The following is a 69862-nucleotide window of genomic DNA, read 5'->3' as shown; positions in this document are numbered from 1 at the left end:
CTGAGGTACCTATGGGTCTTCCTTTCCAGTGGCGGTCCTGAGAGCCAGTTTCATCACAGCGACTGCACTTGAAGATACTTTCAAAGTTCATGAAACTTTCCACATTGACTGACCTTCATGTTTTAAAGTATTGATGGACTGTCGTTTCTCTTTGCTTATTTAACCTTTAAGAAGGCACACACCTTGACATGCATTCCAGGTGACTACCTCATGAAGCTGGTTGAGAGAATGTCAAGACTGTGCAAAGCTGTCAAGGCAAAGGGTGGCTACTTTGAAGAATCTCAAATATAACATCTTTTTATTTGTTTAACACTTTTGGTTACTACATGATTCCATGTGTGTTATTTCAGTTTTGATGTCGTCACTATTATTCTACAATGTAGAAAATAGTAAAAATAAAGAAACACTTATTTAGGTTTATTTATCCTTGTAGGTATGGCCAAACTTTTACTGGTACTGCATGTATGCATGTGCATACATATGCATGTAAATAATAGAGAGAGGTCTGCAATTGACCTCAATAGTCCATATGTGGCACTAAGAGCTATGTTGATGTTTCCAGAGAGTGAACAGGGAGACAGCACTAAAATGGAGACCGCTCCCCTGCCTCACTGGAATGGGTTTCATATAGCACTGGATTTAAACCTAAATTAATAGAGTAAAACAGGTTCCGAACCAGTGCAAAGACGAGTCCTTTAATTTGACAAAAATAGATAATTGATCAAATAACAATATAATCTTCCAATGCATTTTACAAGCATTTGTGTGTAGCAGTCCTACCTTGGCATCCATGGCAGCCATGGTCTGTTTCTGTGTTTCCTCTATCAGGGTCAGGTTACTCAGGTTAGAGGTGTAGATGGGCAGATCCACTGATTGGCTTTTCAAGTGGATGATCTTTATCAATGGTTCTTTCTGCAAAAGAGACAACACAGCCATCTTTAGACTCAAAGAACACATTCACTCAAACATTTAGGTCAAAACTATTTCTGTGAAGAAAACATTCTCAGTGTTCTGTGTATCGTATCACTCAGATTGCGGCCACTTGTTAAAGGCCTTTCTTTGTCAGGATTGTAGGCACATGGGTTTAATCACACTGCTATACAGAGCAGGCAATAAGCTTAACGTACCACAGTACTATAGGCCCTGTAATCTCACCCCAGACAACAGAGATATCAAAAGGTGATTTTCAGACTGGGCCCACACATTTCTTTAGCATTAATAAACATTGAGTATACCTGACCATTTAACGTATAATAAAATTGTAAATATCTGTGTTGACGGAGTACAATTGATTAGGGAGATCAGGAAGACACCCTGGCAGCAAACTCACCATGCGTAGTTTTGTCACGATGGTGCTGACAGCTGAATCAATATTCTCTGCTATTTCATCTGCAGCCATCCCAGAGTGGGCCACACAAGCCATGCTAAAACACAAACAATAACATGTTGCAGGAGCCAATGTGTATATAAATGAATGTGCATTACTTGCCATTTTGTGTCAGTTGTAGAGACAGGCTCCAATAGAGAGGGAGATCTGTCTGGATATATTTTGAGTCACTATGGCACCATCATTGCCCATGTCCAACACGGACAGGAGGACAGGGTTTGCTGAGGCGCACTTACTAAGTCAGGGAGCAGGCCTCACCAGCAGCAGCCTTTCTTAGAAATGGAGATTGTTGTTCCCTGGATGGTTCTCTGGATGTCCAAGGCCAGCTTCTTGCTCTGCAGGTTCAATGAATAAGGCTCCCTAAGCAGGGTAGAGAAAACACACACTCCGTTAGATTAGAACTCTGTAAGGGCTAGCTTAAAGGCACATTTAAACTTACAGGTGAAGTCAGATGTTTACATATACTTAGGTTGGAGTGGTTGAAAAATGAGTTTTAAATCACTCCACAAATGTCTTGTTAACTTTAGGGATAGGGGGCAGTATTCGGAAGTTTGGATGAATGAGGTGCCCAAAGTAAACTGCCTGTTACTCAGGCCCAGAGGCTAGGATATGCATATAATTGGTAGTATTGGATAGAAAACACTAAAGTTTACAAAACGGTTAAAATAATGTCTGTGATTATAACAGAACTGATATAGCAGGCGAAAACCTGAGGAGAATCCACCCGGAAAATTTGGTTTTGGAGGTGACACCATTTAAAATGCCTGTCTATGGGGAAATCCTCCCAGATTGCAGTTCCTGGGGCTTCCAGCAGATGTCAGTCTTTAGAAAGAGTTTCAGGCTTGTTTTTTGAAAAATGAGCTAGAATTTGTAGTTTTTCTAAGTGGCTCCCATTTTGGCTGAAGTGTTGTGGCGCGCGTCGGTGAGGGCGCTCACTTCGTTATTTATCTCCGGTAATGAACATACTATTCTCCATCTTATATTTGATCATTTATTTACATATTAGGGTACCTGAGGATTGATTACAAACATTGATTTGTTTGGACGAAGTTTATTGGTAACTTTCGGGATTCATTTGTATGCATTTTGAATGAGGGAAACCGGTGGATTACTGAGTCAAGCGCACCAAATAAACTGACTTTTTGGGGATATAAAGAAGGACTTTATCGAACAAAAGAACCATTTGTTATGTAGCTGGGACCCTTGTGATTGCAACCAGAGGAAGATCTTCAAAGGTGTGTGATTTATTTTATCGCCATTTCTGACTTTCGTGACGCCTCTGCTTGGTTGGAAGATGTTTGTAATGCTTTTGTACGCGGGCGCTGTCCTCAGATAATCGTATGGTGTGCTTACGCCGTAAATCCTTTTTGAAATCTGACAAAGCGGCTGGATTAACAAGAAGTTAAGCTTTTAAACGATGTAAGACACTTGTATTTTCAGGAATGTTTAATATTACGAATTTTGTATTTCGCGCTCTGCAATTTCACCGGATGTTGGCCAGGTGGGACGCTAGCCCAAAGAGGTTAACAACCTATAGTTTTGGCAAGTCGGTTAGGACATCTACTGTGTGCATGACAAGTAATTTTGCCAACAATTGTTTACTGACAGATTATTTCACTTATAATTCATTGTATCACAATTCCAGTGGGTCAGAAATTCACATACACTAAGTTGACGGTGCCTTTAAACAGCTTGGAAAATTCCAGAAAATTATGTCATGGCGTTAGAAGCTTCTGATAGATTCACTCAAATGATGTCAATTAGCCTATTGGAGGTCTACCTGTGGATGTATTTCAAGGCCTACCTTCAAAATCAGTGCCTCTTTGCTTGACATCATGGGAAAATCAAAAGAAATCAGCCAAGACCTCAGAATAACAAATTGTAGACCTCCACAAGTCTGGTTCATCCTTGGGAGCAATTTCCAAACACCTGATGGTACCACGTTCATCTGTACAAACAATAGTACGCAAGTATAAACACCATGGGACCACGCAGCCGTCATACCGCTCAGGAAGGAGACGCGTTCTGTCTCCTAGAGATTAACGTATTTTGGTGCGAAAAGTGCAAATCAATCCCAGAACAGCAGCTGATGCTGGAGGAAATAGGTACAAAAGTATCTAGATCCACAGTAAAACGAGTCCTACATCGACATTACCTGAAAGGCCGCTCAGCAAGGAAGAAGCCACTGCTCCAAAACCGCCATAAAAAAGCCAGACTACGGTTTGCAACTGCACATGGGGACAAAGATTGTACTTTTTGGAGAAATGTCCTCTGGTCTGATGAAACAAAAATAGAACTGTTCACAAAATAGACGGCACCATGAGGCAGGAAATTTATGTCGATATATTGAAGCAACATCAAGACATCAGTCAGGAAGTTAAAGCTTGGTCGCAAAGGAGTCTTCCAAATGGACAATGAACCCACGCATACTTCCAAAGTTGTGGCAAAATGGCTTAAGGACAACAAAGTCAAATTATTGGAGTGGCCATCACAAAGCCCTGACCTCAATTCTATAGAAAATTTGTGGGCAGAACTGAAAAAGCACGTGCGAGCAAGGAGGCCTACAAACCTGACTCAGTTACACCAGCTCTGTCAGGAGGAATGGGCCAAGATTTATTCAACTTATTGTGGGAAGCTTCTGGAAGGCCACCTGAAACGTTTGACCCAAGTGAAACAATTTAAAGGCAATGCTACCAAATACTAATTGAGTGCATGTAAACTTCTGACACACTGGGACTGCGATGAAAGAAATAAAACGCTGAAATAAATCTCTACTATTATTCTGACAGTTCACATTCTTCAAATAAAGTGGTGATCCTAACTAACCTAAGACAGGGAATTTTTACTAGGATTAAGTGTCAGGAATTGTGAAAAACTGAGTTGAAATGCATTTGGCTAAGGTGCATGTAAACTTCCGACTTCAACTGTATAAGAGGACATGTATTTCAAAACCAGGGAACAGCACTAGGGGCTATGTTGATGTTCCCAGAGAGTGAACAGGGAGTCAGCACAAAATGGATACCGCTCCCCTGCCTCACTGGAATGGGTTTCATATAGCAATGGAGTTAAACCAAAATTCATACCGAGAGTGAACCAGGTTCCGAACCAGTGCAAAGAGACCTTTGAAATATTTTATTTGATAAAAACAGATCATTGATAAACAATATATTCTACTAACAATATTAAAATGCATTTGGTTGACACTAGCGGGGTATAGACCTCCAGTTTAGCCTTTTTCTTGGCGTTACTATGGGAACCTCTTCCTCCCCGTCAGCACCAGAGTTCTTTTCTGTAGGCTTCTGTTCTTTCTTTGCAGACTTCTGTTTGCTTGCATTTTTCCTGAAATTTCATAAACAAGACACAGGTATTGATGAGATCCAGCTCTTGCATGTTTATATAAACACACATACACAGTACCAGTCAAAAGTTGACACCTACTCATTCAAGGGTTTTTCTTTATTTTTACTAGACATCAACACTATGAAACACATGGAATCATGTAGTAAAAAGAAGAAGTGTTCAATCAAAATACATTTTAGATTCTTCTAAGTAGCCACCATTTGCCTTGATGACAGCTTTGGACACTCTGGGCTTTCTTTCAACCAGCTTCAGCTGGAATTCTTTTCCAACAGTCTTGAAGGTGTTTCCACATATGCTGAGCACTTGTTGGCTGCTTTTCCTTCACTCTGCAGTCCAACTCATCCCAAACCATCTCAAATTGGGTTGAGGCTCCATCTTGGTCAAATAGCCCTTACACAGCCTGGAGGTCTGTTGGTCATTGTCTTGTTGAAAAACAAATGATGTCCCAATAAGCCCAAACCAGATGGGATGGCATATCGCTTGCAGAATGCTGTGGTAGCCATACTGGTTAAGTGTGCCTTGAATTCTAAATAAATCAGTGTCACCAGCAAACCACCCCACACCTCCTCGTCCGTGCTTCACGGTGGGAACCACACACGCGGCGATCCGTTCACCTACTCTGCATCTCACAAAGACAACGGCGGTTGGAAATAAAAATCACCTATTTGGACTGACCAAAGGACTTCCATTGCTCGTGTTTCTTGGCCAAATAAAGTCTCTTCTTATTGGTGCCCTTTAGTAGTGGTTTCTTTGCAGCAATTTGAACAGTTGATGTTGAGATGTATCTGTTGCTTGAACTCTGAAGCATTTATTTGGGCAGCAATCCGAGGTGCAGTTAACTCTCATGAACTTATCCTCTGCAGCTGAGGTACCTATGGGTCTTCCTTTCCAGTGGCGGTCCTGAGAGCCAGTTTCATCACAGCGACTGCACTTGAAGATACTTTCAAAGTTCATGAAACTTTCCACATTGACTGACCTTCATGTTTTAAAGTATTGATGGACTGTCGTTTCTCTTTGCTTATTTAACCTTTAAGAAGGCACACACCTTGACATGCATTCCAGGTGACTACCTCATGAAGCTGGTTGAGAGAATGTCAAGACTGTGCAAAGCTGTCAAGGCAAAGGGTGGCTACTTTGAAGAATCTCAAATATAACATCTTTTTATTTGTTTAACACTTTTGGTTACTACATGATTCCATGTGTGTTATTTCAGTTTTGATGTCGTCACTATTATTCTACAATGTAGAAAATAGTAAAAATAAAGAAACACTTATTTAGGTTTATTTATCCTTGTAGGTATGGCCAAACTTTTACTGGTACTGCATGTATGCATGTGCATACATATGCATGTAAATAATAGAGAGAGGTCTGCAATTGACCTCAATAGTCCATATGTGGCACTAAGAGCTATGTTGATGTTTCCAGAGAGTGAACAGGGAGACAGCACTAAAATGGAGACCGCTCCCCTGCCTCACTGGAATGGGTTTCATATAGCACTGGATTTAAACCTAAATTAATAGAGTAAAACAGGTTCCGAACCAGTGCAAAGACGAGTCCTTTAATTTGACAAAAATAGATAATTGATCAAATAACAATATAATCTTCCAATGCATTTTACAAGCATTTGTGTGTAGCAGTCCTACCTTGGCATCCATGGCAGCCATGGTCTGTTTCTGTGTTTCCTCTATCAGGGTCAGGTTAGAGGTGTAGATGGGCAGATCCACTGATTGGCTTTTCAAGTGGATGATCTTTATCAATGGTTCTTTCTGCAAAAGAGACAACACAGCCATCTTTAGACTCAAAGAACACATTCACTCAAACATTTAGGTCAAAACTATTTCTGTGAAGAAAACATTCTCAGTGTTCTGTGTATCGTATCACTCAGATTGCGGCCACTTGTTAAAGGCCTTTCTTTGTCAGGATTGTAGGCACATGGGTTTAATCACACTGCTATACAGAGCAGGCAATAAGCTTAACGTACCACAGTACTATAGGCCCTGTAATCTCACCCCAGACAACAGAGATATCAAAAGGTGATTTTCAGACTGGGCCCACACATTTCTTTAGCATTAATAAACATTGAGTATACCTGACCATTTAACGTATAATAAAATTGTAATTATCTGTGTTGACGGAGTACAATTGATTAGGGAGATCAGGAAGACACCCTGGCAGCAAACTCACCATGCGTAGTTTTGTCACGATGGTGCTGACAGCTGAATCAATATTCTCTGCTATTTCATCTGCAGCCATCCCAGAGTGGGCCACACAAGCCATGCTAAAACACAAACAATAACATGTTGCAGGAGCCAATGTGTATATAAATGAATGTGCATTACTTGCCATTTTGTGTCAGTTGTAGAGACAGGCTCCAATAGAGAGGGAGATCTGTCTGGATATATTTTGAGTCACTATGGCACCATCATTGCCCATGTCCAACACGGACAGGAGGACAGGGTTTGCTGAGGCGCACTTACTAAGTCAGGGAGCAGGCCTCACCAGCAGCAGCCTTTCTTAGAAATGGAGATTGTTGTTCCCTGGATGGTTCTCTGGATGTCCAAGGCCAGCTTCTTGCTCTGCAGGTTCAATGAATAAGGCTCCCTAAGCAGGGTAGAGAAAACACACACTCCGTTAGATTAGAACTCTGTAAGGGCTAGCTTAAAGGCACATTTAAACTTACAGGTGAAGTCAGATGTTTACATATACTTAGGTTGGAGTGGTTGAAAAATGAGTTTTAAATCACTCCACAAATGTCTTGTTAACTTTAGGGATAGGGGGCAGTATTCGGAAGTTTGGATGAATGAGGTGCCCAAAGTAAACTGCCTGTTACTCAGGCCCAGAGGCTAGGATATGCATATAATTGGTAGTATTGGATAGAAAACACTAAAGTTTACAAAACGGTTAAAATAATGTCTGTGATTATAACAGAACTGATATAGCAGGCGAAAACCTGAGGAGAATCCACCCGGAAAATTTGGTTTTGGAGGTGACACCATTTAAAATGCCTGTCTATGGGGAAATCCTCCCAGATTGCAGTTCCTGGGGCTTCCAGCAGATGTCAGTCTTTAGAAAGAGTTTCAGGCTTGTTTTTTGAAAAATGAGCTAGAATTTGTAGTTTTTCTAAGTGGCTCCCATTTTGGCTGAAGTGTTGTGGCGCGCGTCGGTGAGGGCGCTCACTTCGTTATTTATCTCCGGTAATGAACATACTATTCTCCATCTTATATTTGATCATTTATTTACATATTAGGGTACCTGAGGATTGATTACAAACATTGATTTGTTTGGACGAAGTTTATTGGTAACTTTCGGGATTCATTTGTATGCATTTTGAATGAGGGAAACCGGTGGATTACTGAGTCAAGCGCACCAACTAAACTGACTTTTTGGGGATATAAAGAAGGACTTTATCGAACAAAAGAACCATTTGTTATGTAGCTGGGACCCTTGTGATTGCAACCAGAGGAAGATCTTCAAAGGTGTGTGATTTATTTTATCGCCATTTCTGACTTTCGTGACGCCTCTGCTTGGTTGGAAGATGTTTGTAATGCTTTTGTACGCGGGGCGCTGTCCTCAGATAATCGTATGGTGTGCTTACGCCGTAAATCCTTTTGAAATCTGACAAAGCGGCTGGATTAACAAGAAGTTAAGCTTTTAAACGATGTAAGACACTTGTATTTTCAGGAATGTTTAATATTACGAATTTTGTATTTCGCGCTCTGCAATTTCACCGGATGTTGGCCAGGTGGGACGCTAGCCCAAAGAGGTTAACAACCTATAGTTTTGGCAAGTCGGTTAGGACATCTACTGTGTGCATGACAAGTAATTTTGCCAACAATTGTTTACTGACAGATTATTTCACTTATAATTCATTGTATCACAATTCCAGTGGGTCAGAAATTCACATACACTAAGTTGACGGTGCCTTTAAACAGCTTGGAAAATTCCAGAAAATTATGTCATGGCGTTAGAAGCTTCTGATAGATTGACTCAAATGATGTCAATTAGCCTATTGGAGGTCTACCTGTGGATGTATTTCAAGGTCTACCTTCAAAATCAGTGCCTCTTTGCTTGACATCATGGGAAAATCAAAAGAAATCAGCCAAGACCTCAGAATAACAAATTGTAGACCTCCACAAGTCTGGTTCATCCTTGGGAGCAATTTCCAAACACCTGATGGTACCACGTTCATCTGTACAAACAATAGTACGCAAGTATAAACACCATGGGACCACGCAGCCGTCATACCGCTCAGGAAGGAGACGCGTTCTGTCTCCTAGAGATTAACGTATTTTGGTGCGAAAAGTGCAAATCAATCCCAGAACAGCAGCTGATGCTGGAGGAAATAGGTACAAAAGTATCTAGATCCACAGTAAAACGAGTCCTACATCGACATTACCTGAAAGGCCGCTCAGCAAGGAAGAAGCCACTGCTCCAAAACCGCCATAAAAAAGCCAGACTACGGTTTGCAACTGCACATGGGGACAAAGATCGTACTTTTTGGAGAAATGTCCTCTGGTCTGATGAAACAAAAATAGAACTGTTCACAAAATAGACGGCACCATGAGGCAGGAAATTTATGTCGATATATTGAAGCAACATCAAGACATCAGTCAGGAAGTTAAAGCTTGGTCGCAAAGGAGTCTTCCAAATGGACAATGAACCCACGCATACTTCCAAAGTTGTGGCAAAATGGCTTAAGGACAACAAAGTCAAATTATTGGAGTGGCCATCACAAAGCCCTGACCTCAATTCTATAGAAAATTTGTGGGCAGAACTGAAAAAGCACGTGCGAGCAAGGAGGCCTACAAACCTGACTCAGTTACACCAGCTCTGTCAGGAGGAATGGGCCAAGATTTATTCAACTTATTGTGGGAAGCTTCTGGAAGGCCACCTGAAACGTTTGACCCAAGTGAAACAATTTAAAGGCAATGCTACCAAATACTAATTGAGTGCATGTAAACTTCTGACACACTGGGACTGCGATGAAAGAAATAAAACGCTGAAATAAATCTCTACTATTATTCTGACAGTTCACATTCTTCAAATAAAGTGGTGATCCTAACTAACCTAAGACAGGGAATTTTTACTAGGATTAAGTGTCAGGAATTGTGAAAAACTGAGTTGAAATGCATTTGGCTAAGGTGCATGTAAACTTCCGACTTCAACTGTATAAGAGGACATGTATTTCAAAACCAGGGAACAGCACTAGGGGCTATGTTGATGTTCCCAGAGAGTGAACAGGGAGTCAGCACAAAATGGATACCGCTCCCCTGCCTCACTGGAATGGGTTTCATATAGCAATGGAGTTAAACCAAAATTCATACCGAGAGTGAACCAGGTTCCGAACCAGTGCAAAGAGACCTTTGAAATATTTTATTTGATAAAAACAGATCATTGATAAACAATATATTCTACTAACAATATTAAAATGCATTTGGTTGACACTAGCGGGGTATAGACCTCCAGTTTAGCCTTTTTCTTGGCGTTACTATGGGAACCTCTTCCTCCCCGTCAGCACCAGAGTTCTTTTCTGTAGGCTTCTGTTCTTTCTTTGCAGACTTCTGTTTGCTTGCATTTTTCCTGAAATTTCATAAACAAGACACAGGTATTGATGAGATCCAGCTCTTGCATGTTTATATAAACACACATACACAGTACCAGTCAAAAGTTGACACCTACTCATTCAAGGGTTTTTCTTTATTTTTACTAGACATCAACACTATGAAACACATGGAATCATGTAGTAAAAAGAAGAAGTGTTCAATCAAAATACATTTTAGATTCTTCTAAGTAGCCACCATTTGCCTTGATGACAGCTTTGCACACTCTGGGCTTTCTTTCAACCAGCTTCAGCTGGAATTCTTTTCCAACAGTCTTGAAGGTGTTTCCACATATGCTGAGCACTTGTTGGCTGCTTTTCCTTCACTCTGCAGTCCAACTCATCCCAAACCATCTCAAATTGGGTTGAGGCTCCATCTTGGTCAAATAGCCCTTACACAGCCTGGAGGTCTGTTGGTCATTGTCTTGTTGAAAAACAAATGATGTCCCAATAAGCCCAAACCAGATGGGATGGCATATCGCTTGCAGAATGCTGTGGTAGCCATACTGGTTAAGTGTGCCTTGAATTCTAAATAAATCAGTGTCACCAGCAAACCACCCCACACCTCCTCGTCCGTGCTTCACGGTGGGAACCACACACGCGGCGATCCGTTCACCTACTCTGCATCTCACAAAGACAACGGCGGTTGGAAATAAAAATCACCTATTTGGACTGACCAAAGGACTTCCATTGCTCGTGTTTCTTGGCCAAATAAAGTCTCTTCTTATTGGTGCCCTTTAGTAGTGGTTTCTTTGCAGCAATTTGAACAGTTGATGTTGAGATGTATCTGTTGCTTGAACTCTGAAGCATTTATTTGGGCAGCAATCCGAGGTGCAGTTAACTCTCATGAACTTATCCTCTGCAGCTGAGGTACCTATGGGTCTTCCTTTCCAGTGGCGGTCCTGAGAGCCAGTTTCATCACAGCGACTGCACTTGAAGATACTTTCAAAGTTCATGAAACTTTCCACATTGACTGACCTTCATGTTTTAAAGTATTGATGGACTGTCGTTTCTCTTTGCTTATTTAACCTTTAAGAAGGCACACACCTTGACATGCATTCCAGGTGACTACCTCATGAAGCTGGTTGAGAGAATGTCAAGACTGTGCAAAGCTGTCAAGGCAAAGGGTGGCTACTTTGAAGAATCTCAAATATAACATCTTTTTATTTGTTTAACACTTTTGGTTACTACATGATTCCATGTGTGTTATTTCAGTTTTGATGTCGTCACTATTATTCTACAATGTAGAAAATAGTAAAAATAAAGAAACACTTATTTAGGTTTATTTATCCTTGTAGGTATGGCCAAACTTTTACTGGTACTGCATGTATGCATGTGCATACATATGCATGTAAATAATAGAGAGAGGTCTGCAATTGACCTCAATAGTCCATATGTGGCACTAAGAGCTATGTTGATGTTTCCAGAGAGTGAACAGGGAGACAGCACTAAAATGGAGACCGCTCCCCTGCCTCACTGGAATGGGTTTCATATAGCACTGGATTTAAACCTAAATTAATAGAGTAAAACAGGTTCCGAACCAGTGCAAAGACGAGTCCTTTAATTTGACAAAAATAGATAATTGATCAAATAACAATATAATCTTCCAATGCATTTTACAAGCATTTGTGTGTAGCAGTCCTACCTTGGCATCCATGGCAGCCATGGTCTGTTTCTGTGTTTCCTCTATCAGGGTCAGGTTACTCAGGTTAGAGGTGTAGATGGGCAGATCCACTGATTGGCTTTTCAAGTGGATGATCTTTATCAATGGTTCTTTCTGCAAAAGAGACAACACAGCCATCTTTAGACTCAAAGAACACATTCACTCAAACATTTAGGTCAAAACTATTTCTGTGAAGAAAACATTCTCAGTGTTCTGTGTATCGTATCACTCAGATTGCGGCCACTTGTTAAAGGCCTTTCTTTGTCAGGATTGTAGGCACATGGGTTTAATCACACTGCTATACAGAGCAGGCAATAAGCTTAACGTACCACAGTACTATAGGCCCTGTAATCTCACCCCAGACAACAGAGATATCAAAAGGTGATTTTCAGACTGGGCCCACACATTTCTTTAGCATTAATAAACATTGAGTATACCTGACCATTTAACGTATAATAAAATTGTAATTATCTGTGTTGACGGAGTACAATTGATTAGGGGAGATCAGGAAGACACCCTGGCAGCAAACTCACCATGCGTAGTTTTGTCACGATGGTGCTGACAGCTGAATCAATATTCTCTGCTATTTCATCTGCAGCCATCCCAGAGTGGGCCACACAAGCCATGCTAAAACACAAACAATAACATGTTGCAGGAGCCAATGTGTATATAAATGAATGTGCATTACTTGCCATTTTGTGTCAGTTGTAGAGACAGGCTCCAATAGAGAGGGAGATCTGTCTGGATATATTTTGAGTCACTATGGCACCATCATTGCCCATGTCCAACACGGACAGGAGGACAGGGTTTGCTGAGGCGCACTTACTAAGTCAGGGAGCAGGCCTCACCAGCAGCAGCCTTTCTTAGAAATGGAGATTGTTGTTCCCTGGATGGTTCTCTGGATGTCCAAGGCCAGCTTCTTGCTCTGCAGGTTCAATGAATAAGGCTCCCTAAGCAGGGTAGAGAAAACACACACTCCGTTAGATTAGAACTCTGTAAGGGCTAGCTTAAAGGCACATTTAAACTTACAGGTGAAGTCAGATGTTTACATATACTTAGGTTGGAGTGGTTGAAAAATGAGTTTTAAATCACTCCACAAATGTCTTGTTAACTTTAGGGATAGGGGGCAGTATTCGGAAGTTTGGATGAATGAGGTGCCCAAAGTAAACTGCCTGTTACTCAGGCCCAGAGGCTAGGATATGCATATAATTGGTAGTATTGGATAGAAAACACTAAAGTTTACAAAACGGTTAAAATAATGTCTGTGATTATAACAGAACTGATATAGCAGGCGAAAACCTGAGGAGAATCCACCCGGAAAATTTGGTTTTGGAGGTGACACCATTTAAAATGCCTGTCTATGGGGAAATCCTCCCAGATTGCAGTTCCTGGGGCTTCCAGCAGATGTCAGTCTTTAGAAAGAGTTTCAGGCTTGTTTTTTGAAAAATGAGCTAGAATTTGTAGTTTTTCTAAGTGGCTCCCATTTTGGCTGAAGTGTTGTGGCGCGCGTCGGTGAGGGCGCTCACTTCGTTATTTATCTCCGGTAATGAACATACTATTCTCCATCTTATATTTGATCATTTATTTACATATTAGGGTACCTGAGGATTGATTACAAACATTGATTTGTTTGGACGAAGTTTATTGGTAACTTTCGGGATTCATTTGTATGCATTTTGAATGAGGGAAACCGGTGGATTACTGAGTCAAGCGCACCAACTAAACTGACTTTTTGGGGATATAAAGAAGGACTTTATCGAACAAAAGAACCATTTGTTATGTAGCTGGGACCCTTGTGATTGCAACCAGAGGAAGATCTTCAAAGGTGTGTGATTTATTTTATCGCCATTTCTGACTTTCGTGACGCCTCTGCTTGGTTGGAAGATGTTTGTAATGCTTTTGTACGCGGGGCGCTGTCCTCAGATAATCGTATGGTGTGCTTACGCCGTAAATCCTTTTTGAAATCTGACAAAGCGGCTGGATTAACAAGAAGTTAAGCTTTTAAACGATGTAAGACACTTGTATTTTCAGGAATGTTTAATATTACGAATTTTGTATTTCGCGCTCTGCAATTTCACCGGATGTTGGCCAGGTGGGACGCTAGCCCAAAGAGGTTAACAACCTATAGTTTTGGCAAGTCGGTTAGGACATCTACTGTGTGCATGACAAGTAATTTTGCCAACAATTGTTTACTGACAGATTATTTCACTTATAATTCATTGTATCACAATTCCAGTGGGTCAGAAATTCACATACACTAAGTTGACGGTGCCTTTAAACAGCTTGGAAAATTCCAGAAAATTATGTCATGGCGTTAGAAGCTTCTGATAGATTCACTCAAATGATGTCAATTAGCCTATTGGAGGTCTACCTGTGGATGTATTTCAAGGCCTACCTTCAAAATCAGTGCCTCTTTGCTTGACATCATGGGAAAATCAAAAGAAATCAGCCAAGACCTCAGAATAACAAATTGTAGACCTCCACAAGTCTGGTTCATCCTTGGGAGCAATTTCCAAACACCTGATGGTACCACGTTCATCTGTACAAACAATAGTACGCAAGTATAAACACCATGGGACCACGCAGCCGTCATACCGCTCAGGAAGGAGACGCGTTCTGTCTCCTAGAGATTAACGTATTTTGGTGCGAAAAGTGCAAATCAATCCCAGAACAGCAGCTGATGCTGGAGGAAATAGGTACAAAAGTATCTAGATCCACAGTAAAACGAGTCCTACATCGACATTACCTGAAAGGCCGCTCAGCAAGGAAGAAGCCACTGCTCCAAAACCGCCATAAAAAAGCCAGACTACGGTTTGCAACTGCACATGGGGACAAAGATCGTACTTTTTGGAGAAATGTCCTCTGGTCTGATGAAACAAAAATAGAACTGTTCACAAAATAGACGGCACCATGAGGCAGGAAATTTATGTCGATATATTGAAGCAACATCAAGACATCAGTCAGGAAGTTAAAGCTTGGTCGCAAAGGAGTCTTCCAAATGGACAATGAACCCACGCATACTTCCAAAGTTGTGGCAAAATGGCTTAAGGACAACAAAGTCAAATTATTGGAGTGGCCATCACAAAGCCCTGACCTCAATTCTATAGAAAATTTGTGGGCAGAACTGAAAAAGCACGTGCGAGCAAGGAGGCCTACAAACCTGACTCAGTTACACCAGCTCTGTCAGGAGGAATGGGCCAAGATTTATTCAACTTATTGTGGGAAGCTTCTGGAAGGCCACCTGAAACGTTTGACCCAAGTGAAACAATTTAAAGGCAATGCTACCAAATACTAATTGAGTGCATGTAAACTTCTGACACACTGGGACTGCGATGAAAGAAATAAAACGCTGAAATAAATCTCTACTATTATTCTGACAGTTCACATTCTTCAAATAAAGTGGTGATCCTAACTAACCTAAGACAGGGAATTTTTACTAGGATTAAGTGTCAGGAATTGTGAAAAACTGAGTTGAAATGCATTTGGCTAAGGTGCATGTAAACTTCCGACTTCAACTGTATAAGAGGACATGTATTTCAAAACCAGGGAACAGCACTAGGGGCTATGTTGATGTTCCCAGAGAGTGAACAGGGAGTCAGCACAAAATGGATACCGCTCCCCTGCCTCACTGGAATGGGTTTCATATAGCAATGGAGTTAAACCAAAATTCATACCGAGAGTGAACCAGGTTCCGAACCAGTGCAAAGAGACCTTTGAAATATTTTATTTGATAAAAACAGATCATTGATAAACAATATATTCTACTAACAATATTAAAATGCATTTGGTTGACACTAGCGGGGTATAGACCTCCAGTTTAGCCTTTTTCTTGGCGTTACTATGGGAACCTCTTCCTCCCCGTCAGCACCAGAGTTCTTTTCTGTAGGCTTCTGTTCTTTCTTTGCAGACTTCTGTTTGCTTGCATTTTTCCTGAAATTTCATAAACAAGACACAGGTATTGATGAGATCCAGCTCTTGCATGTTTATATAAACACACATACACAGTACCAGTCAAAAGTTGACACCTACTCATTCAAGGGTTTTTCTTTATTTTTACTAGACATCAACACTATGAAACACATGGAATCATGTAGTAAAAAGAAGAAGTGTTCAATCAAAATACATTTTAGATTCTTCTAAGTAGCCACCATTTGCCTTGATGACAGCTTTGCACACTCTGGGCTTTCTTTCAACCAGCTTCAGCTGGAATTCTTTTCCAACAGTCTTGAAGGTGTTTCCACATATGCTGAGCACTTGTTGGCTGCTTTTCCTTCACTCTGCAGTCCAACTCATCCCAAACCATCTCAAATTGGGTTGAGGCTCCATCTTGGTCAAATAGCCCTTACACAGCCTGGAGGTCTGTTGGTCATTGTCTTGTTGAAAAACAAATGATGTCCCAATAAGCCCAAACCAGATGGGATGGCATATCGCTTGCAGAATGCTGTGGTAGCCATACTGGTTAAGTGTGCCTTGAATTCTAAATAAATCAGTGTCACCAGCAAACCACCCCACACCTCCTCGTCCGTGCTTCACGGTGGGAACCACACACGCGGCGATCCGTTCACCTACTCTGCATCTCACAAAGACAACGGCGGTTGGAAATAAAAATCACCTATTTGGACTGACCAAAGGACTTCCATTGCTCGTGTTTCTTGGCCAAATAAAGTCTCTTCTTATTGGTGCCCTTTAGTAGTGGTTTCTTTGCAGCAATTTGAACAGTTGATGTTGAGATGTATCTGTTGCTTGAACTCTGAAGCATTTATTTGGGCAGCAATCCGAGGTGCAGTTAACTCTCATGAACTTATCCTCTGCAGCTGAGGTACCTATGGGTCTTCCTTTCCAGTGGCGGTCCTGAGAGCCAGTTTCATCACAGCGACTGCACTTGAAGATACTTTCAAAGTTCATGAAACTTTCCACATTGACTGACCTTCATGTTTTAAAGTATTGATGGACTGTCGTTTCTCTTTGCTTATTTAACCTTTAAGAAGGCACACACCTTGACATGCATTCCAGGTGACTACCTCATGAAGCTGGTTGAGAGAATGTCAAGACTGTGCAAAGCTGTCAAGGCAAAGGGTGGCTACTTTGAAGAATCTCAAATATAACATCTTTTTTATTTGTTTAACACTTTTGGTTACTACATGATTCCATGTGTGTTATTTCAGTTTTGATGTCGTCACTATTATTCTACAATGTAGAAAATAGTAAAAATAAAGAAACACTTATTTAGGTTTATTTATCCTTGTAGGTATGGCCAAACTTTTACTGGTACTGCATGTATGCATGTGCATACATATGCATGTAAATAATAGAGAGAGGTCTGCAATTGACCTCAATAGTCCATATGTGGCACTAAGAGCTATGTTGATGTTTCCAGAGAGTGAACAGGGAGACAGCACTAAAATGGAGACCGCTCCCCTGCCTCACTGGAATGGGTTTCATATAGCACTGGATTTAAACCTAAATTAATAGAGTAAAACAGGTTCCGAACCAGTGCAAAGACGAGTCCTTTAATTTGACAAAAATAGATAATTGATCAAATAACAATATAATCTTCCAATGCATTTTACAAGCATTTGTGTGTAGCAGTCCTACCTTGGCATCCATGGCAGCCATGGTCTGTTTCTGTGTTTCCTCTATCAGGGTCAGGTTACTCAGGTTAGAGGTGTAGATGGGCAGATCCACTGATTGGCTTTTCAAGTGGATGATCTTTATCAATGGTTCTTTCTGCAAAAGAGACAACACAGCCATCTTTAGACTCAAAGAACACATTCACTCAAACATTTAGGTCAAAACTATTTCTGTGAAGAAAACATTCTCAGTGTTCTGTGTATCGTATCACTCAGATTGCGGCCACTTGTTAAAGGCCTTTCTTTGTCAGGATTGTAGGCACATGGGTTTAATCACACTGCTATACAGAGCAGGCAATAAGCTTAACGTACCACAGTACTATAGGCCCTGTAATCTCACCCCAGACAACAGAGATATCAAAGGTGATTTTCAGACTGGGCCCACACATTTCTTTAGCATTAATAAACATTGAGTATACCTGACCATTTAACGTATAATAAAATTGTAAATATCTGTGTTGACGGAGTACAATTGATTAGGGAGATCAGGAAGACACCCTGGCAGCAAACTCACCATGCGTAGTTTTGTCACGATGGTGCTGACAGCTGAATCAATATTCTCTGCTATTTCATCTGCAGCCATCCCAGAGTGGGCCACACAAGCCATGCTAAAACACAAACAATAACATGTTGCAGGAGCCAATGTGTATATAAATGAATGTGCATTACTTGCCATTTTGTGTCAGTTGTAGAGACAGGCTCCAATAGAGAGGGAGATCTGTCTGGATATATTTTGAGTCACTATGGCACCATCATTGCCCATGTCCAACACGGACAGGAGGACAGGGTTTGCTGAGGCGCACTTACTAAGTCAGGGAGCAGGCCTCACCAGCAGCAGCCTTTCTTAGAAATGGAGATTGTTGTTCCCTGGATGGTTCTCTGGATGTCCAAGGCCAGCTTCTTGCTCTGCAGGTTCAATGAATAAGGCTCCCTAAGCAGGGTAGAGAAAACACACACTCCGTTAGATTAGAACTCTGTAAGGGCTAGCTTAAAGGCACATTTAAACTTACAGGTGAAGTCAGATGTTTACATATACTTAGGTTGGAGTGGTTGAAAAATGAGTTTTAAATCACTCCACAAATGTCTTGTTAACTTTAGGGATAGGGGGGCAGTATTCGGAAGTTTGGATGAATGAGGTGCCCAAAGTAAACTGCCTGTTACTCAGGCCCAGAGGCTAGGATATGCATATAATTGGTAGTATTGGATAGAAAACACTAAAGTTTACAAAACGGTTAAAATAATGTCTGTGATTATAACAGAACTGATATAGCAGGCGAAAACCTGAGGAGAATCCACCCGGAAAATTTGGTTTTGGAGGTGACACCATTTAAAATGCCTGTCTATGGGGAAATCCTCCCAGATTGCAGTTCCTGGGGCTTCCAGCAGATGTCAGTCTTTAGAAAGAGTTTCAGGCTTGTTTTTTGAAAAATGAGCTAGAATTTGTAGTTTTTCTAAGTGGCTCCCATTTTGGCTGAAGTGTTGTGGCGCGCGTCGGTGAGGGCGCTCACTTCGTTATTTATCTCCGGTAATGAACATACTATTCTCCATCTTATATTTGATCATTTATTTACATATTAGGGTACCTGAGGATTGATTACAAACATTGATTTGTTTGGACGAAGTTTATTGGTAACTTTCGGGATTCATTTGTATGCATTTTGAATGAGGGAAACCGGTGGATTACTGAGTCAAGCGCACCAACTAAACTGACTTTTTGGGGATATAAAGAAGGACTTTATCGAACAAAAGAACCATTTGTTATGTAGCTGGGACCCTTGTGATTGCAACCAGAGGAAGATCTTCAAAGGTGTGTGATTTATTTTATCGCCATTTCTGACTTTCGTGACGCCTCTGCTTGGTTGGAAGATGTTTGTAATGCTTTTGTACGCGGGGCGCTGTCCTCAGATAATCGTATGGTGTGCTTACGCCGTAAATCCTTTTGAAATCTGACAAAGCGGCTGGATTAACAAGAAGTTAAGCTTTTAAACGATGTAAGACACTTGTATTTTCAGGAATGTTTAATATTACGAATTTTGTATTTCGCGCTCTGCAATTTCACCGGATGTTGGCCAGGTGGGACGCTAGCCCAAAGAGGTTAACAACCTATAGTTTTGGCAAGTCGGTTAGGACATCTACTGTGTGCATGACAAGTAATTTTGCCAACAATTGTTTACTGACAGATTATTTCACTTATAATTCATTGTATCACAATTCCAGTGGGTCAGAAATTCACATACACTAAGTTGACGGTGCCTTTAAACAGCTTGGAAAATTCCAGAAAATTATGTCATGGCGTTAGAAGCTTCTGATAGATTCACTCAAATGATGTCAATTAGCCTATTGGAGGTCTACCTGTGGATGTATTTCAAGGCCTACCTTCAAAATCAGTGCCTCTTTGCTTGACATCATGGGAAAATCAAAAGAAATCAGCCAAGACCTCAGAATAACAAATTGTAGACCTCCACAAGTCTGGTTCATCCTTGGGAGCAATTTCCAAACACCTGATGGTACCACGTTCATCTGTACAAACAATAGTACGCAAGTATAAACACCATGGGACCACGCAGCAGTCATACCGCTCAGGAAGGAGACGCGTTCTGTCTCCTAGAGATTAACGTATTTTGGTGCGAAAAGTGCAAATCAATCCCAGAACAGCAGCTGATGCTGGAGGAAATAGGTACAAAAGTATCTAGATCCACAGTAAAACGAGTCCTACATCGACATTACCTGAAAGGCCGCTCAGCAAGGAAGAAGCCACTGCTCCAAAACCGCCATAAAAAAGCCAGACTACGGTTTGCAACTGCACATGGGGACAAAGATCGTACTTTTTGGAGAAATGTCCTCTGGTCTGATGAAACAAAAATAGAACTGTTCACAAAATAGACGGCACCATGAGGCAGGAAATTTATGTCGATATATTGAAGCAACATCAAGACATCAGTCAGGAAGTTAAAGCTTGGTCGCAAAGGAGTCTTCCAAATGGACAATGAACCCACGCATACTTCCAAAGTTGTGGCAAAATGGCTTAAGGACAACAAAGTCAAATTATTGGAGTGGCCATCACAAAGCCCTGACCTCAATTCTATAGAAAATTTGTGGGCAGAACTGAAAAAGCACGTGCGAGCAAGGAGGCCTACAAACCTGACTCAGTTACACCAGCTCTGTCAGGAGGAATGGGCCAAGATTTATTCAACTTATTGTGGGAAGCTTCTGGAAGGCCACCTGAAACGTTTGACCCAAGTGAAACAATTTAAAGGCAATGCTACCAAATACTAATTGAGTGCATGTAAACTTCTGACACACTGGGACTGCGATGAAAGAAATAAAACGCTGAAATAAATCTCTACTATTATTCTGACAGTTCACATTCTTCAAATAAAGTGGTGATCCTAACTAACCTAAGACAGGGAATTTTTACTAGGATTAAGTGTCAGGAATTGTGAAAAACTGAGTTGAAATGCATTTGGCTAAGGTGCATGTAAACTTCCGACTTCAACTGTATAAGAGGACATGTATTTCAAAACCAGGGAACAGCACTAGGGGCTATGTTGATGTTCCCAGAGAGTGAACAGGGAGTCAGCACAAAATGGATACCGCTCCCCTGCCTCACTGGAATGGGTTTCATATAGCAATGGAGTTAAACCAAAATTCATACCGAGAGTGAACCAGGTTCCGAACCAGTGCAAAGAGACCTTTGAAATATTTTATTTGATAAAAACAGATCATTGATAAACAATATATTCTACTAACAATATTAAAATGCATTTGGTTGACACTAGCGGGGTATAGACCTCCAGTTTAGCCTTTTTTCTTGGCGTTACTATGGGAACCTCTTCCTCCCCGTCAGCACCAGAGTTCTTTTCTGTAGGCTTCTGTTCTTTCTTTGCAGACTTCTGTTTGCTTGCATTTTTCCTGAAATTTCATAAACAAGACACAGGTATTGATGAGATCCAGCTCTTGCATGTTTATATAAACACACATACACAGTACCAGTCAAAAGTTGACACCTACTCATTCAAGGGTTTTTCTTTATTTTTACTAGACATCAACACTATGAAACACATGGAATCATGTAGTAAAAAGAAGAAGTGTTCAATCAAAATACATTTTAGATTCTTCTAAGTAGCCACCATTTGCCTTGATGACAGCTTTGCACACTCTGGGCTTTCTTTCAACCAGCTTCAGCTGGAATTCTTTTCCAACAGTCTTGAAGGTGTTTCCACATATGCTGAGCACTTGTTGGCTGCTTTTCCTTCACTCTGCAGTCCAACTCATCCCAAACCATCTCAAATTGGGTTGAGGCTCCATCTTGGTCAAATAGCCCTTACACAGCCTGGAGGTCTGTTGGTCATTGTCTTGTTGAAAAACAAATGATGTCCCAATAAGCCCAAACCAGATGGGATGGCATATCGCTTGCAGAATGCTGTGGTAGCCATACTGGTTAAGTGTGCCTTGAATTCTAAATAAATCAGTGTCACCAGCAAACCACCCCACACCTCCTCGTCCGTGCTTCACGGTGGGAACCACACACGCGGCGATCCGTTCACCTACTCTGCATCTCACAAAGACAACGGCGGTTGGAAATAAAAATCACCTATTTGGACTGACCAAAGGACTTCCATTGCTCGTGTTTCTTGGCCAAATAAAGTCTCTTCTTATTGGTGCCCTTTAGTAGTGGTTTCTTTGCAGCAATTTGAACAGTTGATGTTGAGATGTATCTGTTGCTTGAACTCTGAAGCATTTATTTGGGCAGCAATCCGAGGTGCAGTTAACTCTCATGAACTTATCCTCTGCAGCTGAGGTACCTATGGGTCTTCCTTTCCAGTGGCGGTCCTGAGAGCCAGTTTCATCACAGCGACTGCACTTGAAGATACTTTCAAAGTTCATGAAACTTTCCACATTGACTGACCTTCATGTTTTAAAGTATTGATGGACTGTCGTTTCTCTTTGCTTATTTAACCTTTAAGAAGGCACACACCTTGACATGCATTCCAGGTGACTACCTCATGAAGCTGGTTGAGAGAATGTCAAGACTGTGCAAAGCTGTCAAGGCAAAGGGTGGCTACTTTGAAGAATCTCAAATATAACATATTTTTTATTTGTTTAACACTTTTGGTTACTACATGATTCCATGTGTGTTATTTCAGTTTTGATGTCGTCACTATTATTCTACAATGTAGAAAATAGTAAAAATAAAGAAACACTTATTTAGGTTTATTTATCCTTGTAGGTATGGCCAAACTTTTACTGGTACTGCATGTATGCATGTGCATACATATGCATGTAAATAATAGAGAGAGGTCTGCAATTGACCTCAATAGTCCATATGTGGCACTAAGAGCTATGTTGATGTTTCCAGAGAGTGAACAGGGAGACAGCACTAAAATGGAGACCGCTCCCCTGCCTCACTGGAATGGGTTTCATATAGCACTGGATTTAAACCTAAATTAATAGAGTAAAACAGGTTCCGAACCAGTGCAAAGACGAGTCCTTTAATTTGACAAAAATAGATAATTGATCAAATAACAATATAATCTTCCAATGCATTTTACAAGCATTTGTGTGTAGCAGTCCTACCTTGGCATCCATGGCAGCCATGGTCTGTTTCTGTGTTTCCTCTATCAGGGTCAGGTTACTCAGGTTAGAGGTGTAGATGGGCAGATCCACTGATTGGCTTTTCAAGTGGATGATCTTTATCAATGGTTCTTTCTGCAAAAGAGACAACACAGCCATCTTTAGACTCAAAGAACACATTCACTCAAACATTTAGGTCAAAACTATTTCTGTGAAGAAAACATTCTCAGTGTTCTGTGTATCGTATCACTCAGATTGCGGCCACTTGTTAAAGGCCTTTCTTTGTCAGGATTGTAGGCACATGGGTTTAATCACACTGCTATACAGAGCAGGCAATAAGCTTAACGTACCACAGTACTATAGGCCCTGTAATCTCACCCCAGACAACAGAGATATCAAAGGTGATTTTCAGACTGGGCCCACACATTTCTTTAGCATTAATAAACATTGAGTATACCTGACCATTTAACGTATAATAAAATTGTAAATATCTGTGTTGACGGAGTACAATTGATTAGGGAGATCAGGAAGACACCCTGGCAGCAAACTCACCATGCGTAGTTTTGTCACGATGGTGCTGACAGCTGAATCAATATTCTCTGCTATTTCATCTGCAGCCATCCCAGAGTGGGCCACACAAGCCATGCTAAAACACAAACAATAACATGTTGCAGGAGCCAATGTGTATATAAATGAATGTGCATTACTTGCCATTTTGTGTCAGTTGTAGAGACAGGCTCCAATAGAGAGGGAGATCTGTCTGGATATATTTTGAGTCACTATGGCACCATCATTGCCCATGTCCAACACGGACAGGAGGACAGGGTTTGCTGAGGCGCACTTACTAAGTCAGGGAGCAGGCCTCACCAGCAGCAGCCTTTCTTAGAAATGGAGATTGTTGTTCCCTGGATGGTTCTCTGGATGTCCAAGGCCTGCTTCTTGCTCTGCAGGTTCAATGAATAAGGCTCCCTAAGCAGGGTAGAGAAAACACACACTCCGTTAGATTAGAACTCTGTAAGGGCTAGCTTAAAGGCACATTTAAACTTACAGGTGAAGTCAGATGTTTACATATACTTAGGTTGGAGTGGTTGAAAAATGAGTTTTAAATCACTCCACAAATGTCTTGTTAACTTTAGGGATAGGGGCAGTATTCGGAAGTTTGGATGAATGAGGTGCCCAAAGTAAACTGCCTGTTACTCAGGCCCAGAGGCTAGGATATGCATATAATTGGTAGTATTGGATAGAAAACACTAAAGTTTACAAAACGGTTAAAATAATGTCTGTGATTATAACAGAACTGATATAGCAGGCGAAAACCTGAGGAGAATCCACCGGAAAATTTGGTTTTGGAGGTGACACCATTTAAAATGCCTGTCTATGGGGAAATCCTCCCAGATTGCAGTTCCTGGGGCTTCCAGCAGATGTCAGTCTTTAGAAAGAGTTTCAGGCTTGTTTTTTGAAAAATGAGCTAGAATTTGTAGTTTTTCTAAGTGGCTCCCATTTTGGCTGAAGTGTTGTGGCGCGCGTCGGTGAGGGCGCTCACTTCGTTATTTATCTCCGGTAATGAACATACTATTCTCCATCTTATATTTGATCATTTATTTACATATTAGGGTACCTGAGGATTGATTACAAACATTGATTTGTTTGGACGAAGTTTATTGGTAACTTTCGGGATTCATTTGTATGCATTTTGAATGAGGGAAACCGGTGGATTACTGAGTCAAGCGCACCAACTAAACTGACTTTTTGGGGATATAAAGAAGGACTTTATCGAACAAAAGAACCATTTGTTATGTAGCTGGGACCCTTGTGATTGCAACCAGAGGAAGATCTTCAAAGGTGTGTGATTTATTTTATCGCCATTTCTGACTTTCGTGACTCCTCTGCTTGGTTGGAAGATGTTTGTAATGCTTTTGTACGCGGGGCGCTGTCCTCAGATAATCGTATGGTGTGCTTACGCCGTAAATCCTTTTGAAATCTGACAAAGCGGCTGGATTAACAAGAAGTTAAGCTTTTAAACGATGTAAGACACTTGTATTTTCAGGAATGTTTAATATTACGAATTTTGTATTTCGCGCTCTGCAATTTCACCGGATGTTGGCCAGGTGGGACGCTAGCCCAAAGAGGTTAACAACCTATAGTTTTGGCAAGTCGGTTAGGACATCTACTGTGTGCATGACAAGTAATTTTGCCAACAATTGTTTACTGACAGATTATTTCACTTATAATTCATTGTATCACAATTCCAGTGGGTCAGAAATTCACATACACTAAGTTGACGGTGCCTTTAAACAGCTTGGAAAATTCCAGAAAATTATGTCATGGCGTTAGAAGCTTCTGATAGATAGGCTCAATTGACATCAATTGAGTCAATTGGAGGTCTACCTGTGGATGTATTTCAAGGCCTACCTTCAAAATCAGTGCCTCTTTGCTTGACATCATGGGAAAATCAAAAGAAATCAGCCAAGACCTCAGAATAACAAATTGTAGACCTCCACAAGTCTGGTTCATCCTTGGGAGCAATTTCCAAACACCTGATGGTACCACGTTCATCTGTACAAACAATAGTACGCAAGTATAAACACCATGGGACCACGCAGCCGTCATACCGCTCAGGAAGGAGACGCGTTCTGTCTCCTAGAGATTAACGTATTTTGGTGCGAAAAGTGCAAATCAATCCCAGAACAGCAGCTGATGCTGGAGGAAATAGGTACAAAAGTATCTAGATCCACAGTAAAACGAGTCCTACATCGACATTACCTGAAAGGCCGCTCAGCAAGGAAGAAGCCACTGCTCCAAAACCGCCATAAAAAAGCCAGACTACGGTTTGCAACTGCACATGGGGACAAAGATCGTACTTTTTGGAGAAATGTCCTCTGGTCTGATGAAACAAAAATAGAACTGTTCACAAAATAGACGGCACCATGAGGCAGGAAATTTATGTCGATATATTGAAGCAACATCAAGACATCAGTCAGGAAGTTAAAGCTTGGTCGCAAAGGAGTCTTCCAAATGGACAATGAACCCACGCATACTTCCAAAGTTGTGGCAAAATGGCTTAAGGACAACAAAGTCAAATTATTGGAGTGGCCATCACAAAGCCCTGACCTCAATTCTATAGAAAATTTGTGGGCAGAACTGAAAAAGCACGTGCGAGCAAGGAGGCCTACAAACCTGACTCAGTTACACCAGCTCTGTCAGGAGGAATGGGCCAAGATTTATTCAACTTATTTTGGGAAGCTTCTGGAAGGCCACCTGAAACGTTTGACCCAAGTGAAACAATTTAAAGGCAATGCTACCAAATACTAATTGAGTGCATGTAAACTTCTGACACACTGGGACTGCGATGAAAGAAATAAAACGCTGAAATAAATCTCTACTATTATTCTGACAGTTCACATTCTTCAAATAAAGTGGTGATCCTAACTAACCTAAGACAGGGAATTTTTACTAGGATTAAGTGTCAGGAATTGTGAAAAACTGAGTTGAAATGCATTTGGCTAAGGTGCATGTAAACTTCCGACTTCAACTGTATAAGAGGACATGTATTTCAAAACCAGGGAACAGCACTAGGGGCTATGTTGATGTTCCCAGAGAGTGAACAGGGAGTCAGCACAAAATGGATACCGCTCCCCTGCCTCACTGGAATGGGTTTCATATAGCAATGGAGTTAAACCAAAATTCATACCGAGAGTGAACCAGGTTCCGAACCAGTGCAAAGAGACCTTTGAAATATTTTATTTGATAAAAACAGATCATTGATAAACAATATATTCTACTAACAATATTAAAATGCATTTGGTTGACACTAGCGGGGTATAGACCTCCAGTTTAGCCTTTTTTCTTGGCGTTACTATGGGAACCTCTTCCTCCCCGTCAGCACCAGAGTTCTTTTCTGTAGGCTTCTGTTCTTTCTTTGCAGACTTCTGTTTGCTTGCATTTTTCCTGAAATTTCATAAACAAGACACAGGTATTGATGAGATCCAGCTCTTGCATGTTTATATAAACACACATACACAGTACCAGTCAAAAGTTGACACCTACTCATTCAAGGGTTTTTCTTTATTTTTACTAGACATCAACACTATGAAACACATGGAATCATGTAGTAAAAAGAAGAAGTGTTCAATCAAAATACATTTTAGATTCTTCTAAGTAGCCACCATTTGCCTTGATGACAGCTTTGCACACTCTGGGCTTTCTTTCAACCAGCTTCAGCTGGAATTCTTTTCAACAGTCTTGAAGGTGTTTCCACATATGCTGAGCACTTGTTGGCTGCTTTTCCTTCACTCTGCAGTCCAACTCATCCCAAACCATCTCAAATTGGGTTGAGGCTCCATCTTGGTCAAATAGCCCTTACACAGCCTGGAGGTCTGTTGGTCATTGTCTTGTTGAAAAACAAATGATGTCCCAATAAGCCCAAACCAGATGGGATGGCATATCGCTTGCAGAATGCTGTGGTAGCCATACTGGTTAAGTGTGCCTTGAATTCTAAATAAATCAGTGTCACCAGCAAACCACCCCACACCTCCTCGTCCGTGCTTCACGGTGGGAACCACACACGCGGCGATCCGTTCACCTACTCTGCATCTCACAAAGACAACGGCGGTTGGAAATAAAAATCACCTATTTGGACTGACCAAAGGACTTCCATTGCTCGTGTTTCTTGGCCAAATAAAGTCTCTTCTTATTGGTGCCCTTTAGTAGTGGTTTCTTTGCAGCAATTTGAACAGTTGATGTTGAGATGTATCTGTTGCTTGAACTCTGAAGCATTTATTTGGGCAGCAATCCGAGGTGCAGTTAACTCTCATGAACTTATCCTCTGCAGCTGAGGTACCTATGGGTCTTCCTTTCCAGTGGCGGTCCTGAGAGCCAGTTTCATCACAGCGACTGCACTTGAAGATACTTTCAAAGTTCATGAAACTTTCCATATTGACTGACCTTCATGTTTTAAAGTATTGATGGACTGTCGTTTCTCTTTGCTTATTTAACCTTTAAGAAGGCACACACCTTGACATGCATTCCAGGTGACTACCTCATGAAGCTGGTTGAGAGAATGTCAAGACTGTGCAAAGCTGTCAAGGCAAAGGGTGGCTACTTTGAAGAATCTCAAATATAACATATTTTTTATTTGTTTAACACTTTTGGTTACTACATGATTCCATGTGTGTTATTTCAGTTTTGATGTCTTCACTATTATTCTACAATGTAGAAAATAGTAAAAATAAAGAAACACTTATTTAGGTTTATTTATCCTTGTAGGTATGGCCAAACTTTTACTGGTACTGCATGTATGCATGTGCATACATATGCATGTAAATAATAGAGAGAGGTCTGCAATTGACCTCAATAGTCCATATGTGGCACTAAGAGCTATGTTGATGTTTCCAGAGAGTGAACAGGGAGACAGCACTAAAATGGAGACCGCTCCCCTGCCTCACTGGAATGGGTTTCATATAGCACTGGATTTAAACCTAAATTAATAGAGTAAAACAGGTTCCGAACCAGTGCAAAGACGAGTCCTTTAATTTGACAAAAATAGATAATTGATCAAATAACAATATAATCTTCCAATGCATTTTACAAGCATTTGTGTGTAGCAGTCCTACCTTGGCATCCATGGCAGCCATGGTCTGTTTCTGTGTTTCCTCTATCAGGGTCAGGTTACTCAGGTTAGAGGTGTAGATGGGCAGATCCACTGATTGGCTTTTCAAGTGGATGATCTTTATCAATGGTTCTTTCTGCAAAAGAGACAACACAGCCATCTTTAGACTCAAAGAACACATTCACTCAAACATTTAGGTCAAAACTATTTCTGTGAAGAAAACATTCTCAGTGTTCTGTGTATCGTATCACTCAGATTGCGGCCACTTGTTAAAGGCCTTTCTTTGTCAGGATTGTAGGCACATGGGTTTAATCACACTGCTATACAGAGCAGGCAATAAGCTTAACGTACCACAGTACTATAGGCCCTGTAATCTCACCCCAGACAACAGAGATATCAAAGGTGATTTTCAGACTGGGCCCACACATTTCTTTAGCATTAATAAACATTGAGTATACCTGACCATTTAACGTATAATAAAATTGTAAATATCTGTGTTGACGGAGTACAATTGATTAGGGAGATCAGGAAGACACCCTGGCAGCAAACTCACCATGCGTAGTTTTGTCACGATGGTGCTGACAGCTGAATCAATATTCTCTGCTATTTCATCTGCAGCCATCCCAGAGTGGGCCACACAAGCCATGCTAAAACACAAACAATAACATGTTGCAGGAGCCAATGTGTATATAAATGAATGTGCATTACTTGCCATTTTGTGTCAGTTGTAGAGACAGGCTCCAATAGAGAGGGAGATCTGTCTGGATATATTTTGAGTCACTATGGCACCATCATTGCCCATGTCCAACACGGACAGGAGGACAGGGTTTGCTGAGGCGCACTTACTAAGTCAGGGAGCAGGCCTCACCAGCAGCAGCCTTTCTTAGAAATGGAGATTGTTGTTCCCTGGATGGTTCTCTGGATGTCCAAGGCCTGCTTCTTGCTCTGCAGGTTCAATGAATAAGGCTCCCTAAGCAGGGTAGAGAAAACACACACTCCGTTAGATTAGAACTCTGTAAGGGCTAGCTTAAAGGCACATTTAAACTTACAGGTGAAGTCAGATGTTTACATATACTTAGGTTGGAGTGGTTGAAAAATGAGTTTTAAATCACTCCACAAATGTCTTGTTAACTTTAGGGATAGGGGGCAGTATTCGGAAGTTTGGATGAATGAGGTGCCCAAAGTAAACTGCCTGTTACTCAGGCCCAGAGGCTAGGATATGCATATAATTGGTAGTATTGGATAGAAAACACTAAAGTTTACAAAACGGTTAAAATAATGTCTGTGATTATAACAGAACTGATATAGCAGGCGAAAACCTGAGGAGAATCCACCCGGAAAATTTGGTTTTGGAGGTGACACCATTTAAAATGCCTGTCTATGGGGAAATCCTCCCAGATTGCAGTTCCTGGGGCTTCCAGCAGATGTCAGTCTTTAGAAAGAGTTTCAGGCTTGTTTTTGAAAAATGAGCTAGAATTTGTAGTTTTTCTAAGTGGCTCCCATTTTGGCTGAAGTGTTGTGGCGCGCGTCGGTGAGGGCGCTCACTTCGTTATTTATCTCCGGTAATGAACATACTATTCTCCATCTTATATTTGATCATTTATTTACATATTAGGGTACCTGAGGATTGATTACAAACATTGATTTGTTTGGACGAAGTTTATTGGTAACTTTCGGGATTCATTTGTATGCATTTTGAATGAGGGAAACCGGTGGATTACTGAGTCAAGCGCACCAACTAAACTGACTTTTTGGGGATATAAAGAAGGACTTTATCGAACAAAAGAACCATTTGTTATGTAGCTGGGACCCTTGTGATTGCAACCAGAGGAAGATCTTCAAAGGTGTGTGATTTATTTTATCGCCATTTCTGACTTTCGTGACTCCTCTGCTTGGTTGGAAGATGTTTGTAATGCTTTTGTACGCGGGGCGCTGTCCTCAGATAATCGCATGGTGTGCTTACGCCGTAAATCCTTTTTGAAATCTGACAAAGCGGCTGGATTAACAAGAAGTTAAGCTTTTAAACGATGTAAGACACTTGTATTTTCAGGAATGTTTAATATTACGAATTTTGTATTTCGCGCTCTGCAATTTCACCGGATGTTGGCCAGGTGGGACGCTAGCCCAAAGAGGTTAACAACCTATAGTTTTGGCAAGTCGGTTAGGACATCTACTGTGTGCATGACAAGTAATTTTGCCAACAATTGTTTACTGACAGATTATTTCACTTATAATTCATTGTATCACAATTCCAGTGGGTCAGAAATTCACATACACTAAGTTGACGGTGCCTTTAAACAGCTTGGAAAATTCCAGAAAATTATGTCATGGCGTTAGAAGCTTCTGATAGATAGGCTAATTGACATCATTTGAGTCAATTGGAGGTCTACCTGTGGATGTATTTCAAGGCCTACCTTCAAAATCAGTGCCTCTTTGCTTGACATCATGGGAAAATCAAAAGAAATCAGCCAAGACCTCAGAATAACAAATTGTAGACCTCCACAAGTCTGGTTCATCCTTGGGAGCAATTTCCAAACACCTGATGGTACCACGTTCATCTGTACAAACAATAGTACGCAAGTATAAACACCATGGGACCACGCAGCCGTCATACCGCTCAGGAAGGAGACGCGTTCTGTCTCCTAGAGATTAACGTATTTTGGTGCGAAAAGTGCAAATCAATCCCAGAACAGCAGCTGATGCTGGAGGAAATAGGTACAAAAGTATCTAGATCCACAGTAAAACGAGTCCTACATCGACATTACCTGAAAGGCCGCTCAGCAAGGAAGAAGCCACTGCTCCAAAACCGCCATAAAAAAGCCAGACTACGGTTTGCAACTGCACATGGGGACAAAGATCGTACTTTTTGGAGAAATGTCCTCTGGTCTGATGAAACAAAAATAGAACTGTTCACAAAATAGACGGCACCATGAGGCAGGAAATTTATGTCGATATATTGAAGCAACATCAAGACATCAGTCAGGAAGTTAAAGCTTGGTCGCAAAGGAGTCTTCCAAATGGACAATGAACCCACGCATACTTCCAAAGTTGTGGCAAAATGGCTTAAGGACAACAAAGTCAAATTATTGGAGTGGCCATCACAAAGCCCTGACCTCAATTCTATAGAAAATTTGTGGGCAGAACTGAAAAAGCACGTGCGAGCAAGGAGGCCTACAAACCTGACTCAGTTACACCAGCTCTGTCAGGAGGAATGGGCCAAGATTTATTCAACTTATTTTGGGAAGCTTCTGGAAGGCCACCTGAAACGTTTGACCCAAGTGAAACAATTTAAAGGCAATGCTACCAAATACTAATTGAGTGCATGTAAACTTCTGACACACTGGGACTGCGATGAAAGAAATAAAACGCTGAAATAAATCTCTACTATTATTCTGACAGTTCACATTCTTCAAATAAAGTGGTGATCCTAACTAACCTAAGACAGGGAATTTTTACTAGGATTAAGTGTCAGGAATTGTGAAAAACTGAGTTGAAATGCATTTGGCTAAGGTGCATGTAAACTTCCGACTTCAACTGTATAAGAGGACATGTATTTCAAAACCAGGGAACAGCACTAGGGGCTATGTTGATGTTCCCAGAGAGTGAACAGGGAGTCAGCACAAAATGGATACCGCTCCCCTGCCTCACTGGAATGGGTTTCATATAGCAATGGAGTTAAACCAAAATTCATACCGAGAGTGAACCAGGTTCCGAACCAGTGCAAAGAGACCTTTGAAATATTTTATTTGATAAAAACAGATCATTGATAAACAATATATTCTACTAACAATATTAAAATGCATTTGGTTGACACTAGCGGGGTATAGACCTCCAGTTTAGCCTTTTTTCTTGGCGTTACTATGGGAACCTCTTCCTCCCCGTCAGCACCAGAGTTCTTTTCTGTAGGCTTCTGTTCTTTCTTTGCAGACTTCTGTTTGCTTGCATTTTTCCTGAAATTTCATAAACAAGACACAGGTATTGATGAGATCCAGCTCTTGCATGTTTATATAAACACACATACACAGTACCAGTCAAAAGTTGACACCTACTCATTCAAGGGTTTTTCTTTATTTTTACTAGACATCAACACTATGAAACACATGGAATCATGTAGTAAAAAGAAGAAGTGTTCAATCAAAATACATTTTAGATTCTTCTAAGTAGCCACCATTTGCCTTGATGACAGCTTTGCACACTCTGGGCTTTCTTTCAACCAGCTTCAGCTGGAATTCTTTTCCAACAGTCTTGAAGGTGTTTCCACATATGCTGAGCACTTGTTGGCTGCTTTTCCTTCACTCTGCAGTCCAACTCATCCCAAACCATCTCAAATTGGGTTGAGGCTCCATCTTGGTCAAATAGCCCTTACACAGCCTGGAGGTCTGTTGGTCATTGTCTTGTTGAAAAACAAATGATGTCCCAATAAGCCCAAACCAGATGGGATGGCATATCGCTTGCAGAATGCTGTGGTAGCCATACTGGTTAAGTGTGCCTTGAATTCTAAATAAATCAGTGTCACCAGCAAACCACCCCACACCTCCTCGTCCGTGCTTCACGGTGGGAACCACACACGCGGCGATCCGTTCACCTACTCTGCATCTCACAAAGACAACGGCGGTTGGAAATAAAAATCACCTATTTGGACTGACCAAAGGACTTCCATTGCTCGTGTTTCTTGGCCAAATAAAGTCTCTTCTTATTGGTGCCCTTTAGTAGTGGTTTCTTTGCAGCAATTTGAACAGTTGATGTTGAGATGTATCTGTTGCTTGAACTCTGAAGCATTTATTTGGGCAGCAATCCGAGGTGCAGTTAACTCTCATGAACTTATCCTCTGCAGCTGAGGTACCTATGGGTCTTCCTTTCCAGTGGCGGTCCTGAGAGCCAGTTTCATCACAGCGACTGCACTTGAAGATACTTTCAAAGTTCATGAAACTTTCCATATTGACTGACCTTCATGTTTTAAAGTATTGATGGACTGTCGTTTCTCTTTGCTTATTTAACCTTTAAGAAGGCACACACCTTGACATGCATTCCAGGTGACTACCTCATGAAGCTGGTTGAGAGAATGTCAAGACTGTGCAAAGCTGTCAAGGCAAAGGGTGGCTACTTTGAAGAATCTCAAATATAACATATTTTTTATTTGTTTAACACTTTTGGTTACTACATGATTCCATGTGTGTTATTTCAGTTTTGATGTCTTCACTATTATTCTACAATGTAGAAAATAGTAAAAATAAAGAAACACTTATTTAGGTTTATTTATCCTTGTAGGTATGGCCAAACTTTTACTGGTACTGCATGTATGCATGTGCATACATATGCATGTAAATAATAGAGAGAGGTCTGCAATTGACCTCAATAGTCCATATGTGGCACTAAGAGCTATGTTGATGTTTCCAGAGAGTGAACAGGGAGACAGCACTAAAATGGAGACCGCTCCCCTGCCTCACTGGAATGGGTTTCATATAGCACTGGATTTAAACCTAAATTAATAGAGTAAAACAGGTTCCGAACCAGTGCAAAGACGAGTCCTTTAATTTGACAAAAATAGATAATTGATCAAATAACAATATAATCTTCCAATGCATTTTACAAGCATTTGTGTGTAGCAGTCCTACCTTGGCATCCATGGCAGCCATGGTCTGTTTCTGTGTTTCCTCTATCAGGGTCAGGTTACTCAGGTTAGAGGTGTAGATGGGCAGATCCACTGATTGGCTTTTCAAGTGGATGATCTTTATCAATGGTTCTTTCTGCAAAAGAGACAACACAGCCATCTTTAGACTCAAAGAACACATTCACTCAAACATTTAGGTCAAAACTATTTCTGTGAAGAAAACATTCTCAGTGTTCTGTGTATCGTATCACTCAGATTGCGGCCACTTGTTAAAGGCCTTTCTTTGTCAGGATTGTAGGCACATGGGTTTAATCACACTGCTATACAGAGCAGGCAATAAGCTTAACGTACCACAGTACTATAGGCCCTGTAATCTCACCCCAGACAACAGAGATATCAAAGGTGATTTTCAGACTGGGCCCACACATTTCTTTAGCATTAATAAACATTGAGTATACCTGACCATTTAACGTATAATAAAATTGTAAATATCTGTGTTGACGGAGTACAATTGATTAGGGAGATCAGGAAGACACCCTGGCAGCAAACTCACCATGCGTAGTTTTGTCACGATGGTGCTGACAGCTGAATCAATATTCTCTGCTATTTCATCTGCAGCCATCCCAGAGTGGGCCACACAAGCCATGCTAAAACACAAACAATAACATGTTGCAGGAGCCAATGTGTATATAAATGAATGTGCATTACTTGCCATTTTGTGTCAGTTGTAGAGACAGGCTCCAATAGAGAGGGAGATCTGTCTGGATATATTTTGAGTCACTATGGCACCATCATTGCCCATGTCCAACACGGACAGGAGGACAGGGTTTGCTGAGGCGCACTTACTAAGTCAGGGAGCAGGCCTCACCAGCAGCAGCCTTTCTTAGAAATGGAGATTGTTGTTCCCTGGATGGTTCTCTGGATGTCCAAGGCCTGCTTCTTGCTCTGCAGGTTCAATGAATAAGGCTCCCTAAGCAGGGTAGAGAAAACACACACTCCGTTAGATTAGAACTCTGTAAGGGCTAGCTTAAAGGCACATTTAAACTTACAGGTGAAGTCAGATGTTTACATATACTTAGGTTGGAGTGGTTGAAAAATGAGTTTTAAATCACTCCACAAATGTCTTGTTAACTTTAGGGATAGGGGGCAGTATTCGGAAGTTTGGATGAATGAGGTGCCCAAAGTAAACTGCCTGTTACTCAGGCCCAGAGGCTAGGATATGCATATAATTGGTAGTATTGGATAGAAAACACTAAAGTTTACAAAACGGTTAAAATAATGTCTGTGATTATAACAGAACTGATATAGCAGGCGAAAACCTGAGGAGAATCCACCCGGAAAATTTGGTTTTGGAGGTGACACCATTTAAAATGCCTGTCTATGGGGAAATCCTCCCAGATTGCAGTTCCTGGGGCTTCCAGCAGATGTCAGTCTTTAGAAAGAGTTTCAGGCTTGTTTTTGAAAAATGAGCTAGAATTTGTAGTTTTTCTAAGTGGCTCCCATTTTGGCTGAAGTGTTGTGGCGCGCGTCGGTGAGGGCGCTCACTTCGTTATTTATCTCCGGTAATGAACATACTATTCTCCATCTTATATTTGATCATTTATTTACATATTAGGGTACCTGAGGATTGATTACAAACATTGATTTGTTTGGACGAAGTTTATTGGTAACTTTCGGGATTCATTTGTATGCATTTTGAATGAGGGAAACCGGTGGATTACTGAGTCAAGCGCACCAACTAAACTGACTTTTTGGGGATATAAAGAAGGACTTTATCGAACAAAAGAACCATTTGTTATGTAGCTGGGACCCTTGTGATTGCAACCAGAGGAAGATCTTCAAAGGTGTGTGATTTATTTTATCGCCATTTCTGACTTTCGTGACTCCTCTGCTTGGTTGGAAGATGTTTGTAATGCTTTTGTACGCGGGGCGCTGTCCTCAGATAATCGCATGGTGTGCTTACGCCGTAAATCCTTTTTGAAATCTGACAAAGCGGCTGGATTAACAAGAAGTTAAGCTTTTAAACGATGTAAGACACTTGTATTTTCAGGAATGTTTAATATTACGAATTTTGTATTTCGCGCTCTGCAATTTCACCGGATGTTGGCCAGGTGGGACGCTAGCCCAAAGAGGTTAACAACCTATAGTTTTGGCAAGTCGGTTAGGACATCTACTGTGTGCATGACAAGTAATTTTGCCAACAATTGTTTACTGACAGATTATTTCACTTATAATTCATTGTATCACAATTCCAGTGGGTCAGAAATTCACATACACTAAGTTGACGGTGCCTTTAAACAGCTTGGAAAATTCCAGAAAATTATGTCATGGCGTTAGAAGCTTCTGATAGATAGGCTAATTGACATCATTTGAGTCAATTGGAGGTCTACCTGTGGATGTATTTCAAGGCCTACCTTCAAAATCAGTGCCTCTTTGCTTGACATCATGGGAAAATCAAAAGAAATCAGCCAAGACCTCAGAATAACAAATTGTAGACCTCCACAAGTCTGGTTCATCCTTGGGAGCAATTTCCAAACACCTGATGGTACCACGTTCATCTGTACAAACAATAGTACGCAAGTATAAACACCATGGGACCACGCAGCCGTCATACCGCTCAGGAAGGAGACGCGTTCTGTCTCCTAGAGATTAACGTATTTTGGTGCGAAAAGTGCAAATCAATCCCAGAACAGCAGCTGATGCTGGAGGAAATAGGTACAAAAGTATCTAGATCCACAGTAAAACGAGTCCTACATCGACATTACCTGAAAGGCCGCTCAGCAAGGAAGAAGCCACTGCTCCAAAACCGCCATAAAAAAGCCAGACTACGGTTTGCAACTGCACATGGGGACAAAGATCGTACTTTTTGGAGAAATGTCCTCTGGTCTGATGAAACAAAAATAGAACTGTTCACAAAATAGACGGCACCATGAGGCAGGAAATTTATGTCGATATATTGAAGCAACATCAAGACATCAGTCAGGAAGTTAAAGCTTGGTCGCAAAGGAGTCTTCCAAATGGACAATGAACCCACGCATACTTCCAAAGTTGTGGCAAAATGGCTTAAGGACAACAAAGTCAAATTATTGGAGTGGCCATCACAAAGCCCTGACCTCAATTCTATAGAAAATTTGTGGGCAGAACTGAAAAAAGCACGTGCGAGCAAGGAGGCCTACAAACCTGACTCAGTTACACCAGCTCTGTCAGGAGGAATGGGCCAAGATTTATTCAACTTATTTTGGGAAGCTTCTGGAAGGCCACCTGAAACGTTTGACCCAAGTGAAACAATTTAAAGGCAATGCTACCAAATACTAATTGAGTGCATGTAAACTTCTGACACACTGGGACTGCGATGAAAGAAATAAAACGCTGAAATAAATCTCTACTATTATTCTGACAGTTCACATTCTTCAAATAAAGTGGTGATCCTAACTAACCTAAGACAGGGAATTTTTACTAGGATTAAGTGTCAGGAATTGTGAAAAACTGAGTTGAAATGCATTTGGCTAAGGTGCATGTAAACTTCCGACTTCAACTGTATAAGAGGACATGTATTTCAAAACCAGGGAACAGCACTAGGGGCTATGTTGATGTTCCCAGAGAGTGAACAGGGAGTCAGCACAAAATGGATACCGCTCCCCTGCCTCACTGGAATGGGTTTCATATAGCAATGGAGTTAAACCAAAATTCATACCGAGAGTGAACCAGGTTCCGAACCAGTGCAAAGAGACCTTTGAAATATTTTATTTGATAAAAACAGATCATTGATAAACAATATATTCTACTAACAATATTAAAATGCATTTGGTTGACACTAGCGGGGTATAGACCTCCAGTTTAGCCTTTTTTCTTGGCGTTACTATGGGAACCTCTTCCTCCCCGTCAGCACCAGAGTTCTTTTCTGTAGGCTTCTGTTCTTTCTTTGCAGACTTCTGTTTGCTTGCATTTTTCCTGAAATTTCATAAACAAGACACAGGTATTGATGAGATCCAGCTCTTGCATGTTTATATAAACACACATACACAGTACCAGTCAAAAGTTGACACCTACTCATTCAAGGGTTTTTCTTTATTTTTACTAGACATCAACACTATGAAACACATGGAATCATGTAGTAAAAAGAAGAAGTGTTAAATCAAAATACATTTTAGATTCTTCTAAGTAGCCACCATTTGCCTTGATGACAGCTTTGCACACTCTGGGCTTTCTTTCAACCAGCTTCAGCTGGAATTCTTTTCCAACAGTCTTGAAGGTGTTTCCACATATGCTGAGCACTTGTTGGCTGCTTTTCCTTCACTCTGCAGTCCAACTCATCCCAAACCATCTCAAATTGGGTTGAGGCTCCATCTTGGTCAAATAGCCCTTACACAGCCTGGAGGTCTGTTGGTCATTGTCTTGTTGAAAAACAAATGATGTCCCAATAAGCCCAAACCAGATGGGATGGCATATCGCTTGCAGAATGCTGTGGTAGCCATACTGGTTAAGTGTGCCTTGAATTCTAAATAAATCAGTGTCACCAGCAAACCACCCCACACCTCCTCGTCCGTGCTTCACGGTGGGAACCACACACGCGGCGATCCGTTCACCTACTCTGCATCTCACAAAGACAACGGTGGTTGGAAATAAAAATCACCTATTTGGACTGACCAAAGGACTTCCATTGCTCGTGTTTCTTGGCCAAATAAAGTCTCTTCTTATTGGTGCCCTTTAGTAGTGGTTTCTTTGCAGCAATTTGAACAGTTGATGTTGAGATGTATCTGTTGCTTGAACTCTGAAGCATTTATTTGGGCAGCAATCTGAGGTGCAGTTAACTCTCATGAACTTATCCTCTGCAGCTGAGGTACCTATGGGTCTTCCTTTCCAGTGGCGGTCCTGAGAGCCAGTTTCATCACAGCGACTGCACTTGAAGATACTTTCAAAGTTCATGAAACTTTCCATATTGACTGACCTTCATGTTTTAAAGTATTGATGGACTGTCGTTTCTCTTTGCTTATTTAACCTTTAAGAAGGCACACACCTTGACATGCATTCCAGGTGACTACCTCATGAAGCTGGTTGAGAGAATGTCAAGACTGTGCAAAGCTGTCAAGGCAAAGGGTGGCTACTTTGAAGAATCTCAAATATAACATCTTTTTATTTGTTTAACACTTTTGGTTACTACATGATTCCATGTGTGTTATTTCAGTTTTGATGTCTTCACTATTATTCTACAATGTAGAAAATAGTAAAAATAAAGAAACACTTATTTAGGTTTATTTATCCTTGTAGGTATGTCCAAACTTTTACTGGTACTGCATGTATGCATGTGCATACATATGCATGTAAATAATAGAGAGAGGTCTGCAATTGACCTCAATAGTCCATATGTGGCACTAAGAGCTATGTTGATGTTTCCAGAGAGTGAACAGGGAGACAGCACTAAAATGGAGACCGCTCCCCTGCCTCACTGGAATGGGTTTCATATAGCACTGGATTTAAACCTAAATTAATAGAGTAAAACAGGTTCCGAACCAGTGCAAAGACGAGTCCTTTAATTTGACAAAAATAGATAATTGATCAAATAACAATATAATCTTCCAATGCATTTTACAAGCATTTGTGTGTAGCAGTCCTACCTTGGCATCCATGGCAGCCATGGTCTGTTTCTGTGTTTCCTCTATCAGGGTCAGGTTACTCAGGTTAGAGGTGTAGATGGGCAGATCCACTGATTGGCTTTTCAAGTGGATGATCTTTATCAATGGTTCTTTCTGCAAAAGAGACAACACAGCCATCTTTAGACTCAAAGAACACATTCACTCAAACATTTAGGTCAAAACTATTTCTGTGAAGAAAACATTCTCAGTGTTCTGTGTATCGTATCACTCAGATTGCGGCCACTTGTTAAAGGCCTTTCTTTGTCAGGATTGTAGGCACATGGGTTTAATCACACTGCTATACAGAGCAGGCAATAAGCTTAACGTACCACAATACTATAGGCCCTGTAATCTCACCCCAGACAACAGAGATATCAAAGGTGATTTTCAGACTGGGCCCACACATTTCTTTAGCATTAATAAACATTGAGTATACCTGACCATTTAACGTATAATAAAATTGTAAATATCTGTGTTGACGGAGTACAATTGATTAGGGAGATCAGGAAGACACCCTGGCAGCAAACTCACCATGCGTAGTTTTGTCACGATGGTGCTGACAGCTGAATCAATATTCTCTGCTATTTCATCTGCAGCCATCCCAGAGTGGGCCACACAAGCCATGCTAAAACACAAACAATAACATGTTGCAGGAGCCAATGTGTATATAAATGAATGTGCATTACTTGCCATTTTGTGTCAGTTGTAGAGACAGGCTCCAATAGAGAGGGAGATCTGTCTGGATATATTTTGAGTCACTATGGCACCATCATTGCCCATGTCCAACACGGACAGGAGGACAGGGTTTGCTGAGGCGCACTTACTAAGTCAGGGAGCAGGCCTCACCAGCAGCAGCCTTTCTTAGAAATGGAGATTGTTGTTCCCTGGATGGTTCTCTGGATGTCCAAGGCCAGCTTCTTGCTCTGCAGGTTCAATGAATAAGGCTCCCTAAGCAGGGTAGAGAAAACACACACTCCGTTAGATTAGAACTCTGTAAGGGCTAGCTTAAAGGCACATTTAAACTTACAGGTGAAGTCAGATGTTTACATATACTTAGGTTGGAGTGGTTGAAAAATGAGTTTTAAATCACTCCACAAATGTCTTGTTAACTTTAGGGATAGGGGGCAGTATTCGGAAGTTTGGATGAATGAGGTGCCCAAAGTAAACTGCCTGTTACTCAGGCCCAGAGGCTAGCGATGCATATAATTGGTAGTATTGGATAGAAAACACTAAAGTTTACAAAACGGTTAAAATAATGTCTGTGATTATAACAGAACTGATATAGCAGGCGAAAACCTGAGGAGAATCCACCCGGAAAATTTGGTTTTGGAGGTGACACCATTTAAAATGCCTGTCTATGGGGAAATCCTCCCAGATTGCAGTTCCTGGGGCTTCCAGCAGATGTCAGTCTTTAGAAAGAGTTTCAGGCTTGTTTTTTGAAAAATGAGCTAGAATTTGTAGTTTTTCTAAGTGGCTCCCATTTTGGCTGAAGTGTTGTGGCGCGCGTCGGTGAGGGCGCTCACTTCGTTATTTATCTCCGGTAATGAACATACTATTCTCCATCTTATATTTGATCATTTATTTACATATTAGGGTACCTGAGGATTGATTACAAACATTGATTTGTTTGGACGAAGTTTATTGGTAACTTTCGGGATTCATTTGTATGCATTTTGAATGAGGGAAACCGGTGGATTACTGAGTCAAGCGCACCAACTAAACTGACTTTTTGGGGATATAAAGAAGGACTTTATCGAACAAAAGAACCATTTGTTATGTAGCTGGGACCCTTGTGATTGCAACCAGAGGAAGATCTTCAAAGGTAAGTGATTTATTTTATCGCCATTTCTGACTTTCGTGACGCCTCTGCTTGGTTGGAAGATGTTTGTAATGCTTTTGTACGCGGGGCGCTGTCCTCAGATAATCGCATGGTGTGCTTACGCCGTAAATCCTTTTGAAATCTGACAAAGCGGCTGGATTAACAAGAAGTTAAGCTTTTAAACGATGTAAGACACTTGTATTTTCAGGAATGTTTAATATTACGAATTTTGTATTTCGCGCTCTGCAATTTCACCGGATGTTGGCCAGGTGGGACGCTAGCCCAAAGAGGTTAACAACCTATAGTTTTGGCAAGTCGGTTAGGACATCTACTGTGTGCATGACAAGTAATTTTGCCAACAATTGTTTACTGACAGATTATTTCACTTATAATTCATTGTATCACAATTCCAGTGGGTCAGAAATTCACATACACTAAGTTGACGGTGCCTTTAAACAGCTTGGAAAATTCCAGAAAATTATGTCATGGCGTTAGAAGCTTCTGATAGATAGGCTAATTGACATCATTTGAGTCAATTGGAGGTCTACCTGTGGATGTATTTCAAGGCCTACCTTCAAAATCAGTGCCTCTTTGCTTGACATCATGGGAAAATCAAAAGAAATCAGCCAAGACCTCAGAATAACAAATTGTAGACCTCCACAAGTCTGGTTCATCCTTGGGAGCAATTTCCAAACACCTGATGGTACCACGTTCATCTGTACAAACAATAGTACGCAAGTATAAACACCATGGGACCACGCAGCCGTCATACCGCTCAGGAAGGAGACGCGTTCTGTCTCCTAGAGATTAACGTATTTTGGTGCGAAAAGTGCAAATCAATCCCAGAACAGCAGCTGATGCTGGAGGAAATAGGTACAAAAGTATCTAGATCCACAGTAAAACGAGTCCTACATCGACATTACCTGAAAGGCCGCTCAGCAAGGAAGAAGCCACTGCTCCAAAACCGCCATAAAAAAGCCAGACTACGGTTTGCAACTGCACATGGGGACAAAGATCGTACTTTTTGGAGAAATGTCCTCTGGTCTGATGAAACAAAAATAGAACTGTTCACAAAATAGACGGCACCATGAGGCAGGAAATTTATGTCGATATATTGAAGCAACATCAAGACATCAGTCAGGAAGTTAAAGCTTGGTCGCAAAGGAGTCTTCCAAATGGACAATGAACCCACGCATACTTCCAAAGTTGTGGCAAAATGGCTTAAGGACAACAAAGTCAAATTATTGGAGTGGCCATCACAAAGCCCTGACCTCAATTCTATAGAAAATTTGTGGGCAGAACTGAAAAAGCACGTGCGAGCAAGGAGGCCTACAAACCTGACTCAGTTACACCAGCTCTGTCAGGAGGAATGGGCCAAGATTTATTCAACTTATTGTGGGAAGCTTCTGGAAGGCCACCTGAAACGTTTGACCCAAGTGAAACAATTTAAAGGCAATGCTACCAAATACTAATTGAGTGCATGTAAACTTCTGACACACTGGGACTGCGATGAAAGAAATAAAAACGCTGAAATAAATCTCTACTATTATTCTGACAGTTCACATTCTTCAAATAAAGTGGTGATCCTAACTAACCTAAGACAGGGAATTTTTACTAGGATTAAGTGTCAGGAATTGTGAAAAACTGAGTTGAAATGCATTTGGCTAAGGTGCATGTAAACTTCCGACTTCAACTGTATAAGAGGACATGTATTTCAAAACCAGGGAACAGCACTAGGGGCTATGTTGATGTTCCCAGAGAGTGAACAGGGAGTCAGCACAAAATGGATACCGCTCCCCTGCCTCACTGGAATGGGTTTCATATAGCAATGGAGTTAAACCAAAATTCATACCGAGAGTGAACCAGGTTCCGAACCAGTGCAAAGAGACCTTTGAAATATTTTATTTGATAAAAACAGATCATTGATAAACAATATATTCTACTAACAATATTAAAATGCATTTGGTTGACACTAGCGGGGTATAGACCTCCAGTTTAGCCTTTTTTCTTGGCGTTACTATGGGAACCTCTTCCTCCCCGTCAGCACCAGAGTTCTTTTCTGTAGGCTTCTGTTCTTTCTTTGCAGACTTCTGTTTGCTTGCATTTTTCCTGAAATTTCATAAACAAGACACAGGTATTGATGAGATCCAGCTCTTGCATGTTTATATAAACACACATACACAGTACCAGTCAAAAGTTGACACCTACTCATTCAAGGGTTTTTCTTTATTTTTACTAGACATCAACACTATGAAACACATGGAATCATGTAGTAAAAAGAAGAAGTGTTAAATCAAAATACATTTTAGATTCTTCTAAGTAGCCACCATTTGCCTTGATGACAGCTTTGCACACTCTGGGCTTTCTTTCAACCAGCTTCAGCTGGAATTCTTTTCCAACAGTCTTGAAGGTGTTTCCACATATGCTGAGCACTTGTTGGCTGCTTTTCCTTCACTCTGCAGTCCAACTCATCCCAAACTGGGTTGAGGCTCCATCTTGGTCAAATAGCCCTTACACAGCCTGGAGGTCTGTTGGTCATTGTCTTGTTGAAAAACAAATGATGTCCCAATAAGCCCAAACCAGATGGGATGGCATATCGCTTGCAGAATGCTGTGGTAGCCATGCTGGTTAAGTGTGCCTTGAATTCTAAATAAATCAGTGTCACCAGCAAACCACCCCACACCTCCTCGTCCGTGCTTCACGGTGGGAACCACACACGCGGCGATCCGTTCACCTACTCTGCATCTCACAAAGACAACGGTGGTTGGAAATAAAAATCACCTATTTGGACTGACCAAAGGACTTCCATTGCTCGTGTTTCTTGGCCAAATAAAGTCTCTTCTTATTGGTGCCCTTTAGTAGTGGTTTCTTTGCAGCAATTTGAACAGTTGATGTTGAGATGTATCTGTTGCTTGAACTCTGAAGCATTTATTTGGGCAGCAATCTGAGGTGCAGTTAACTCTCATGAACTTATCCTCTGCAGCTGAGGTACCTATGGGTCTTCCTTTCCAGTGGCGGTCCTGAGAGCCAGTTTCATCACAGCGACTGCACTTGAAGATACTTTCAAAGTTCATGAAACTTTCCATATTGACTGACCTTCATGTTTTAAAGTATTGATGGACTGTCGTTTCTCTTTGCTTATTTAACCTTTAAGAAGGCACACACCTTGACATGCATTCCAGGTGACTACCTCATGAAGCTGGTTGAGAGAATGTCAAGACTGTGCAAAGCTGTCAAGGCAAAGGGTGGCTACTTTGAAGAATCTCAAATATAACATCTTTTTTATTTGTTTAACACTTTTGGTTACTACATGATTCCATGTGTGTTATTTCAGTTTTGATGTCTTCACTATTATTCTACAATGTAGAAAATAGTAAAAATAAAGAAACACTTATTTAGGTTTATTTATCCTTGTAGGTATGGCCAAACTTTTACTGGTACTGCATGTATGCATGTGCATACATATGCATGTAAATAATAGAGAGAGGTCTGCAATTGACCTCAATAGTCCATATGTGGCACTAAGAGCTATGTTGATGTTTCCAGAGAGTGAACAGGGAGACAGCACTAAAATGGAGACCGCTCCCCTGCCTCACTGGAATGGGTTTCATATAGCACTGGATTTAAACCTAAATTAATAGAGTAAAACAGGTTCCGAACCAGTGCAAAGACGAGTCCTTTAATTTGACAAAAATAGATAATTGATCAAATAACAATATAATCTTCCAATGCATTTTACAAGCATTTGTGTGTAGCAGTCCTACCTTGGCATCCATGGTCTGTTTATGTGTTTCCTCTATCAGGGTCAGGTTACTCAGGTTAGAGGTGTAGATGGGCAGATCCACTGATTGGCTTTTCAAGTGGATGATCTTTATCAATGGTTCTTTCTGCAAAAGAGACAACACAGCCATCTTTAGACTCAAAGAACACATTCACTCAAACATTTAGGTCAAAACTATTTCTGTGAAGAAAACATTCTCAGTGTTCTGTGTATCGTATCACTCAGATTGCGGCCACTTGTTATAGGCCTTTCTTTGTCAGGATTGTAGGCACATGGGTTTAATCACACTGCTATACAGAGCAGGCAATAAGCTTAACGTACCACAGTACTATAGGCCCTGTAATCTCACCCCAGACAACAGAGATATCAAAGGTGATTTTCAGACTGGGCCTACACATTTCTTTAGCATTAATAAACATTGAGTATACCTGACCATTTAACGTATAATAAAATTGTAAATATCTGTGTTGACGGAGTACAATTGATTAGGGAGATCAGGAAGACACCCTGGCAGCAAACTCACCATGCGTAGTTTTGTCACGATGGTGCTGACAGCTGAATCAATATTCTCTGCTATTTCATCTGCAGCCATCCCAGAGTGGGCCACACAAGCCATGCTAAAACACAAACAATAACATGTTGCAGGAGCCAATGTGTATATAAATGAATGTGCATTACTTGCCATTTTGTGTCAGTTGTAGAGACAGGCTCCAATAGAGAGGGAGATCTGTCTGGATATATTTTGAGTCACTATGGCACCATCATTGCCCATGTCCAACACGGACAGGAGGACAGGGTTTGCTGAGGCGCACTTACTAAGTCAGGGAGCAGGCCTCACCAGCAGCAGCCTTTCTTAGAAATGGAGATTGTTGTTCCCTGGATGGTTCTCTGGATGTCCAAGGCCAGCTTCTTGCTCTGCAGGTTCAATGAATAAGGCTCCCTAAGCAGGGTAGAGAAAACACACACTCCGTTAGATTAGAACTCTGTAAGGGCTAGCTTAAAGGCACATTTAAACTTACAGGTGAAGTCAGATGTTTACATATACTTAGGTTGGAGTGGTTGAAAAATGAGTTTTAAATCACTCCACAAATGTCTTGTTAACTTTAGGGATAGGGGGCAGTATTCGGAAGTTTGGATGAATGAGGTGCCCAAAGTAAACTGCCTGTTACTCAGGCCCAGAGGCTAGCGATGCATATAATTGGTAGTATTGGATAGAAAACACTAAAGTTTACAAAACGGTTAAAATAATGTCTGTGATTATAACAGAACTGATATAGCAGGCGAAAACCTGAGGAGAATCCACCCGGAAAATTTGGTTTTGGAGGTGACACCATTTAAAATGCCTGTCTATGGGGAAATCCTCCCAGATTGCAGTTCCTGGGGCTTCCAGCAGATGTCAGTCTTTAGAAAGAGTTTCAGGCTTGTTTTTTGAAAAATGAGCTAGAATTTGTAGTTTTTCTAAGTGGCTCCCATTTTGGCTGAAGTGTTGTGGCGCGCGTCGGTGAGGGCGCTCACTTCGTTATTTATCTCCGGTAATGAACATACTATTCTCCATCTTATATTTGATCATTTATTTACATATTAGGGTACCTGAGGATTGATTACAAACATTGATTTGTTTGGACGAAGTTTATTGGTAACTTTCGGGATTCATTTGTATGCATTTTGAATGAGGGAAACCGGTGGATTACTGAGTCAAGCGCACCAACTAAACTGACTTTTTGGGGATATAAAGAAGGACTTTATCGAACAAAAGAACCATTTGTTATGTAGCTGGGACCCTTGTGATTGCAACCAGAGGAAGATCTTCAAAGGTAAGTGATTTATTTTATCGCCATTTCTGACTTTCGTGACTCCTCTGCTTGGTTGGAAGATGTTTGTAATGCTTTTGTACGCGGGGCGCTGTCCTCAGATAATCGCATGGTGTGCTTACGCCGTAAATCCTTTTTGAAATCTGACAAAGCGGCTGGATTAACAAGAAGTTAAGCTTTTAAACGATGTAAGACACTTGTATTTTCAGGAATGTTTAATATTACGAATTTTGTATTTCGCGCTCTGCAATTTCACCGGATGTTGGCCAGGTGGGACGCTAGCCCAAAGAGGTTAACAACCTATAGTTTTGGCAAGTCGGTTAAGACATCTACTGTGTGCATGACAAGTAATTTTGCCAACAATTGTTTACTGACAGATTATTTCACTTATAATTCATTGTATCACAATTCCAGTGGGTCAGAAATTCACATACACTAAGTTGACGGTGCCTTTAAACAGCTTGGAAAATTCCAGAAAATTATGTCATGGCGTTAGAAGCTTCTGATAGATAGGCTAATTGACATCATTTGAGTCAATTGGAGGTCTACCTGTGGATGTATTTCAAGGCCTACCTTCAAAATCAGTGCCTCTTTGCTTGACATCATGGGAAAATCAAAAGAAATCAGCCAAGACCTCAGAATAACAAATTGTAGACCTCCACAAGTCTGGTTCATCCTTGGGAGCAATTTCCAAACACATGATGGTACCACGTTCATCTGTACAAACAATAGTACGCAAGTATAAACACCATGGGACCACGCAGCCGTCATACCGCTCAGGAAGGAGAGGCGTTCTGTCTCCTAGAGATTAACGTATTTTGGTGCGAAAAGTGCAAATCAATCCCAGAACAGCAGCTGATGCTGGAGGAAATAGGTACAAAAGTATCTAGATCCACAGTAAAACGAGTCCTACATCGACATTACCTGAAAGGCCGCTCAGCAAGGAAGAAGCCACTGCTCCAAAACCGCCATAAAAAAGCCAGACTACGGTTTGCAACTGCACATGGGGACAAAGATCGTACTTTTTGGAGAAATGTCCTCTGGTCTGATGAAACAAAAATAGAACTGTTCACAAAATAGACGGCACCATGAGGCAGGAAATTTATGTCGATATATTGAAGCAACATCAAGACATCAGTCAGGAAGTTAAAGCTTGGTCGCAAAGGAGTCTTCCAAATGGACAATGAACCCACGCATACTTCCAAAGTTGTGGCAAAATGGCTTAAGGACAACAAAGTCAAATTATTGGAGTGGCCATCACAAAGCCCTGACCTCAATTCTATAGAAAATTTGTGGGCAGAACTGAAAAAGCACGTGCGAGCAAGGAGGCCTACAAACCTGACTCAGTTACACCAGCTCTGTCAGGAGGAATGGGCCAAGATTTATTCAACTTATTGTGGGAAGCTTCTGGAAGGCCACCTGAAACGTTTGACCCAAGTGAAACAATTTAAAGGCAATGCTACCAAATACTAATTCAGTGTATGTAAACTTCTGACACACTGGGAATATGAAAGAAATAAAAGCTGAAATAAATAATTCTCTCTACTATTATTCTGACAGTTCACATTCTTCAAATAAAGTGGTGATCCTAACTGACCTAAGACAGGGAATTTTTACTAGGATTAAGTGTCAGGAATTGTGAAAAACTGAGTTGAAATGCATTTGGCTAAGGTGTATGTAAACTTCCGACTTCAACTGTATAAGAGGACATGTATTTCGCAATTGTAAATGAGAACTTTTTCTCAACTTGCCTACCTGGTTAAATAAAGGTTAAATAAATAAAAAATCAAAACCAGGGAACAGCACTAGGGGCTATGTTGATGTTCCCAGAGAGTGAACAAGGAGTCAGCACAAAATGGATACCGCTCCCCTGCCTCACTGGAATGACTTTCATATAGCAATGGAGTTAAACAAAAATTCATACTGAGAGTGAACCAGGTTCCAAACCAGTGCAAACATTTGTCTTTAAATAGATTTCATTTGACTAAAATAGACAAGGTGATCAACCAGCAATATTTACAATCTTACTTCTTTCTCTCGTAGAAGTGCGAGGACAGCAGGCGGCGAATGCGGTCGTCTGAAATAAACATGTCAAAGTTCCCCAGCAGCCGTCGTTTGGCTTCAAAGGGCTTGTACTCAGTCCTCAGGGTCTTATAAGGGATCACCTAAAGAAAGACAAAGGGATATGCCTGGATGACTCGTGTCTCGTGCACCAAATCATAACTACATAACTAATCATCATTATTACATACATATAAAGTGTGACAGTAAGTAACTCAAAGTTGTAGCGACATAGTCCAATAGGGAGGGAAGTCCGTCTGGATATATTTATTGTCACAATGGCACCATCGTGGCCCATGTCCAACACTGAGACAGGAGTACAGGGTTTGCTGGGGTGCACTTATTCACATTGGATGACCAAACACTAGCTACCCACTAGAGAAAAATAAGTTGGAGATGCATTGGACAGTTGACGGAGTAAAAAATATTAATATAATCCCCCTCACACACACGTTACTGTCAAGTTCAACACAAAATCAATATCTTTGGGCTACACTTTCTGCCTGTGGACATCTGTTCTACAATGTCCCAGCAGAGCAAGATACCCTTTGTTGGCATAATTGATCTCTTTCAAGCAGAGTACACCTGGCATTCCACGTTTTATTGAGAAAGTGAGACATGGAAAGTGTGTGGTGTTCCATTCATTTCTATAGTGGCATCCATCTTAAGCCAGGCCCAACTCCAACTACACTTCATCCCTGAATACACTTGTTTAACAAGCAATGCCTCATTTTCACCTAATTCTCTCATCCTGAAAACGAACCGCATACCTTAGAGGGAACATTTCACACATATTGCCAGGATCCAGTAAGCAACTAACGCGTTATAACTTCAGAACAGCAAGGAGTCGTATACCAGTTAATACTATAGCTAGCTAACGGAGAATTCGATCCAGCTAGCAAGATACTTAATACTAATAACACTTGTTCTACCACACTTTCTCCCTCACCTCAAACTTTCCAAATGCCAGTTGTATTTCGGTTACAGCTCATGAAGTACGCATCATCACCTTCTCGCCCCCGTGTCCGTTGTCAGGCTTCTCACCTACCTCTTTGATATCTTTCAGGGGACGCGCTGCTCTAACTGGCAAACTGCTTTTCCACCCTCCCACCTTCCAGAGTGCATGCTGATGCTGTAACTAGCAAATTGGTTGTCTCTTCTTTCTTCAGTCGTGTGCTGCATTCTGTTATGTGAACGATTGCCCGAGCCTTGGATACAGCCAGTATTGCGCATCACTCGTTCACTTACAGCTAGTAGTGATCCAAAGCCCCCCTCCCCCCTTTTCTCATTGGATCTACACAAATCACATAGGTATGCTATTTTGGATTCAAAACGGCAAATTTCGCCAGAAGGTGACTAGCTTGCATCCCTGATTGGAGGATGAGGTGAGCACTTAGAGTGTCTAGAAAAGCCTTGTATAAATACAATCTATTATAGTATTTAGAAATACCTCTGATATTCTTGACCCCCCCCCCGCTCTGTCAGGAGCTTCTTGTAGAACTGCTGGGTCTGGTCAGGGGTCGTGTTCCGTTCATCTCTGGTAAAGTGACACCTCGTCTGCATCAGTGCGGATGCCATGAGGCAAGGGGCTGAGAGAGAGAAACATTAAGAGACTTGTGATTAGTACAACAGTTTCACCACCTATACTCCAGGACAAGGTGTTGCTGGGGAAACACCTTCGACAGATCTTTCCATAGATATGCTTGTATTATGTAGCCATGTTGCTCTGTACTGTGTTGGCAAAGGGACTCACATGCGGATGGTCTGGCTCTGCTTGGGGATCTTCCATAGTGTGAAGTGGAGGGCGAGGTGTTGACTCTCGTCCAGGAGCAGAGAGTCTAGGGTGGACTTGGTCTTCAGGAAAGCCTGTAGTGCTTGAACAGCCTTCTTTACCTTGTAATACAATGTGAATGTGTTTATAAAATCGCCAAAATAACAAATTCATATTTCGGTTATTTTGTGCAAATAGACAACCTATATCAAGTGCAAATAACCAGCCTCATTAGCTCAGCTGAGAAAGCTAACGCGGTTACGCTAAAGTTAGCTAACTTAACTAGTTACAACTTTTTCACTTTGCGCCTAACAACGTTACAAGTCAGAGTAGCGAAACGTCGCTACAAAGGCACTTTCGCCAAGATAACCAATTGAGGGGGGTGTACACATTTTTCTCCTTGATAATGTATTCAGTGTTCCTCGTTGAGATACAGAAAATAACAGTGACTTGCCTCGTGGCGTACTATCCGAATGCACAAGCAACCTAGCTTGCTAGCCAGCGAGTTGCTAACTCTAGAGAAAGGTGGTTTACACAATATAATCCACTGACATCACCCCCACTTTTCCTAGCACCCAAATAACAACTATACTATTGACGAAGAAGACATTATGAAAGTTGCGTTAATACATTACCTGCACCCGGTCCAGTGGCAAATCCTCCGGTTTGTCTGCCATACTTCTTTCTTCACGTTTATCCACATATCCAGGTTGACGCATGCGCAAATCGATTGGTTCGCTTCACTCTTGAAATTGAAACATCCCAACTTTATTTGCAAGAAGTTTGAGGACAATTTCTGCACACTTCTTTCTACATACAAGATTCAAAAAGGCTAAATGAACATAGTAAGAAATTGAGAATAAACAGAGCTTTTACTTTTATTCCTCAGTTTGATACTTTATTTTCATTGTTGTTGGTAACGTGACAACACATGATCACAACAGGAACCATGTTTGTTTGATTGTGTGTGAACATACCAGATAGGATTTTGGTATGGGGATGTCTACAACCAAAATATTAACATTTTGGTATAATATTTTGGATTTGAATGGGTATAACTAGCTAACTCTGGTCCAAAGTGATGCAACCGGATGCAACGTCAGTCCCTTCCTTTCCAAACAATGTAACACTGCATACATTCCCATTTCCAAAACAAAAAGGTAGACCAGCGCAGAGTGAGGTTGGCCTAGGAAAGGGTAGCGGCTACATTAGTGGCATAGCTGAGCTCTCAATATGAGAAAGCTGACACACTGGACTTGTCTTTCTTTAATATTGTTCATCATAAAAACTGATTCAGTCACTTTTTACAGTTTCTTCTTTATTTTCAAACTTCATTTGTTCTCCTCCCTCTCTTCCTCATCCTCTTCAGGAGAGAGTGGTATGTAAGAGGGGGTGGCTGGCTAGGTCGGCGTCAGCAGCTTCCGCCTCTGTCATGACAACTGTCCCAGGATTCCAGGGCTGGTTCACATTAGTCCTTCTCTGGTACCAGCTTCAGCACTTTGCCAATAGCAATGGTTTTGCCTGAAAAGGGAGACAATTACATAGTTAAAAAAATCTTTAGTATTCCATTTAGCAATAGTTTTCTAATATATCAAGTAGAAGCTTCTTCATATCCATCAATAGAAACAATAAATGGGGGAAAACAATATCACAGGGACAGACACACACAACACACACACTACCTTCATCTCGTAGGGTGAACCTCCCCATCTGTGGGAAGTCTTTGAAGGTCTCGAGGCAGATGGTTCCGGCACACCGAAGCCGGGCGATGCACACCTGGTCCTGTTTGACAAAGCGAGGTCGCGTCTTGCTCTTCTCACCTGTCTTCTTGTCCACTAGACAGATTAAGGCCTGATGAGAGAATTTAATTAAATCCAGGTTTAATTACTAATGAGCATTATTCAACTATAATTGGATAGAGACCCGGTCAGGTTAGGAGATGTAAACAAGCTAATGTAATTTAGTAACTCACTGTGATTTGTACTTCTTCAATACAGGTGTGGATGTGTAGGACTGCGTTGTAACCTGGGCAGATTATGGATTTATGCTCAATGATGACGATCTAAAAACAAAGTAAAAAAAACAGCAGAGAAATTAGCAGAGGTGCAAGTACTGGAGTTTACATATTTACTCAGCCCAATCTTGCATTAAGGTTGGGTAGGTTACTTTGTAACCGTAATCCATTAGGGTTACCTGTCCAAAATTGTAATCAGTAATGTAACTTTCGGATTACCCAAGCTCAGTAACATAGTCTGATTACTTTCAGTTACTTTTGGATTACATTTCCCTTAAGAGGCATTAGAAGACAAAAATAATGCATCAAACACATTTGGTGTGTCATCAGTAGGTTAGCGTTTTCCGTCATGAATCTTCTTCTGGAGGCAGCTCTGCAGAGAGGTCACTAGCTGGCACAGCCAAAAAGTTATAAAATATGTTTTTAAACCAGTGGCGGTTGGTTCCGTTTAAGATTAGGGAGGAAACTTTTTTTTAATGAGCATGGACTTATTTCTATTACAGCATATTGGATGACTGTCATTCATATTCCATTCACCCTGCTCAATGTAACATCGATAGGTTAAAGCTACTACATGATAGTCAAATTTTCCCTATACCCATCATGAGGTTGCTACAACATTAAAGTATATATAACACACTCTAATATATCTCAAACTGTCGAGAGACAAATTGGAGTAATCAAGGTGACAGACAGTGACATAGTCAATACCCGCCTTGCACAGTCTTGCCTGCATCTAGCTGATCTAGGGTATAATCATTAGACCAAACTGTTGCCAAAACAAGAGTTGCTATTGGACAAATTCAGGTAAGTCTATCCCCATTTCGTTTAATTTGCTTCCATTTACAAAATATTTTTTTCAACAGAATCGGCAGCATGAATACACCCCTGACCATCCGCACACAAAGTTAACTTTCATAGCAGCCACATACAAACAGCATCATCACGTTGCTTAATTCCTTCTCGCATCTACGCACTCTCCTACTTTCACATTTTCCCTTTGCTTGTGGACTTCAGTGCACAACACAACAGCTGTCTGTGATCAGGCAAAAAAAATAAAATAAAAAAATATAAAAAAATATTATAAAAAAATAAAAATAACAAAAGAAATACTCTCCAAGCCAAACCTTCATACCATAACAGTTAACCGATGCGCACAGCATACAGCTGAAGTCGGAAGTTTACATACACCTTAGTTAAATACATTTGAACTCGGTTTTTCACAATTCCTGACATTTAATCCTAGTAAAATTATCCTGTGAAATGGCAGAATAATACTAGAGAGAATGATTTATTTCAGCTTTTATTTCTTTCATCACATTCCCAGTGGATCAGAAGTTTACAAACACTTAATTAGTATTTGGTAGCATTGCCTTTAAATTGTTTAACTTGGATCAAACGTTTCAGGTGGCCTTCCACAAGCTTCCCACAATAAGTTGGGTGAATTGTGGCCCATTCCTCCAGACAGAGCTGCTGTAACTGAGTCAGGTTTGTAGGCCTCCTGCCTTGCACATGCCTTTTCAGTTCTGCCCACAATTTTTCTATGGGATTGAGGTCAGGGCTTTGTGATGGCCACTCCAATACCTTGACTTTGTTGTCCTTAAGCCATTTTGCCACAACTTTGGAAGTATGCTTGGGGTCATTGTCCATTTGGAAGACCCATTTGCGACCAAGCTTTAACTTCCTGACTGATATCTTGAGATGTTCGTTCAATATATCCACATAATTTTCCTCCCTCATGGTGCCATCTATTTTGTGAAGTGCACCAGTCCCTCCTGCAGCAAAGAACCCCCACAACATGATGCTGCCAACCCCGTACTTCACGGTTGGGATGGTGTTCTTCGGCTTGCAAGCCTCCCCCTTTTTCCTCCAAACATAACGATGGTCATTATGGCCAAACAGTTCTATTTTTGTTTCATCAGACCAGAGGACATTTCTCCAAAAAGTACGAACTTTGTCCCAATGTGCAGTTGCAAACCATAGTCTGGCTTTTTTTATGGCGGTTATGGAGCAGTGGCTTCTTCCTTTCTGAGTGGCCTTTCAGGTTATGTCGATATAGGACTCGTTTTACTGTGGATATAGATACTTTTGTACCTGTTTCCTCCAGCATCTTCACAAGGTCCTTTGCTGTTGTTCTGGGATTGATTTGCACGTTTCACACCAAAGTACATTCATCTCTAGGAGACAGAACGCGTCTCCTTCCTGAGCGGTATGACGGCTCCGTGGTCCCATGGTGTTAATACTTGCGTACTATTGTTTGTACAGATGAACATGGTACCTACAGGCATTTCGAAATTGCTCCCAAGGATGAACTAGACTTGTGGAGGTCTACAATTTGTTTTTCTGAGGTCTTGGCTGATTTCTTTTGATTTTCCCATGATGTCAAGCAAAGAGGCACTGATTTTGAAGGTAGGCCTTGAAATACATCCACAGGTACACCTCCAATTGACTCAAATGATGTCAATTAGCCTATCAGAAGCTTCTAATGACATGACATTTTCTGGAATTTTCCAAGCTGTTTAAAGGCACAGTCAACTTAAGGTATGTAAACTTCTGACCAATTGCAATTGTGATAGAGTGAATTATAAGTGAAATAATCTGTCTGTAAACAATTGTTGGAAAAATTACTTGTGTCATGCACATAGTAGATGTCCTAACCAACTTGCCAAAACTATAGTTTGTTAACAAGAAATTTGTGGAGTGGTTGAAAAACGAGTTTTAATGACTCCAACCTAAGTGTATGTAAACGTCCGACTTCAACTGTATGTATGTATATATATACACATATACAAATTGTAAAAAAAAAAATATATATATATTTTTTTAACAATTAAATACAAATAAGAAAGACCCAAGCAACTTATAAAAACAACAACAACAACGCAAGCCTATTCATACACTTTCCAGCTCATTCATTACTGCTGCAGTGCTTGTTGTAGCGCTGAGTGGAAATAAGAAGAACGCACATTTTATTGCTTATAAAAGTGGTGTGCTGCTATACAAAGTTGACAGTGCTGAGTAAACTTAAACATGAACACACTCATAAAAACAGCAGCTCTTTGCTGTATTCGTTGACAGTCTCTCTCTAGTCATGGTTTTAAACATTTTGAAATCTCACAGTATTAACTTTGCTGTAGCTTTCTTTTATGCCTGCTACGTTCCTGCAGACAAGGTCATCTGAGCCATCCAGTTGGCCAGGGGTACAGCTATAGTGCACTTGATTTGCTCTCTGGGCCCGCCGTAAAGGCAGAGTTTGTACCTTCAGACAAATGAAATGGTTCAAAATCGCAACAGTTCGCCTACCCGGCAGGCAGGGCAGCTGAATCGGGTGCACCTACCGCCAACAGCCCGAGACCAACATTTTCTTTATAAGAACCAAAGGCTTTATCTTTGGGTTTTTGGAGATCGACCAGTCGAATACGATGGGCCGGTTGGTGACCACTGCTTTAAAAAGTTGTAAAGTTCAATCTCATGCTTCTCTCTGTGGGCACACCCGCAGCTTAGAGGGAACATTGGTCATAACGTATTTTTCCGCAAACATTCTTTCTGAATTCAAAAGTAGTCCAATAAGTAATCACCAAGTTTTTTTTAAAGTATCGATAATCTGATTACAATATTTTTGCTGGTAACGTAACTGATTCGGTTTTTTTTTGTAATCAGATTACATGTAATCAGTTACTCCCCAACCCTGCCTAGTATCACTGTCATTTAGTATTTCTCTGATGCTTCTTAAGATGATCCCAGACAATAATAATATATGCCATTTATATAGCAAACTCTTTTATCCAAAGCGACTTACAGTCATGCGTGCATACACTGTACATTGTACGTACGGGTGGTCCCGGGGATCGAACCCACTATACTGGCATTGCAAGCGCCATGCTCTACCAATCAAGCTACAGAGGACCTTAGACCTGTCCTAAGGAGCGTAGGCTACCTGGGCATCAAAGGTGCGTCCGGAGTGGCAGAGGTTCTCAGCGTTACAGAGGATGAAGCCAGGCAGAATCTCCTCTTCCTCGATGCCCTTCAGCCTTAGCTTCAGGTTCTCTCCAGGAACAGCTTCATCTGTCTCCACCTCATCAGACAGCAGGCTCAGCACCTCCACTGTGTGCTGGGCGTAGGGATAACACATCACATGTATCATAGAGCTATATATACAGTATATGTTATACAGTATTATATTAGTATCCTTAAAATCGCAAGATAAACTGGGCCTGGGAAGGGAAATCTAATCATTAGAACCTGAAGTAACACCTTTAACACAGGTGCGTACATGTTGGAGAATCTAAAACTGACGTGCATTTTAATGTCGGAAGACTGGAGTCCCTTTCACAATTTACATTTTAATTATTTAGCAGAGGTTCTTCTGCACAGCATCTGCCAAATTAGTAAAGTGTAGATGTAAATTGTGAAAGGGGCTCCTGTACACTTGTGTAATGTATACTCTCCAGGAGCAGGACAGATGAATGACCTATGGAGAGCCTTACCCTGTTAGGCATCATGACCAGCTGCTGGGCTTTGGCAATGGAGCCAGACTCCAGCTTCCCCAGGATCACCGTGCCCATATCCTGAGCAAAGAGCACAACCAAGACCAGGTTAAAGGTTATGCTATCAGTTCAAGTCAGTGGCCTTGTGGTTAGTGTCCGCCCTGAGATTGGAAGGTTGTGAGTTCGATCCCTGGCCGAGTCATACAAAAGACTGTGAAAATGGGACCCGATCCGTCTCTGCTTTGCACTCAGCGAGATAGTTTAGGGGTAAGAACCTGCAATAGACCAGCGTCCTGTCCAGGGAGTGTTGTACATCAAGCTGCCTCACGCTACAGAAACAGGAGGCTCCTGTTCCTATGAGCCATTCCAGCTCCCACAAGGGTACTTACTATCAGTTAAAGGAAATTGTATTATTACATTACATCCTCTGCTCCCATCTAAGAGGTGTTAATAATTTGGTGGGTGCTTATACTTGTCCTATTTCAAAAAAATGTGTATACCCCAACTCCCCCTGAGACACCCTCAGAGAGTGGGATAACGGCCATGGTCTGCCATTAACAACAGTGACCCTGGAGCAATTGGGGTTAAGTGCCTTGCTCAAAGGTACATCAACAGATTGGTACTAAGGGTTAGGAAGGACACTGGAGTTTGCAAGATCACCTTGATATTGAATGAATGAATGAAATTAAAACTAAAATGGATTCCAGCTGGGAGATTAAAATGGTTGTTAAAAATGCAGAAAGTTTTTGGTTCCTTTCCTTTTTATGCTACCACCTAAGATGCCATATCTTCAGTGTTCTAGCACTAAGCTGTTGACCCCCTGTGCTACTGTACTGTAGTGAAGTTAGAACAGGCCCACTGCCAGCTAGTCTAACAATCTAACCATCCCCCAATTAACTGGACCGTAATTCTATTATATCAACTGAATAGAAGACCTAGTTAGAGCTCCTGGGTTTCATAACACCCTGCAGTGTGTATGTGTGTAGAAGACCTGCTGAGAAAGCTATACAATATCTTAATTCCATCACGTTCCCTGCCTTCTAACATGTTCCAAAACACACCCACACACTGATGAAACCGGTGCCAGAAAGCTAAATTGTCTTGTGGAGAATATGGCTGTGCTCTGCAGTCCTTGGCTACAGTAGGGAGGACTTGGAAGGACACCCTGATGTTGGAAGGCCAGAGTGTGTGTGTGTGTGTGTGTGTGTGTGTGTGTGTGTGTGTGTGTGTGTGTGTGTGTGTGTGTGTGTGTGTGGTGTAGCAGCTGCACAGTCCTGCGTTATCGTTATCTTTTGGCAGTCATTTCATAAAACGTTGGCAAACTCTGAGATAATAATGGATTATTAATTACTACAGAATAAAATGGCCTGGCTTGATTCAAATTTATGCTAGCTATGCTGTTAAGTGCAAAACAGAGCTAGAGATATGTAACTGGGATAACTCATGACAGCAGTTGCACTCACCTTGTATTTGTCTACAATGGGTAATCTGACGGGGCCGTCTGTGATTCTGTTGAAGCTTGGCAGGCTGTCTAGGTGTGGGATGAATGGCAACCCCCTGGCAACAAAGAATAATTAGGACAATAAATTATTATATTTTCTAATACTATATATTATGGATTTTAAATTATTGTGGGAATAGAGAACTTTTATAGCTTCAGAAAAGTCAGCAGAGCTACATTGATTTGATGGACTGTTATGAAAATTAAGACTTGACAAGCAACCATCACTCAGCACCCACAAAGCGATTGACCTTCATGTACTTTTGGCAGAGAACAGAACGGAGGTTGACTTACGTGTACCACGTGCACTCCTCTATGGGGTCCTTCAAGTTGGCTCCCGTTAGCCCAGAGCAAGGCATGAAGTAGATGTCCTTCTTTGGGTTGAAGCCCACCTTCTTCAGAAATGGCACTAATTTCTCTTTACATTCCTCATACCTGTAGTGGAGAGGGAGGAGGATGGGTTACTTTACTGCGTTAAATATCAATGTTACAATGTTGACTAATTGAGGAACACAATCTCTTTCCTATTCTATGACAGCATGAGGGTCAATGAGGGTCAATGAAGACATTAGATGGGATACTGTAGATTCTGCATTTGGCTTTAAATATAAATATTGTTTCTCTCTACCAAGATGCATGTCTGTACATTGTACTGAGTCACCTTTCCAAGCTCCAGTTGACGGTGGGGTCGTCCATCTTGTTGACGAGGATGATGAGGTGTTTGACTCCAGCCGTCTTGGCCAGCATGGCGTGCTCCCGCGTCTGGCCTCCCTTCTCAAAGCCTGTCTCAAACTCTCCTTTTCTGGCCGAGATCACCTGACCACAACATAGGGTTACGTTAGACTAGCATAGGGTGAAGAAGATACTGATAAACTAGGGTACACCATAATGTACTGTACATACTGTCTGTCATTATCTACAGTGACGTTTTCAAAACTAAAATGCATGTTAGAATCTACCCTCTCATTATACAGTAAGTCAGTCCTCTTCTTCTCATAAAAAAATCTATTTATAAAAAAATGCAGTCCCAGTCAACTTATCAAATCAAAGTTTACTATGTACACAACCAATAAACTATGATTTGATAATGGCAACTTTCCAACTACCTAACTAACAGGGACACATGGGTCTGTTTTGCCTTGACACAGCAGATATGAAAAGTGGACAACACAATGCCTTCTGTTAAGCATTGTTGGGGAAAACTCACCAGCACTGCCAAGTCAGCCTGTGATGCCCCACCAATCATGTTGGGGACAAAGCTTTTGTGGCCAGGGGCATCCAGGATAGTAAAGTGTTTTTTCTCTGTCTCAAAGTAGGCTCTCCCCACCTCCACCGTCTTTCCCTTGTCTCTCTCCTCCTGGTTAGTGTCCAGGGCCCAGGACAGGTACCTGGGGAGCAGAAAAACAAATCTAAGTGCCTAAAATGTATGATTAAAAACAGGCTACCATATTTTCTCATGTCGTACCCAAGATGAAAAAGGTACGGTAATATGCAAACTTTTTCAGAATAATTTGTATTATTTTCAATCAGACACATAAGTGAATCTAGTCACAACAGAAGGTAAGCTCACCATGTTTCTCTGTTTTTTTCTTTGGCTTCTCTTTCATATTTCTCCAGGGTTCTTTTCTCCACCATACCTGTCAAATACCTACGATAAGAAAGAAAAACAGACATTGTCTGACCTGATAAATATAGGAGAGAACATTTTTTTTTTAGGTAGCCATGGCATTAGTAGCAATGGTTATCATACTGTAGAAGAAAATGATAAGCCAACTTCGGTAACCTGAATGTAGGCACAGGTATTGATAATCATGTTATTACTCACATGATCTGTCCTCCAATAGTTGATTTACCAGCATCTGAAAAAAAAAGAAAAATAATCCTCAACCCAAATGAATACACAGGCAATTTCTAAGAGCCATTTCTCTGTGTCCAGGGAGAAAAAACAATGTACGAAAGAAAACCATGAGGTAATAGTATACAATAGGGACGGACCCACATGACCGATGAACACCACATTGACATGCTCCTTCTTCGGGGCATTTGGTGGGAGCGGGATTACTTTTAGCACGGGCAACTCCTCCTCTTCTTCCTCCTCCATCATCTCCACTTCCTCCCTTCCCTGTGCCTCTTCACTGGAACCTCCCTCTCCTCCCAGGGCTCCCCCTCCTCCTGGTTCTCCTTCCCCGGGCTCCTCTTTCTGCTCCCACGTCTCCACCTCCACCGCCATGTCTGTTTCTGTCCCTCCTCCGTTCTCCACCGGAGCTAAACGACACAAATGGCACTCGGTTACCACTGATGTAAACCATGAAACAATGCTCTTTTGTTTAAGGTAGTCCGCACAGCCAGCAGATTTCACAGGTGCATTATGGGTATATGAGATCGCTTGTGAACAGAAAGGAGAGTACCGGCACACTGTTCAGATGATCTCAGGGTTTTGATGGAGAATCTGGGAGCATCTAAACTGTGTGCTGGAGAGTACAGTGATTGGCTGTTCTCTTCAAACAATGCTCTTTGACCTCACACAATATAACAATGAAATTGGCTTATTACACATTTATTGCATAGTTGTTGTCACCTATGCCATGGATGTTCAATATAATTCTTTAATAGTGATATAGCGTTGCAGTGATAGTAGTGATAGCTAGCTAACCTTATATTGAACAAATTAAATGCATTCTTTAAAGAAATTAAAGTGCATCTAGCACTGATGCAAATGTAGAAACCTGCAAATCAAATCAGTAGATTAGTGTGTCAAAAAACTCTTCCCATAGCAGCATAAAAACAAGGCCTGCACCTCCTTATCCATGAAATTAAACAACTGGCCGATCATGTACAATGCCTGTTCTCTTCTCAACGCTTGTCATTCACAATCAGCATTGGAGAATAGTCATGATGATGACAACTGCTCGGAGAGGCATGCATGCAATACCACAGAAAACGTCGGCATCTTTGTTCTGAAATATAAACCCACAAGGTAACTTCACCAATCACTCAGAACTCCCTTCCCATCATGTCTTCTCTCTCTCTTGCAGGCTGCAGTTGCAGCCAGGTGTCACACTAACAGATAAATCAGGCCAATGTAACCTGAGTAGATGTGCACAGCGGCAGTGTTCTCTGGCCAAATTTAAACACCTGACCTCAGCACATACACGGCTGGTCAACATAGTACATTTCTACAGAAACGTTCCCTGAAAATACAAGAACTGGACTGTGCCCCATTTGGTTATACCAGTCTAACAACATATTTTCTATCTGTTTCCACGTGATCCAGTGTACTAGTCTATTTTAAGCATAGGCCTGTGATGTTGCATCATGCTATAGATGTGCATATAGGGAGTGGGAGCCTGCCAATCCTCCCAGTTGGACCTTGTCATGTCTCCCAGAGCTGGCCTTCAGGCATAGGCTACCTCCTAGTGAACAGTAGGCCTGAAGAGATGTTTCAACTTCTGAATGAATGGAAGGTAAACAATACTGACTGAAGGACATTTGTAATTGCTTCCGGAATGAGTTGGGTGGGAGTTGGCAAGGCAACCTTCTACAGGTAAAAAGACCTAAGGCCTGATACTGTCTGTGATTGTCCAAACAATAACATTGTGTGAAGTACAACGCAGTGTGAAAAAAGGAAGTAAAAGGAAGAAAGAACAGTTAATTACATAATAATATAGTAATAAACACAAAACATACCAACTGTTTCTAAAACCTCCATGCTGGCAACTGGCTCAGCACCTGTGAAGAGACAAGTTGTTGCATTCATCATTGGCATTAAATGGACATTGGAGCTTTTAGGTATCACCATATCAGATTCAGTACGGGTGATGGCTTAACAATAATTATAGCATCATGAGCAGTAGGCCCAGTTGTAAAATTTGCACCATCATGTCAAAGCTGTCACATTAGTGTTGAGCAATATCATAGCTACAACACTAGCCTAGTGAGCTTGCTAGCTACAAACTCAAGCTAGCTATCCATCTGGCTAAGTTGGTTAACCCCTGGCAATAACAGCAGCTGTCAACATCTCGTTAATCCAACACTCCACCACAAGCCCGCACTGACCTACCGTGACCGTCGGAATTTGAGATTTCCGTAGGGCTACTTTGAAGGAAAGTCGGCACAAACACCGCCGCGTCGACATTCGGGATAAATGGCTTGGCATTGACGTTGAGAGCGGCGAGAGCGGACTGGAGCCCCGCGGCAGCTCGGGCCTTGACATCCTCCTCCTGCTCCCACGAATCCGGTGCTGTGTCTCGCGGGTCCATGGCACAGTTAGCTAAGATAGCTAGCTAGCTTGACTCTGAATAACGCAGCTGGCTTGATGTCCGTTAGCTATGTTATCTTGCTACTTATTCAATACTTTGCGTTGCTTCACTGTGTCTTGTTTTGGGAGGCATATGGTGCGCCGGTGTCACGCACGGAGGCAAGACCGACGAGAGAGGGAGAGAGAGAGAGACGTGAACATACAGTTCCAAAACTAACCGCTAGGAGGACTACTCGAGGGAGCGACCCCTGGAACTACAGAACAATGCATTCTGGAAGGTGGGGTTGAATATAAAGCTTTTCATCGTCCTCTCTTTAGACTCAGTATACCAGTAAATATGAAAATGAATAACAGTATAACAATCAGAGCATGTGTACACATCCTTTACTTTATTAAACAAATAATTTAAACAAGTTATATACAGTGCCTTCAGAAAGTATTCACACCCCTTGACTTTTCTCACATTTTGTTGTGTTCCAGCCTGAATTTAAAATAGATCAAATTGAGATTTTTTTCCCCCACTGGCCTACACACAATACCCCATATTGTCAAAGTGGATTTATGTTTTTCGATTTAAAAAAAAAATAATGAATTCAAAATTAAAAGTTGAAATTTCTTGAGTCAATAATTATTCAACCGAAGAGACAGAATCATTAGATCATTTGTTTTGGTACTGTCCATATGTAGCTTGTTTTTGGTCAGAGGTCCAGGAATGGCTGAAGAATTGTAACATTTACCTGGAGCTAACACTGCAGATAGCATTACTGGGTGATTTCAAAAGTCATAGTCAATCGATCAAAAATATTATTCTAATTTTAGCAAACATTTTTATTTTACATTTTACAATCTGTAGAAACTATGAGAATACAAAGCTTCAGAACTTTTGTGACGCATCACAGCACAGTAGAACAAAATATGGCAAATGGAAATCCAATATGGATGGTGTTCAGAGATAGATGGGAGGGGTTGAATGGACCTGAAGGGTGGGACTAAAAACAACAAGATAACTAATGTAAAATATACTGTGTCTGTAAAATATGTATAGGTTCAGAACTTCTGTGAAACAGCACAGTTAAAAATATATGGCAAATAGAAATCAAACTGGATGGACATCAGAAATAGAAATAGAGGTTGAGGGTAGAGAAATACTATTGTAAAATAGATTGTCCGTAAAATGTATATAGTATGTATAATCGGGAAGTAGAAGACTATGTTTTTATGTTCATTAGTTTAGTCCAATTAGTCCAAAGTAGCTACCCTTTGCCTTGATGACAGCTTTGCACTCACTTGGCATTCTCTCAACCAGCTTCATGAGGTAGTCATATGGAATGCATTTCGATTGTTAAAAGTTAATTTACACTATTTCTTTCCATCTTAATGTGTTGGAGCTAATCAGTTTTGTTGTGACAAGGGAGGGGTGGTATACAGAAGATAGCCCTATTTGAAGATAGCCCTATTTGGTAAGAGACCAAGTCTACTATGGCAAGAACAGCTCAAATAAGCAAAGAGTAAAAACAGTCAATCATTACTTTAAGACATGAAGGTCAGTCAATCCGGAAAATTTCAAGAACTTTGACAATTTTGTTGGGGTAGGTTTCTTGTTCATTGTCAGTCATTTGCTTATTGGTGAAATCAGCAATCAGACAATATCTTTAAGTAAATCAACCAAACCTTTATTAATGCAATTGCAGACAGAAGTTGACAACGGGAACATAGCACGCATGTTTCCAAGTAAGTTCTGCAAAATAGAAAAGGGTCCAAGTTGCTTTAATATGCTTGCAGTCAACCCCTAGTGATGAAACTGCCCACGTCAACACCTTCTACTCATGAGACCAAGCCCATGCATATACACTTATACAAACTTGCAGGAGAGAACAATAGTTCCAGTATTTTCTAAGGGCTCAGCAGTAATTTTCCACTCCCGTGTGGCTTACAGTGGTATGTCTGACTTGTCTCTTATCTCCTCCAGTTCCCTGCAGGGTTCTGTGTCTATGAATCTCTTTTAGCCTTGATATATATATATATATGCAATGTGGCGTTGGTGGATGGAGCGAGACATGATGTCCCAGATGTGCTCAATTGGATTCAGGTCTGGGGAACGGGCGGTCCAGTCCATAGCATCAATGCCTTCCTCTTGCAGGAACTGCTGACACACTCCAGCCACATGAGGTCTAGCATTGTCTTGCATTAGGAGGAACCCAGGGCCAACCGCACCAGCATATGGTCTCACAAGGGGTCTGAGGATCTCATCTCAGTACCTAATGGCAGTCAGGCTACCTCTGGCGAGCACATGGAGGGCTGTGCAGCCCCCCAAAGAAATGCCACCACACCATGACTGACCCACCGCCAAACCGGTCATGCTGGAGGATGTTGCAGGCAGCAGAACGTTCTCCACGGCGTCTCCAGACTCTGTCACGTCTGTCACGTGCTCAGTGTGAACCTGCTTTCATCTGTGAAGAGCACAGGGCGCCAGTGGCGAATTTGCCAATCTTGGTGTTCTCTGGCAAATGCCAAACGTCCTGCACGGTGTTGGGCTGTAAGCACAACCCCCACCTGTGGACGTCGGGCCCTCATACCACCCTCATGGAGTCTGTTTCTGACCGTTTTAGCAGACACATGCACATTTGTGGCCTGCTGGAGGTCATTTTGCAGGGCTCTGGCAGTGCTCCTCCTGCTCCTCCTTGCACAAAGGCGGATGTAGTGGTCCAGCTGCTGGGTTGTTGCCCTCCTACGGCCTCCTCCACGTCTCCTGATGTACTGGCCTGTCTCCTGGTAGCGCCTCCATGCTCTGGACACTACGCTGACAGACAGCAAACCTTCTTGCCACAGCTCGCATTGATGTGCCATCCTGGATGAGCTGCACATCCTGAGCCACTTGTGTGGGTTGTAGACTCCATCTCATGCTACCACTAGAGTGAAAGCACCGCCAGCATTCAAAAGTGACCAAAACATCAGCCAGGAAGCATGGGAACTGAGAAGTGGTCTGTGGTCACCACCTGCTGAACCACTCCTTTATTGGGGGTGTCTTGCTTATTGCCTATAATTTCCACCTGTTGTCTATTCCATTTGCACAACAGCATGTGCAATTTATTGTCAATCAGTGTTGCTTCCTAAGTGGACAGTTTGATTTCACAGAAGTGTGATTGACTTGGAGTTACATTGTGTTGTTTAAGTGTTTCCTTAATTTTTTTGAGCAGTATATATATACTGATAAAAAATAAATATATAATAATAAGTATTCAACCCCTTTGTCATGGCAAGCCTAAATAAGTTAAAGTTAAAACTTAAGTTGCATGTAAAATATAGTGTTTAACACTATTTTTCAATGACTACCTCATCTCTTCTTACACATACAATTATCTGTAAGGTCCCTCAGTTGAGCAATGAATTTCAAATCCAGATTCAATCACAAAGACCAGGGAGGTTTTCTCAATGCCTTGGATAGAACGACACCTATTGGTAGTGTCACGTCCTGACCATGGTAAGCTGTTATTTTCTATGGTAGAGTAGGTCAGGGCGTGACAGGGGGGTTTATTCTATGTGTTCTATTTCTATGTTCTTAGGTTCTAGTTTTTGTATTTCTATGTTGGTTTGTCTGGGATGATCTCCAATTAGAGGCAGCTGGTCCTCATTGTCTCTAATTGGAGATCATACTTTAGTAGGGGTTTGTCTTCCTGGGTTTTGTGGGTGATTATTTTTTAGTAGTGTTTGTTTCTACTCTGCGTCACAGTTTGTTGTTTTGTCTATTCAGTTATTTGATGTATTGCATAGTTTCACAGAGTAAATTAAATGTGGAACTACACACACGCTGCACCTTGGTCCTCTCCTTTTGACAGCCGTGACAGGTAGATTGATTTTTAAAAAAGCACCTTGCAAAGAATGGAACCTATTAGTAGATGGGTAAAAAAAAAAAATGTAAGCAGACATTGAATATCCCTTTGAACATGGTGAAGTTATTAATAACTCGTGGGATGGTGTTTCAATACACCCAGTCACTACAAAGATAAAGGTGTCCTTCCTAACTCAGTTGCTGGAAAGGAAGGAAACCGCTCAGGGATTTCAATGGTGACTTTAATGGCTGTGATAGGAGAAAACTGAGGATGGATCAACAACATTGTACTTACTCCACAATACTAACCTAATTGAGAGAGTGAAAAGAAGGAAGCCTGTACAGAATAAAATTTTTAAAAAAAACATGCATCCTGTTTGCAACAAGGCACTAAAGTAATACTGCAACAAACGAGGCAAAACAATTAACATTTTGTCCTGAATACAAAGTGTTAGTTTGGGGCAAATCCATTACAATCACAACAGGTTGGTGGCACCATAATTGGGGAGGACGGGCTCATAGTAATGGCTGTAACAGAATGATTGGAATGGTAATCAAACTCATGAAACATCTGTTTGATACCATTCCATTCTATTCACTCCATTTCAGCCATTATGAGATGTCCTCCCCTCAGTAGCCTCTTGTGAATACAACACATTACTAAATACCACTCCTTTTGAAGCATAGTGGTGGCTGCATAATGTTATGGGTATGCTTGTAATCGTTAAGGACTTAGATGTTTTTCAGGATTAAAAAGAAGCAGAATGAAGGTAAGCGCAGGCAAAATCATAGAAAACCTGGTTCAGTCTGCTTTCCACCAGACACTGGGTGTAACGGCTGTCGTCGGGAATAGAGGACCAAAACGCAGCAGGAATGTGGATGCTCATCTTGTTATTTATTTTGAATAAAGAGAACCCCAAAATAACAAAACGAAGAACGCACGAACAACAAAACAGTCTTGTCAGGCTCACACAGGCAAAACAAGAAACAATCTCCCACAACACTACACCAAACAATTACCCATATATAGGACTCTAATCAGAGGCAACTAGAAAACACCTGCCTCCAATTGAGAGTCCAACCCCAATAAACTAGACATAGAAATACAAAAGACTAGAGACCACATAGAAATACAAACATAGAACATAACCCCAAAAACCCGGAACTAACTAAACCAACACCCTACTAAATAAATCACCACCCCGAACCACAAACAAAATACCCTCTGCCACGTCCTGACCAAACTACAATAACAAATAACCCTTATACTGGTCAGGACGTGACAGTACCCCCCCTAAAGGTGCAGACCCCGGATGCAATTCATAAAAATAAATAAATTAATAAATGTAAAAAAACAACAACAAAAAATTCCCCCTAAACTAACGGGAGGGAAGGGAGGGTGGCTGCCGTCACCGACGGCACTTGTGCTACACCCCCCCTCCCCAACCCACCTATACAGGAGGTGGTTCTGGCTCCGGCCTACTGTCCTCCAGACTGTAGACAAAGTCTCTAGATTCTGGACCGTAGGCCGACTCACTCAGTTCCGGACCGTAGGCCGACTCACTCAGTTCCAGATCGTAGGCAGACTCATTCAGTTCACAGTTAATTTCCATTTCACCCTGTTCCGGGTCGCAGGCAGACTCCCTCGGTTCCGGGTCGCAGGCAGACTCCCTCGGTTCCGGGTCGCAGGCAGACTCCCTCGGTTCCGAGTCGCAGGCAGACTCCCTCGGTTCCTGGTCGCAGGCAGACTCCCTCGGTTCCGGGTCGCACACTGTTGCCGGATACTCTGGACTGCGCACTGTTGCCGGATACTCTGGACTGCGCACTGTTGCCGGATACTCTGGACTGCGCACTGTTGCCGGATACTCTGGACTGCGCACTGTTGCCGGATACTCTGGACTGCGCACTGTTGCCGGATCCTCTGGACTGCGCACTGTTGCCGGATCCTCTGGACTGCGCACTGTTGCCGGATCCTCTGGACTGCGCACTGTTGCCGGATCCTCTGGACTGCGCACTGTTGCCGGATCCTCTGGACTGCGCACTGTTGCCGGATCCTCAGGACTGCGCACTGTTGCCGGATCCTCTGGACTGCGCACTGTTGCCGGATCCTGAAAATACCCGGCCTCGTCACAGCACCCATCACCCCGAAGCACGGGACCTGTCCAGTCACTGATTGTTTGGGAAAGGTACAGGGATTTGGCCTGGGGCTCAATCCTCGCCCAGCCAAACTACTCGTGTGCCCCCCCCCCAAAAAAAATCTTGGGGCTGCCTCTCAGGCTCCCTTAACTCTTCCATAGCCCTGGAAATTCTTATCCTCATCTCTGCCCATGTCTCCCGATATTCCACCCGTTGCCGCTCCTTCCTCCGCTGCTTGGTCCATGTTTGGTGGGAGATTCTGTAACGGCTGTCGTCGGGAATAGAGGACCAAAACGCAGCAGGAATGTGGATGCTCATCTTGTTATTTA

General features: G+C 41.5%; 4 protein-coding genes and 9 non-coding genes across 22 annotated transcripts in view; all 13 read right to left on the bottom strand.

The window, feature by feature from the left end:
• Positions 1-4624, bottom strand: part of LOC106589548 (ribosomal L1 domain-containing protein 1) — a 20502-nt gene extending 15878 nt beyond the window's left edge. For 2 of the 5 annotated variants that reach the window (XR_006762598.1, XR_006762602.1), the window contains exons 1-3: positions 1646-1903; positions 1331-1424; positions 781-912 (exon numbers count right to left, since the gene is read on the bottom strand). The gene's annotated coding sequence lies outside the window, so the exon portion shown is untranslated. Of the gene's footprint in view, positions 1-780; positions 913-1330; positions 1425-1623; positions 1904-4565 lie in introns of those variants that run through there. The other 3 variants (XR_006762601.1, XR_006762600.1, XR_006762599.1) reach the window with 3 other exon arrangements.
• On the bottom strand, positions 1067-1195 carry LOC123731502 (small nucleolar RNA ACA64). Its single transcript, XR_006762655.1, has one exon. It is a non-coding gene; the product is annotated as a small nucleolar RNA ACA64 (small nucleolar RNA).
• A 2043-nt stretch (positions 4625-6667) lies between the features above and the next one.
• On the bottom strand, positions 6668-6796 carry LOC123731501 (small nucleolar RNA ACA64). The gene has a single exon (XR_006762654.1). It is a non-coding gene; the product is annotated as a small nucleolar RNA ACA64 (small nucleolar RNA).
• A 5194-nt stretch (positions 6797-11990) lies between these two features.
• Positions 11991-24182, bottom strand: LOC123731464 (ribosomal L1 domain-containing protein 1). 2 transcript variants are annotated; one of them, XM_045710338.1, is made up of 11 exons: positions 24059-24182; positions 23766-23859; positions 23217-23348; positions 21390-21551; positions 18469-18570; positions 18154-18247; positions 17605-17736; positions 15820-15939; positions 12836-12959; positions 12543-12636; positions 11991-12123 (listed from the first exon to the last, which is right to left on the bottom strand). In XM_045710338.1, exons 3-8 carry the CDS (start codon positions 23222-23224, stop codon positions 15871-15873), a joined length of 567 nt encoding a protein of 188 aa, XP_045566294.1. In that variant the 5' UTR covers positions 23225-23348; positions 23766-23859; positions 24059-24182; the 3' UTR covers positions 11991-12123; positions 12543-12636; positions 12836-12959; positions 15820-15870. The 2 variants fall into 2 exon arrangements, with proteins under 2 accessions (XP_045566294.1, XP_045566295.1); XM_045710339.1 differs by having other exon boundaries at positions 24081-24182.
• LOC123731500 (small nucleolar RNA ACA64) lies at positions 12278-12406 on the bottom strand. Its single transcript, XR_006762653.1, has one exon. It is a non-coding gene; the product is annotated as a small nucleolar RNA ACA64 (small nucleolar RNA).
• Positions 17891-18018, bottom strand: LOC123731498 (small nucleolar RNA ACA64). The gene has a single exon (XR_006762651.1). It is a non-coding gene; the product is annotated as a small nucleolar RNA ACA64 (small nucleolar RNA).
• LOC123731497 (small nucleolar RNA ACA64) lies at positions 23503-23630 on the bottom strand. Its single transcript, XR_006762650.1, has one exon. It is a non-coding gene; the product is annotated as a small nucleolar RNA ACA64 (small nucleolar RNA).
• Positions 24183-28824: 4642 nt separating the features above from the next.
• Positions 28825-43994, bottom strand: LOC123731465 (ribosomal L1 domain-containing protein 1-like). Of its 4 annotated transcripts, none has more exons than XR_006762604.1 (12): positions 43832-43994; positions 40890-41013; positions 40597-40690; positions 40048-40179; positions 38222-38383; positions 35301-35402; positions 34986-35079; positions 34437-34568; positions 32651-32771; positions 29668-29791; positions 29375-29468; positions 28825-28957 (listed from the first exon to the last, which is right to left on the bottom strand). XR_006762604.1 is itself a non-coding variant. In XM_045710340.1 (8 exons), the coding sequence occupies exons 3-8, from the start codon at positions 40053-40055 to the stop codon at positions 32703-32705; spliced, it is 567 nt and encodes a 188-aa protein (XP_045566296.1). In that variant the 5' UTR covers positions 40056-40179; positions 40597-40690; positions 40890-41013; the 3' UTR covers positions 32551-32702. The 4 variants fall into 4 exon arrangements, 1 of the variants encoding a protein (XP_045566296.1); XR_006762605.1 differs by lacking the exon at positions 43832-43994 and adding an exon at positions 43222-43242; XR_006762603.1 differs by lacking the exon at positions 43832-43994 and adding an exon at positions 43222-43242 and having other exon boundaries at positions 40912-41013.
• Positions 29112-29239, bottom strand: LOC123731496 (small nucleolar RNA ACA64). The gene has a single exon (XR_006762649.1). It is a non-coding gene; the product is annotated as a small nucleolar RNA ACA64 (small nucleolar RNA).
• Positions 34723-34850, bottom strand: LOC123731495 (small nucleolar RNA ACA64). Its single transcript, XR_006762648.1, has one exon. It is a non-coding gene; the product is annotated as a small nucleolar RNA ACA64 (small nucleolar RNA).
• LOC123731492 (small nucleolar RNA ACA64) lies at positions 40334-40461 on the bottom strand. Its single transcript, XR_006762645.1, has one exon. It is a non-coding gene; the product is annotated as a small nucleolar RNA ACA64 (small nucleolar RNA).
• A 1931-nt stretch (positions 43995-45925) lies between the features above and the next one.
• Positions 45926-46053, bottom strand: LOC123731494 (small nucleolar RNA ACA64). Its single transcript, XR_006762647.1, has one exon. It is a non-coding gene; the product is annotated as a small nucleolar RNA ACA64 (small nucleolar RNA).
• Positions 46054-46188: 135 nt separating this feature from the next.
• Positions 46189-63775, bottom strand: LOC106589547 (eukaryotic peptide chain release factor GTP-binding subunit ERF3A). 2 transcript variants are annotated; one of them, XM_045710332.1, is made up of 19 exons: positions 63371-63775; positions 62998-63039; positions 61306-61575; positions 61136-61169; positions 60881-60958; positions 60518-60698; positions 59972-60126; positions 59605-59745; positions 59273-59366; positions 57810-57890; positions 57260-57433; positions 53281-53370; positions 52991-53159; positions 51944-52829; positions 51291-51430; positions 50988-51126; positions 49505-49641; positions 46482-46605; positions 46189-46282 (listed from the first exon to the last, which is right to left on the bottom strand). In XM_045710332.1, exons 1-14 carry the CDS (start codon positions 63567-63569, stop codon positions 52777-52779), a joined length of 1761 nt encoding a protein of 586 aa, XP_045566288.1. In that variant the 5' UTR covers positions 63570-63775; the 3' UTR covers positions 46189-46282; positions 46482-46605; positions 49505-49641; positions 50988-51126; positions 51291-51430; positions 51944-52776. The 2 variants fall into 2 exon arrangements, with proteins under 2 accessions (XP_045566288.1, XP_014035139.1); XM_014179664.2 differs by having other exon boundaries at positions 46504-46605.
• Positions 63776-69862: the final 6087 nt, after the last annotated feature.

This window comes from Salmo salar, chromosome ssa28 (genome assembly GCF_905237065.1).
Source record: "Salmo salar chromosome ssa28, Ssal_v3.1, whole genome shotgun sequence".
NCBI lineage: Eukaryota > Metazoa > Chordata > Actinopteri > Salmoniformes > Salmonidae > Salmo > Salmo salar.
The sequence above is the reverse complement of the archived record's forward strand: the minus strand, read 5'-3'. Positions and strand labels throughout refer to the sequence as shown.

Excerpts from the sequence above, each read along its gene's own strand:
- LOC123731464 (XM_045710338.1), bottom strand. Across the intron at positions 18,571-21,389 it reads ACCAAATGCATTTTAATATT|GGAGCCTTATTCATTGAACC; the intron begins GTTAGTAGAATA and ends TACCCTGCTTAG. Across the intron at positions 17,737-18,153 it reads TCGTGACAAAACTACGCATG|AAAGAACCATTGATAAAGAT; the intron begins GTGAGTTTGCTG and ends TCTCTTTTGCAG.
- LOC123731465 (XM_045710340.1), bottom strand. Across the intron at positions 35,080-35,300 it reads TCTAAGAAAGGCTGCTGCTG|CATGGCTTGTGTGGCCCACT; the intron begins GTGAGGCCTGCT and ends TTTGTGTTTTAG. Across the intron at positions 32,772-34,436 it reads TGGCTGCCATGGATGCCAAG|GAAAAATGCAAGCAAACAGA; the intron begins GTAGGACTGCTA and ends ATGAAATTTCAG.
- LOC106589547 (XM_045710332.1), bottom strand. The coding sequence starts at position 63,569 with ATGGACCCGCGAGACACAGCACCGGATTCGTGGGAGCAGGAGGAGGAT. Across the intron at positions 60,699-60,880 it reads GAAAAAAACAGAGAAACATG|GTACCTGTCCTGGGCCCTGG; the intron begins GTGAGCTTACCT and ends TCTGCTCCCCAG. Across the intron at positions 52,830-52,990 it reads GTTCACCCTACGAGATGAAG|GCAAAACCATTGCTATTGGC; the intron begins GTAGTGTGTGTG and ends CTCCCTTTTCAG.